The following is a 72,089-nucleotide window of genomic DNA, read 5'->3' as shown; positions in this document are numbered from 1 at the left end:
AAACAGAAAGAGAAAATAACAACACAGCTAAAAACGCAGCGACAAATTTCGGCAAAAGTTAAATGCTTGTGTCATGAGCACGAGGCGGCTATGCAGTGTCCAAACGGACGTAGCCATCCACCGTGCATAAGCTCCCTTACTGACGGGCGGGCGAAGGAGCCACCGATTCTTCCTCTGCCCAGTGCCACCACAAGCCTAGAGCCGCCCCTGATACTGCTGCAATAAATTATTTCATCGAAGTGAAACACATGTTTAATAACGTGCTTTAACTCCTATCATCATGAAAATGACATCACGTATACATCTCAGTATTTTAGTTATTCAGTGATCTGTAATATTACGAATGTAATTGATTCTGTGTCCAGTTGGAGGAAGAGAGCCGGTTTAAAAAGCAAGTAGTGATTAACACACATAGGCACATAGAAGATCAAATACAAAACAAAGCATTTAACGTGCTACTTTAATTACGATGTGATTTGAGAAACTGGTTAATTAAACGATTTTAAGATGAAGTTTATGATGTTCTACTTTAATGACAAAATAAACTACGTGATTAAAGTTGAAATGTCGAGATTGAAGTTGACATTTCGTGCTTTTTCCCCACTGTGTGCCTTTTTCTCTGTACCCTAATAAGCTTTCATATGACACTCAGTGGGCTTACAACTCGGCTTTTCACGGCAACTTTGATATGTGACTTCTTTTTTATTTCCGGCACTGTGCGGTTTGTGAATGTGATCTTTCAAGTTTCTCCAGCACGCTATGTCACTCGATCAACTTCCTTTTGTTGATTATACCACGGTTTATTTGAACAAATAGTATGTTTTTCCTTTGCCTCCACTTGGTATTCGCTGAAATTCTTATATTTTCCCCGTGCTTTTCCCATTGTCTTTTCACAGAAGGCTGCGCTTAAAGGCGATTTATATTGATTTGCATATTCAAAGAGGCGTAATTCTGGGAGGAGTTGGGGCGTAACATAAAGCGCGTGCACGAGTGTTAGTTTTCACGCTGATCGGGATTTATGTAGCGGAAGAACGTGGAAGTTGGAGTACGCACAGATTCCTGCATCTGGATTTTTCTGTGCGTAAGCACATTTCGCTTTTGTGCTTACGCCATGTTATAGTGCGAGTTCTACGCACGGCGTTATACATGAGGCCCCTGATCATATCAACCAGTCTAGCAACTGTAAACACAAATGCACAAAATATTGGCACCCTCAGATTACAAAATGGGGGCTTGTAATAAAAAAATAAATAAAGAGGTGAAATAAAAGAAAATAATTCAAAATGACTCCAAAGGTAAGAAGTAATTACAGAAGTTGGTTCTCTGTACTAAAAACCCAAAAATAGATGAAATCCTAAGCAAAGTCAGCAGAGAAAAGCATAAAAAATATTAAAAATAAGATGTAATCTTAACAGTTCATCAGATTAAAAAACAACTAACTAGCAAAAACAGTAAAGAAAACGTGACCCAGGACCCACCATTTTGGATTTGTGGCTTTAATGGGTGCTACCACTCTGTGTGGCTGGTCACTAATGATACTGATGATTGCCAGGCACACAGTAAGAAAGCCACATGAACCATGACATTATGGTAACCGTGTTTTGCAAAATAGCAATGCGGTTAAAGTAATACCAGAAAGTCAAACCAAAAAACTTCATTCTAGATCAAATTTTTCTGTTAAACATGCTGGTCACAACCTACTTTTGTTTTTCCAGTACACTACAGGATGGTATATGCGACATCTTGCAACTTATAATAAAGGCCAGGTTATCTGGGCGTTGCTTGCCTGTCTAATGGAAGAATGGGTTTTAGAACTCTAGGAACGCTAGGGGCCTCTGAAGAAAGTTGCAAAAAGACAATCCAAGGAGTTTTCTTGGCTAGTCCTGTCCCCAGAAGGTATTTCCTGAGCATACACAAAAATAACTGTTTGGCTGAGACTTAAATAAACCTTCCAGCCATTGGCAATTTAAAGTTAAACTTGGACGGTAGAAAAGATGAGATTTCAACCAGAGCTGAAAGAGAGAGAAAATTTACAAAAGGAGGGAAGGGATGGTTTATGGTATTTATTGTAATGGCAAGTGCACTGTACAGGACAGATAGGGTTATAAAACCATTCCCAGTGGGCATTTGTACATTCACATATACACACATGCCAACTCATCCAAAACAAGAAAATTTAGAATACTTAATTAATTTTTCATGCATGTTGCTGTGATGTATGAAAAAGAATGAGAAAACCCACAAATGCGCATGATGAAGAAGCAAATACTTCAAATGTATTAACTCAAACACTAGGCTTTTAAGATGGATGTATATATCTTGCAGTTGGACTCATAACTCTGGAGCTGTGAGGCAGCAGCACTAACTGCTAAGAAAAAATGCCACTTTTTTTAAAAAAATGTAACAACATATTTTATAGCTTCTTTGGTTAGCCAATAAATAATTTGTCCTAAAATCACACCTTGAAGAAAGCTTTCAAAAAATATGCTTGGAATACATGACTCAGTAGTTTATTCTTGATATCCTCCAGTGCCCCAAGCACATTTCGGTAAGACAGGAACTGACTACAGCTTGGTTACATACATTTAACAGTGAGGCCCTAAACTTTAAACCACAAGGCTGTCTGTTCACTTCTAGCGTGATTCACTGTCTGACCCAGAATAAAGTATCTAAGCCACTTATAGATGCAGACAGTTCTGTTAAAGTGCTGTTGTAAAGCATCTTGTGAATGATGTGGACATTGCATAAAGACAAAATTGAATTTTTAGATTGTTCAAGAAAAAAAATAAACAAAGAAAATTCAACCAAGCTCAACAACAGCACTAAATGTATACATGAAATTTATTTACAAAATATTCCACAAAATTATTGCCAAATAGGTGGTACAATAATAAAAAAAACTTTTATAAATAAAATTACACCCCTGCTTGTAGCAATACAAACAAAAACAGTTGTCTCACATGTGCCCATGGGGCATAGTTTACAGGTTCAGAGTGTTATTTGTCAGCCAGACTGGGGGTTGACGCTCTCACCTGATCCTCTGTCCCCTTGTTCCTCTGCAGTTCAGCCAAAGCCACTGCATCCCGATGACATCGCCACCGGTCCACCCACTGCTGACGTCACTTGTGGCAACCTCTGATAATATTATTTCCGGTATCCAGAATCCATCTTACCGCCACATCAGTTCCTGTTCCGACCTCCCTGATTCCACCTCTTTTCCACCATATTTAAGTCCAGTATACAGCCTGTTAGTCAGTTCCTTGAACTTTGCTTATGTTAACCATGTTTATTTTACTTTGGCTCACTTTTCAGTACACATTTCAGTATACTGCTGATTATTTTATACCACACAGTATTAAAGATCTCATTTTCTGTGTGCACATGACTATGAAAACAATATCAGCAATTGTGTCTAAAATATTTCAGAACATAACAGTTACATTTTTATGTACATAAAATTAAAGATTCTTTGTTTTGTTGTGCTGTAAAGTATTTTTTGATAAAACTTCAGCTGATAATTCTACATGAGCACAACCAGAAGAAAATCGGCTATAAAAGATAAGAATTCACTTTATGCTCTACACGGACTGAAAAAAATGAGAAAGCCCAGATGATGGGCTAATAATTAGTCAAACTTAACATTTTAAAGGTGAATAGATTCATTAACAAATGAAACACGGTGCATAAATGGTACAGGCTGTGGATGGAGACCTGGAGATCCATAAGGTATACTTGTAATATATCCAAAAACCTTTTACTCACCTGTGGTCAACTCAGAATTTCAAATGAAACTAACCTATTGTCACATGTGTGTCATCCTCCAGACTTGTCTGAGGAATGTACTATAACAATGGGTTCAGAAGGGGCGCTAGCCCTAACCTAATCCTCTTCTGGTCCCCCGCAATGCTGAGAAGAAGTCCAGTGAGGGCATTTGAGTCTGCCACTTCTGGTTTCCCGGTTATACATCCCACAGTCCCCGGAAGGAGACGTCACTTGATATAGGACTGGGCCCCTTACTCATTGACTAAACAAGGCCTTCCAAAATCATGAGAGGTTCCCAACTCTAAAGAAACCCATTTCTTGTTCATTTCTAACACCATTGAGCATATGTTTTGTTTACTCTTTTCATTTGACTAAACAGGGACGACCAGGTTGGCACTCCAACATTTCTGCTTGTAGACTGGCAATATTTCCCTCAACCACACTCTATATCTTTGGAAGTAAAGCCAGAATGCCTGCAAGAGAAAAATACATAATCATGCAAAGACCACGTAAAAACTGACTGGATTGGAATTTGAACCAGTGGGAAAACGAAACAGTAATGCTTACTTCTACACCACCGTGCTCATACTCTACATTGTAAAACGCAATAAAGAATCTGATACTACTTCAGGTCACTAGTACTCCTGATGGATTCATTATGAGTGAAGGTAAGATCAGTGATGTTGTGCATAAAGTTAATTCGATTACTGCCAGGATAGATTTATACTCTTCATGCTTTAGGAAATGTCAAATAGTCACAGACAAATATTCACACCAAGCCAATGCAGAGTGCTATTTACCACATGTATTACATGTGCAGAGCTGAATAATGCCTCACTCCCACTCAACCCACCCAGGGCTTTGATCTAGCATAATTCTGATAAACACCTTTCATTCTGGTTAACACTGGTGTGAGGAGACTAATCAGAATAAAACTTGTGGTAAGACAATGGTATCTGTACTTCCAAAACATTTTTGATGATGGGCTCAGTAGGCTTAATTCACCATCCAGACTGTTACTTAAGATATTGCAATATATGTATATTAACATAATATGGTACACAAAAAAAATCAAAATGTTCTACATTTTTACCTCGAAAGAGGAAGCAGAAAGAGAGCTAAGAAAACTAATCCTGACACTTTTTGAAAGACAATAGTGAGTTGCATTGTTTCCTGGCACTGCAAAGAAGATATTACCTGCTGTAGGATCCATTCGCAATGAAACTCATTCCATAATTATACATTCTATTTTCTTATCTGCCATTTTTATGTTTTAATTACAATTACAGGAGTGTATGTATGTATGTATGTATGTGGAATTTTGAATTTAACTTTATACCCTTGGTGCATTGTATTAGGGCTTACTACCAAAGTTATCTGATTACCCAGATCTACTATTGAACATCATTCCCTGGGATAACTTTCTTAAACTGTTTAAGATTACATATGTTTATAGTATTTGGACTGTACGGTCAATAGATATCTTTTTTTTAATCCTCATGCACCACTGCTGGGGGGCTTGTTTTGATTTGGATGTGCTCTGTCTTTAGGTATGTCAGAGGGCTGGGACTTTGTGAAGTGTGGTTTAGCCTAACTTGGGTGTGGGGGATGGGGGCAAAATGTGGGGCGGGGGACTAGGGGGATGAAAGAGAGCAAGCTATTTCTTATCTATCCCAATAAATCTTATAATGGTAAGAGCAAACGTAAAAATAGGCTTCATGGAAATAACACCTGGAAAAATTGGAAATTAAGGTTAAAGCTGTCTTATGTAATAATGTACTACTATCTTAAATTAAGACTACAGAATGTCAACAAAAGATCACCAAACAGTTAACTTTGTGAGTTGGAATGTTAAAGGTTTCAATCACAAATTAAAGACAAAGAAAGTATTATCCTACCTAACAGGTCTAAATGCTAAAGTAATATTTTTACAGGAGTCTCACTTAGTAAGCAAGGATCAGGTCCAGCTGCATAGAGACTGGACTGGCCAAATATTCCATTCCAGCTTTACAAAGAAAACTAGAGGTTTGGGAATTCTTATACATAGAACTATCTCACTGGTAGTATCAAATGTAGTATCTGATCCTGCAGGGTGATATGTGACCTTCATGGGTAATTTATTCAACTATTATGTAATTCTGAGAAATTTCTACGCACCCAATGTCAATGATAGGGACTTCATCCAAAACGTATTTGCATCCATTCCCAACATGAACGCTCATGAAATTATAATGGCTGGTGACTTTAATTGTGTTTTTATATTCCAGACCTTGATAGGTCTTCTGCCACAGGGGTGATGATATCTAACACTGCAAAAACAATCACACAGTTTGAAACAAATTATAACTTACCAGACCCCTGGAGATTCCTAAGCCAAAAATTTAAGAGCATATTCCTTCTACTCACCAGTGCATCATTGTTACTCAAGCATTGATTATTTCTTCAAAGATTTTTTATTTTTTTTTTAATCGTGGGATTTCTTGCCCACGAATAAAGCTTGTAATTGCTACGCTATTGTTATCTCCAACCATGCTCCTTTGATCATGGAGCTTAAATCAGTTTGCCCCATATATTCATCTCGAAGATCGTGCCTTAACCCACTGTTATTAGCAGGTGAGAAGTGTTTATATCCAAGCAAATTGATTTTTTTAGAGACAAATACATCCTCAGGAATCCTCTGGGAAATTCTGAAGGCTTTCTTAAGAGGACAGATTATTTCTTATCTGCCCCACAAAAATAAATCAGAAACCAAGAAGATATCAGAGACAATCAGTGAAATGACCAGAATAGATTAAGAGCATGCCAGTTGTCCAAATAAGACACTTCATAGGAAAAGACAGGCTTTGCATTTAGAACTCACCCTCTTAACAATAAAAGAAACAGAACAACTCAGTTTTAAATCATTACATCATTGATATGATCATGGAGAGAAGACAAGATCTTAGCTCAACAAATTCACCAGCAGGAGGTTTGCAATGCAATCACAGCAATCACCAACACAGACTGACAAAATCATTGACCATGAAAATATAATGTACACATTTAGAGACTACTATAAGGCCTTATATTTTACTCAGACTAAAGAAGACAAGACACAATCTAATGCATTTTTGGAATGCATTACAGATAGCACAACTAGATACTCTCAGTGCAAAAGAATTGGACAAACTTCTAGCACTATCAGAATTACTAGATGCTATGAACTCAATTCAGAGCGGGAAAGCAGTAGGCCCTGATGGTTACCCTGCCGAGTTTAATAAAAAATTCTCAATTAAGTTAGCTCCCCTTTTACTAGTAACATTTACAGAAACTAGAGACAGTAAAATCCTACCTCAAACTTTTCGCCAAACATTAATTACTGTGTTTCTTAAGCAAAATAAGGACTTATTGCAATGTGCATCATACAGACCAATCTCACTTCTGAATAACGATGTGAAGATACTTTACAAAGTCCTTGCCAGTAGGATTGAGAAAGTTCTTCCTTCGATAATATCACAAGACTGAACTGGATTTATTAAAGGCAGACACTTCCAATCTTCGTCACCTGTTTAATATAATATATTCAACCACAAAGTATAACACCCCAGAGATATTATTATCATTGGATGCAGAAAAAGCATTTCAATATGGTTGAATGGAACTACTTTTCACCATATTGGAAAAATTTGGGTTTGGTCAGAACATATGTGCATGGATTAAACTGCTGTATCCCACTCCAGAAGCTTCAGTTTGTATTAACAATATTATTTCAGACTACTTCAAACTAGAATGTGGTACTCTACAAGGATTCCCCTTGTCACCACTGCTATTTGTAATCACCATACAGCCACTGGCAGTTCACTGTCAAAATGCTTATGAGATAAAGGGGATTATCAGAGAAGGACTTGAACAGAAAATTTCACTATATGCAGATGATGTGGTACTAAATACATCAGATCCACAAATTACTTTGCCTGCAGTCCTAACAGCACTAACAGAGTTTCAAAAGATTTCTGGTCTCAGAATTAATTTAAATAAAAATGTGCTCTTTCCAGTGAACTCTCCAACACAAACTATTAGATTGGCCACCTTCCCTTTCATCATCACAGATCAGTTCAAATACCTATCACAATCACAAGTAAACCTAAAGCCCTTTATCAAAATTTTACAATCTGCTTGGGAAAACTTAAGTAAGACTTGCAAAGATGGTCTACCCTTCATCTCACTTTCGCTGGATGAATTAACATTGTCAAGATGAATATCCTTCCTAAGCTTCTTTTTCTATTTCAAAGCATTCCAGTATACATCAACAAATAATTTTTAAGAAGTTAGATTCAGTCATAACCTCATTTATTTGGAATTCAAAACATCCACATATCCAAAGGGCGACCCTACAAAGGCAGAAGGTGGCATGGCTCTACCTAACTTTCAGTTTTATTACTGGGAGGCAGATATACAAGCTATAAAAACCTAGACATTGACACAAATGGATGAACATACACAGGTCTTGTCCACAGTAGAAATATGTAAAATCCTGCAACACTTCTTTTTATATTCCTTGCTTTGTACCCTGGTTAATACAGGCTATTGGCAATATACTAATAACCCAATTATGCTTCATTCACTCAGAATATGGAACCAATGCAGGAAGTACTTTATGACAGAGAAGCTTTTATCTGCAGCACCTTTGCACAAGAACCACCTTTTTCTTCCATCTCAAACGTAAGCAGTTTTCAATTTCTGTTAAACATTTGGAATTAAATCACTTAGAAATCTGTACATAGACAATGTCTTCACATCCTATGAACAATTGCACTCCAAATTTAACCTTCCAGCAACACATTTCTTTTACTACCTTTAAATTAGAAAATTTGTTAAACAAAACCTGCCCGACTTTCCTTACCTACCACCTACTTCTACTCCAGAAAAAATATTGATGAGTCTTGAGAACTCAGACAGCTTTTCTCTAACATATAAAACATTTTAAAGTTACTCCCTTATAAAGATCCCAGAGTACATTGGGAAAAGGATCTCTCACTCAACATTTCGGAAAAAGAAAGAAAGGCAGTAATGCACAGAATTCACTCTAGCTCTGTATGTGCAAAGCATACAATTATTCAACTTAAAATCATCTATCGAGCATATCTGTCTCGTTTAAATTTGTCCAAAATGTTTCCAGGGCAAGATCCAACCTGTGAACGTTGCAATCAAGTTCCAGCCTCATTGGGTCATATGTTTTGCACCAAATTAACTTCATTTTGTACCAAAATCTTGAAATGCCTTTCAGACAGCCTGGGTGTCACAATCTCTCCTAATCTACCAAAAGCTGTGTTTGTTGTACTCTCAGATGGAGTTAAAGTGGAGAAGGACAAAACATAATTACCTTTACTTCACTATTGGCATGTAGACTTATCTCACTCAACTGAAATAATCCTAACTCCCCTCTTTTCAGTCATTGGGTAACCAATGTTATATCCTATTTGAAATTGGAAAAAATTAAATACTCACTTAGCGGATCTGTGCAAAACTTTTTAAAAACCTGGCAGGATCTAATTTTAGAATAAGCATTTAAATTGAGGAAGCAGATTCTCTTCCCCTTTTTATTCTGTTTATTTACTTATTTATCTTTTCTACTATTAAGGTTTCCCTACGTTGGCTCAACTCTCTTTCTCATGGGTGGGGGTTGACTTTTTGTAAAATTTGACTTGCTTGTATGGAATGTTGTTTCATTTTAATAAATTCACTAAAATGTAAAAAAAGAAACATACTTTGTGATAAATCACTAATATAAAAAGTATGTTAGAGTACACATACCTGTAAAACCTCCCCACTTTTGCTTACTCCTTTGACTTATTACTATACTGTATACATTAAGTATTCCATGCATATGCATTACTTTTTACAAAAATATAAGTTATTTAATATTTATACACCATTACTAATTATCCTCTAATCTGTTCCTTTTCAAATTGATTTAACAGTTGTTACCACTGCTCATCTGCCCAAAGTAAAGTCATCCCATATACCGGGAGCATGGGAGTCACCTAATGGAAAGATTCTGTCATTAGACTGATCTGCCCATTGCAGACTCCAGTATAGAATGCCCATGAGAGGGTGGGAAGCCAGTTGGTTGTGGTCTGCAGAACTGTGACTGTGTCTGACTTTGTCTTTGACCTTCTTCCTTACAACTAACCATCCCCCCCTCCCCCAGATGTTTATTTACTCCAGGGATACTGCTGATTGGAGTTTTTACATGCTTTTATTTTATAACTTGCTCTGTATGTCTAGTAGGAATCGTAGATCGCAAATTTGAAGCCCTTCCTTTTGTCCAATCGACTTGAAATTTTGCATGCATACATATTTCCGATGACAATACTGTACATATTTCAATTATAATATTCGATAGTTTATAAAAAAAATGAGGTAATGGGGGAGTTTGGGGGGGCCAAGGGGCCTCTGGGAGGATAGACTGTCACTTGCCCCATGTACAGTACAGGCCAAAAGTTTGGACACACCTCCTCATTCAATGTGTTTTCTTTATTTTCATGACCATTTACTTTGGTAGATTCTCACTGAAGGCATCAAAACTATGAATGAACACATGTGGAGTTATGTACTTAATAAAAAAAGGTGAAATAACTGAAAACATGTTTTATATTCTAGTTTCTTCAAAATAGCCACCCTTTGCTCTGATTACTGCTTTGCACACTCTAGGCATTCTCTCGATGAGCTTCAACAGGTAGTCACCTGAAATGGTTTTCACTTCACAGGTGTGCCTTATCAGGGTTATTTAGTGGAATTTCTTGCTTTATCAATGGGGTTGGGACCAGCAGTTGTGTTGTGCAGAAGTCAGGTTAGTTGGACGATCATTTATTTTTCAACAGGACAATGACCCCAAACACACCTCCAGACTGTGTAAGGGCTATTTGACCAAGAAGGAGAGTGATGGAGTGCTGTAAATGGTCATGAAAATAAAGAAAACACATTGAATGAGGAGGTGTGTCCAAACTTTTGGCCTGTACTGTATGTGGCAACAAAAATTAATTTAAATACAGTAATCCCTCCTCGATCGCGGGTTGCGTTCCAGACCCCCCCGCGATAGGTGAAAATCCGCGAAGTAGAAACCATATGTTTGTATGGTTATTTTTATATATTTTAAGCCCTTATAAACTATCCCACACTGTTAACATTATTAGAGCCCTCTAGACATGAAACAAACACCCTTTAGTCAAAAGTTTAAACTGTGCTCCATGACAAGACAGAGATGGCAGTTCTTTCTCACAATTAAAAGAATGCAAACATATCTTCTCTTCAAAGGAGCGCTGTCAGGAGCAGAGAATGTCAGAGAGAGAGAGCGAGATAAAAAAAGCAAACAATCAAAAAATTAATACGTTCTTTTAAGTATGCTGATGCACCGCGAAAAAGCGGCATTTTGTAGAGGAGCGTCTGTATCCTCTAGGCAAACAGCCTCTCTGCTCACACCCCCTCCGTCAAGCGCAGAGAATGTCAGAGAGGGTGAGAGAGAACGAGAAAAGCAAACAATCAAGCACTGCGCGGGAAGCATATCTTATATCATTGAGGAGTTTTAGTTAATATGTAATACATGCTCTGATTGGGTATCTTCTAAGCCATCTGCCAATAGGTGTCCCTTATATGAAATCAACTGGACAAACAAACTGAGGAAGCATGTACCATTAATTAAAAGACCCATTGTCCACAGTAATCCGCAAACCAGCGAAAAATCCGTGATATATATTTAAATATGCTTACATTTAAAATCCGCGATGGAGTGAAGCCGCGAAAGTCGAAACGCGATATAGCAAGGGATTACTGTAATATTAATACAAACTGAATTAACAATGACAACCAATGCTACGAAAACGGATTATGGGAAAGGAAAGCGAAATGAAACTGCCACACAACGAAAGAGATGCCTGGAGAAAATGAAGCAAAAGCTTCAAGAGAAGCTAGCTAGCAAAAAGTCAAGAATCTAGAGACACTCGACTGGAGAAGAGAAGAAAATACTATCAATGTGATGAACCAGTAGAAGTAAGATCAAGACAGTTGGAGAATGATCGACTTCAACATTCATGAGCAACATCAGTAGAAACACCTGAACAGCACGCTGAATGGTTACAACTGAGTCAGCATATTGCACAACTAAGAGCAGCATTGAGAGCTAGCTTCACTACTTTCGATGCCACCATCAACACCTTTTGTGATAGCATCTGCAAGATCTGTACCAAGCGGTGTTATCCAGTTCAAGTTGTAAGGTGTTCATCAAGTACTGCAGCCATGAGATACCTGCCTGATAAGTTGTTATCTAAGCCAACCTTACTACTGTGTTATCGCTGTAAAAAGCATGTCACAAGTAATAAGACAACTCAACCACTGAAGGTGTACTATAACAATTTAGATCCAGGTACTGTACCTGATGTGATTCTACAATTGTCTCAACCTGAACAATGGTTACATTCAAGACCGTTCGTGAAGGTTGTAAAGTACAATGGTGTCTATGGCCAGTATGGATTCAAGGGTCAAGCTGTGTTGTTCGCCCAGGACATTTTTGAAGTCAGTGAAAAGCTACCTAATATGTTACCAAGATCAACACAGCATACTGGAATGGTAGTTATCACTGAACACCTGGAGAATCTCAACATCACTCGTGAATTTACCATCTGAAGAGAACGACTTTAGGAGGCACATAGCTCGCTGCAAATAACCCCCTCTACAAGGGATTTAATTAAAAAAACATTTCAAATTAGTATAGCCTAATACAGTAGATAAGATTTAATAGTATTTAATGTTATCGATCACTGTTTCTATGGAAATTTTAACTAAAAGTCAATTGTTCATATACTTTAAAGTTCTAAATATATTTCCATTTGTTTAATATCTTATAAAAATTAACTACTTAAAATACTGTTAAGTTTACATCAAGTGAAATTTTATTTCTTTTATCAAGAGTAATTTATATATGATCAATAATGTGCAGAGATAGCAGACGAATTATATTATGAGCGCCCCATGGTTTTATTTTTAGTCACAATAATATATTCACACACATACAATATGGTTTGTATATGAAAAAATCAAGTTTCTGAAGTAGCTGGAAAAAAATGATTTTCTCTTTTTTAGTACATGTTAAATAAAAGCGTGTTTTTTTTTTAAAAAATTTTTTATTTTATCCAGCACAAGTTCAAAAAAACAAAAAAAACAAGCTAACTAAGGTTCTTGTTTGTAGTTTTTTTTCCAAAAATGGTGGATGTATGCTTATGAAACAACATTCATATTTGTGGAGTTTATTTTTTATATATACAGCATTCATATTGTTAATCTGAAAAATTTTGACACAATCAAATGTATTGAAATTAAAATGTTTCAGTAACTAATTCTTATTCACCAAGCTTTTCATATGTTTTTTCTGTAATTTAGTCTTTTCTTTTTAAGGTTGTTTATATTATTTTCTGACTTCAGATAGGATGAAAACTGCATATCCAGTACATAGTAATGTATATAAGATAAACAGCAGTGAAACTCATTCATGCTGTTTCTGCCAGTGCATTTGGGCCAGATATGATATTTACAGATACACTCTGACTGCTCCCCACCCTAAAATTGGATTTAGCAGGCGTAATAATCAAAGAGGCATGTAGATAATAAACCAATGGATTTTAAAGTAATTCTCATCAATTTGACATAATATCCGAGATAGATTGAAATAAGGTGGGGTCAAAGAGTAAGATGTGATAAAGGCTAAGAAGAAAGTAACAAAGACATGGTACCAATCAGGGAGGGAGAAAGACAGAGAACTGTGTAGGCAGGCAAACAAGGGAGCAAAGAGGGCAGTGGCAAGAGCCAAGGCACATGCTTTAGAGAATGTGTATGAAAGATTGGAGGAAAAAGAGGAAGGATTTTTAGAAAAGCAAAAATTTGGAGCAAGGCTGGAAAGGATTTGGGCCATATAAAGCTGATGAAAGATGAGCAAAATGTGGTCTTCAATGAGTGTGATAGGGTCAAGAATAAATGGAAGAGGTACTTTGAATGACAATCCAAGAGTAGTATTTGGGGATGAAATCCCAAATGAAGGGCTAGTACCAAGAATAAAGAGGGAGTAGGTAAATGAAGCATTGAAAAGAATGAAAAACAGAAAGGCAACAGGACTTGATGAAATAGTGTGGTAGAGTTTAGGAAAAGAGGGAGTAGACATGTTGTTGTACGTAATACAGAAGATAACAGTGGTGTGGAGGAACAGTGTGATTGTACCTGTTTATAAAGAAAAGGGTTATATTCAGAATTGTGGAAACTACAAAGGGATAAAGCTGATGTCACACACAATGAAAATTTATGAAAGGGTTATAGAGAGAAAGCTTAGGGAAGAGACCACAATGAAGATGGAGCAGTTTGGTTTTATGCCAAAGAGAAGAAAAACTGATGTAGTCTTTGCATTGAAACAGTTACTATAGAAGCATTGAGAAAAAAAAAAACGAGAGGTTTGCATATGATTTATATTGATCTGGAAAAGGCTTATGATAGAGTGGCATATCAAGAGGTGTGGTGGTACATGAAAAAGAAAAGAGTTCCAGAGAAGTATGTGAGGATTGTCCAGGATATGTATGAGGTAGTGAGGAGTTGAGTTAAAAGCAGTGTTTAGATAACAGACACAATCCCAGATAGGTCTGTACAAGGGGCCTTCTTTAAGCCCTTACCTATGTGATGTGGTTATAATGTGTTGAGTTATGGGATAAAAGACCAATCCCACAGTTCATACTTTTTGCTGATGACATTGTTCTGTATATAACACCAGAAAAGAGGGAGTAGATATGAAGTTGGAAGAATGGATAAGGGCATTAGACAATAGAGGATTGAAGATAAATAGGAATAAGACAGAATATATGAAGTTTAATGATGATCGTGATTCAGAAGTTAGCCTGTAGGGAAAGCTATTGCAAGGAATGGATACATTTAAATATCTAGGGTCAGTGGTAGCCCAAGATGGAAATTTAGATGCAGAGATAACCCATAGTGTACAGTGTTGAATATTATGTGATTGAAGGATTAAGGCAAAGATTAAAAGTAAGGTTTTTAAAATGGTGGTAAAGCTAGCAATTATGTATGGAGGTGAGACATGAGCAGTAAAGGGACTGATGGACAACAAGTTAGATGTGGCAGAAATGAGAATGATGAAATGGATGTGTGAAGTTAAATACAATTTCAGAATAAGAAGTGAAACCATCAGAAGTACAACAAAAGAAAGAAAGATCTAAGAAAGTACAAGAAAGTAGGCTCAAGTGGTATGGCAGTGTGAGGAGAGACAATAAATATTTGGACAATAAAGAGATGGAAATGGAAGTGCAGTGGAAGAGAAACTGAAAGAGGTGAAAGCAGAGGTGAATGGATAAAGTAAAGGAAGATTAGAAGGAATAGGGTCTGACTGGTGAGGTAGTGCAAGATAGAGCTGTATGGAGAAGTTTGATGAAGCTCATCAACACAACATAGAAGTGGGAAAAGATGAACAGGAAGAGGAAGAAGAAAAAATAGAGGTACACTATTGTGTATAGCATTTTTGAGTGTGCTTTTCTGATTGACTTCACCTTAAAATAAATATTTTTTGGATTGGCTGGAGGAAAACAGGCCAAATAAGATGTATTATCCTATAAGGCAGAGATATGATATGGATTGGAATTCACTTCCATCAAACAATACCAATTGTTTATTTCCTTTGTCTATCTGATGACCGTTTTACTGCTAGTTTCCATTTCATATGCACTTTCCATTTCATATACACTTTCAGGATAACACCTGTTTTTAGAGTATATTGGTGTGTATATGTTATGTATGTTATACATTGAGAGAAGTCAATATACTGGATGAACTTAAAAAGATCATGAAAGCTATTTACACATGTATCTGCTTGTGAACATACTGCCAAGTGCACATTTGGAAATTACCAATAATAGCATCTAGTCATTAGATGAGCATGAATTAAATTAAGCATAATGCTTGATAAGATACTGTGTAGAGCATGAATGAAAAGGAGTAACTTTAAACTCTACCTGCTCTATTGAATGAAACAGGCATAGCAGAGGGGCAGCTGGTACGTGGTTTTTCTATTAGTGTCACAGAACTTGTAAAGTACAGCATGTCCGATATTGCAGAAGATTTGTATCACTTTCTGTAGGTACCAGCTGTAATGGCCAAGAAGAATACACTGAAATATTTGCTTTCTCTTTGAATGGATGTGTAGGTTAAAGGGAATGTTGACATATGGTGTCATTCCGGTCTGTCTTTATACCCATTACTGTGGGTAATATACTATACTATACTACTATATACGGGTACTATACCCGTTACTTACATCATACAGCCAAAAGTCTGTAGACATCTGTCATACCTACAGTATATGAGCTTGTTGGACATACCACTGAAAAAAAATGAGTATTAACATAGATATGTCCCATCCGCCCTTACCTTTCTGGGCATAACAACATCCATTCTTGTAGAAAGGCTTTCCACAAGATTTCAGAGTGTGTCGGTTGAAATTTGTGCCGTTTCAGTCAAAAGACCATTTGTGACGTTAGGTACTGATGTTGGATGAGAAGACTTCTAAAGTAAGAGTTGAGATCATACATCTGCATAGGCCATTCAAGTTCATCCACACCAAACTCATCCAGCCATGTCTTTATTGACCTGGTACAGACATGCTGGAAGAGACAAGGGCCTTCCTCAGACAGTTGCTGCAAAGTTGGACGTGCACAATTGTCTAAAATGGCATTAACAGGACCCTTTACTACAACCAAGCAGCCTAGCCCAAACTCTGATTTACAGTTCCTGACCATTAACTCCCCTACAACCAAACATTACAGTAGGCACTATGCAGTCTGGTAGGTAGTGTTCTCCTGGCATCTGCCAAACCCTTATTTGTCCATCAGACTGTCAGATAGTGAAACGTGATTCATCACTCCTAAGAAAATGTTTCTACTGCTCCAGAATCCATTTGGAGCATGCTTTAAACCACTCCAGCTGATGCTTGGTATGGAATATAGTGATCTTGGGTTTGCGTATAGTTGCTCGGCCATTAACCAAAACCCATTCCATGAAGCTCTTAATGCTCAATTCTTGAGTTGATGTTACTGATGTGAGTGATGCAAGAGAGTATAGGCTTCAGCACTCAAGGACCATGCTCTGTGAGTTTGCATGGTCTACCACTTCTTGGCTAAACTATTGTTGCTTCTTAACGTTTCCACTTCATAATAATACCACTTAAATTGAAGTTCTATTTACCGGGGCAGATGCAGCATAGCAGAAATTTCATGTGTTGACTTGTGACATCCTATGAAAGTGTCACATATAAAGTAGCTAAGCTCTTCAGTTCTATTCTACTGCCAATGTTTGTTACTGGAGATTGCATGGCTATATGCTGAATTTTTTACACGTATTAATAATGAGTATGGCTAAAAGACCTGAACTCAATAAGAGAGGTGCCTACATACTTTTGGCCATATAGTGTGTCACTTTTTGTCTATTGCCGTAATTGTTTATAGTACAAATATTAAAAAATATAGAGGTGACACATCAGTGAGAGATTTTAATACCAGCATTTAACTAGTGCCAGAAGAACTGTACCCAAATCATACTTCAGAAAATAATTTTTCTTTATTATCTGCAGTGAATGATTTAAGATACATTGATAACAGAAAATGCGCTATATTACTCTCACCTGTAAAAACTCTCCATCCTTGTTTACTCCTTTGACTATTTATATGTAAAGTTGTTATATGTATATTTGATATTAGTGGAGTGATTCCATTCAACAACTAACCACACCTGGATTAAGCCAACTTTTGCCTTTACTCACTAAATATGCACGTACAAGGAAACAATAAATTAAGGGAAACTGAAAGAATAAATAAACACAAAACCAGTTCTTCTAGCACTCTTGGCCTAATTTACAGGTTTGCACCCCTGTCTATCATGTAGGGAGGCTTGTTTACTTGACTGCCCCCCTAAGTAGACATACACTATACACACATGATACAGCAGAAAGGAAAAAAAAATATTATTACCATTTTGTGTAGAGGTGGAGCTGTTCATATCTGCTTCTATGTAAAAGAGAAAACAAATGTTATCAGAAAAGAACAGTTGATGAAACACAAAATGCATTTATTTGAATTCATGACTAACATAATGTGAAATATGAACAGAATCCCATGTAAGCAATTAAAAGTTTGCTTGTCGTAAATTTACTGTAGAATCCTCAGTTGATCTCTTTTAGGATAATTTTATCCTTTGATAACCACTACAGACATATTTGCTTTCATTTTACTATTTGTATTTAATAAACATCAAAGTTAAAACTTGAATCCAGTCCATTCATTGTCTGTATGTACTGTGCACGCTTCCTACATTTGCATGATTTTTTGTTTACATACTCTGATTTTTGTATTAGATTGCAATTAGTTAGAGATGTTAATTAGTCAGTTTGTGATGAATTGCCCCTCTATGAAGGCTGTTTCTGTTTTGCACTCAATGTTACCAAGAAAGGCTCCAGTCCTTGACCACAGTGGACAAGTAGGTGGATACATAAATAGATGAATGTATTGTAAGAAGGAATAGGTAATCTTATTAACTACAATCTTCCTATACATACACTTTCAAGTGTTAATTTAACATCATAAAGGTTCATTTAGCATTTTGGCAGATTTGGTGTGAGGAATGTAACAGAAAACAATTAGAAACAACTATTGAAAGAATTTCCAACAAATACGAAACTTCTTTGGGATTATTTATTTTTACTTAACAAAGAAATTTAGTAGTAAAAGTAGTAATGCTAAATGAGTTAACCAGCCTTGCATGAAAAAAGAATGACAACAGATATATCACTAAAAAGATATTAGCACTACCTGTCTATTTTATATTACATTTAGTGCAATGGCAATATGTTTGTGTAATTCCTACTTTTTACAGGAATTCGGCGTAAAGTGAATATAAAGTTATAAAGGTTAATGCAATGTAATGCAATTCAAGCCAATGATGGAAATCAAGTCTGATGAATCAAAACCAGCAGCTACACATTCAGTTAACAAGCAAATCATACCCAAAATTGCAGTCTTATAATAAGCAGCTACAAAATCGGTAACTAATAGTGGCACTTCTGTGTACAATGTCTGAAGACTTCAGTACCAATATGTAATACAGGAACATTCCGCACTGAAGTGCTTCATGTAAGTGTGATTAACTTTTCAATCCATATTATTTCTTTAGACACTTCATCCAGTTTTAGTTAAAAAAGTGACAGTAAGAGATGCAAAGCAGATTCTACACAAATCCCTCTAGACATTCCTTTCTTCCCAGTACCATACATCTTTTTAATAAGAAATATCGCAATAAACACGTACCACATAAAAAAATCTAGAACTGTAAAGTTTTCGTATACAGGTATACTGTATCGTATAACCATTGTAAGTAGAAACACACAATTATACTGCTAAAAGTAGTTAGCAAAGAATCTGTTTTCAAATGACATAAATATTTTAGAATATCTGTGTAAGCTTTAACCTATCTTGTCTCTATTTGTTTATTTTATTTCACTTCTGTCTGGTATTAGAAGCAACTGAGGAGGCAAATGTCATGGTTTCTTGTGTAAGCAGAACTAAATAAAAACCTTGAACCTCATAAATAAACTTTTCTGTTATCATTTTTAAGGGCTTGGGAAAATAGAAAATCATTATGCGTATCAGTGGAGTTTCTGTTTTTATTTTTGAGACTAATCATAGCTTGCCTGCTATTGTTAGCATACATTCATTACATTACTTTTAAATATAATCCAACCATCAGTCTGTTCGCACATCTGCTTACTTAGTTCAGTGACACAGATATCGTGGGGGCTCTAAGCTGGCAGGAGACACCCCTGTGATGGGCACCACCAACCCAGCATGGGTAGGAATCAGGGATACTAACACTCACTCATTCACCCAAAATTTGATATTTAATTAAGATTAACTAAAATAGTGTCCGGCTGGAATTCAAACCAAGGACCCTAAGCTGTGATGCACAAGTGGCATCTTCTGTGGTGTCAACATGCCACCATAAAATCAAACTAATTTCTTACAATAAAGGAACATGCAATAAACTAAAACCTATTTTCATACATAGAAAATGAAATAAATAACCATTACTCACCAAGCTTTATGACTTTAAGCTCTACCATTTCAGTGTATTGATTTCCTCTTACATCAGTAACAATGCAGATATATTGCCCAGAATCACTGTATGTTACATTTGTAATCCACAGAGAACCATTTTCATTTATTTCTATACCTCTATTTGAAAAAACTTTTTTGTAAATATTTACATTTAAATGTTTTTTCAATAAAGCAATTTTCTTGGTAACGTTGTATTCAAAGTGTTTCCATTCTACATCTTCCATTCCTTCCTGAATGTTGCTTGTTAAAAGAACATTTTCACTTAACAAGACACTTTGAATTCTTGTTTTTGATTGATGCATACTTTCTGTAAATATGAAAATAAAAAACGCATTAAATAGAAAAGTTACTAAAAATGTATGTATTGTACTTTATTAAAAAGAAAGTTTTAAGTGAATAGTATTATACATGAAAGCTAACCAACTGTATGTTTGTATAATGAGTTGTGTATTGTATGTACCCCATTTATTGACACCCATTGCACGCCCATCCTATGCTGTTAATAAATTCAAAGATTTTTGTTTCATATAGTATAAATTATTTAATAATATTATAACTCACCCAGCCAGCTCAAAAACAGTACTGCATGCACAAAAATGAGGTTTTTATAGTTCATGTCTGCATCAGAAAGCCAGTCGTGGATCTTGCAAATGTGACACAAATAGTGAATTGAGCTTTAGTGGTAACCTAAGAATTCAATTATGTTCTCTATGAGTGGGCTGTTCAAAGGAAACTGAGCCGTTACTCGATTTTTTCACCAAAAAAAAAACAACCTTTCTGCCTCATTTGTTAAAAACTAAACAAAAAAAATTCTTTAAAAGAGTTTGTTTAAATCATAGGTCGCTGGTATCTTTCATGATGTAAAAATCACAATCTAATTGCCAAGTATATTTTGATTTTGAAGTGTAGGTTGGGTGAAAAATAAATCTGTACTAAATAATTGCAGATATATTTATGATTGTACTGGGTAAACATTTCCTAATATTGACTACCTTCATCTTCTTTAAGCCTGGTTGGAAAGAGTTTGCCTTTGTTATTCTGTATGTAAAAATGCTACCTTTATTTGTGTTCTTTGGTCATTCATTCATAATGTGTGACCCTGACTAGAGGAGTCGTCAGCTGCAGAGGACAGTGAGAGTCAGCTTAAGTCTAGATACACCTTAGCTGCTGGAGTGTTCAGTGTGATCTTGTTTCTTGTAAACAATTTTTACGTTGTAGAGCACCTTTGAATGTTAAGCATCAAGAATAATATTGTGACATGAAGCAATAAATATTCAAATTATAATTTTTGAAAAATATTAAAAGTAAGCACAGTCTTAATCTGTTTATTTATATTAAAAGTAAGCACAGTCACATTAATCTGTTTATTTGTTTATGTCTTTTTCAATAAAACTAAATACAATTAATGTTAACATTACACCATAAATCTAAAGAACACTGAATTTCACTCTTATCCCATGTAAAATTTCTAAAGCTACAGAATACACCTGAAAGGCATGACAAGCATTCATTGAGGTAAGAAAGTGGACAACATAGGCTACTGAAATAAACTATTATTGTACTTCTATCAGTTTTGTGAGAGAAAGTGTAAAGAGTACTGCTGAAATTAAGAACCAGCACCACTGGTTGATCTATGTCTAGATTCATTTTTTTGTTGTGGTTTCAGCAAGGTATTTTTTTTTTCAGTTGTGGATTACAGTCTTACAAAACACAAGTACAATAAACTAAATTTGAAATAGGTCACTGGGATCTTCAAATGATAAATACTTAAGCTATGAGGGTGGAAAGCACAGGAGAATGCTCGTGACCCCGTAACCACTGAGCTGACATGGCCACAATGGCTTACCAGTCTTCTCTGTATTATCTTTTCCCACAGTTCAAAGTTTTGAAATGTCATTGTTAAAAACAGGTATAAATCTTATGCATTAATAAGATTAAATGTTCAAAAACAAACCTAAACAAATCATGTAATTATTTTCCGGATTTTGGTTATTCACTACACCTATTTTAACTTCACTTCACTTTCATTCCATTTATCCAGATGAGGGTCACTGTGGTAATATGCTAAGCCATACTATCCTTACCAACATTTTCCAGCTTCTCCTGAGAAATTCATAAATACTCCCAGGCAGGCTGAGAGATACAATCCTTCCAGTGTTTTCTGTATCCACACCTTGGTCTTCTGCCAGTGGACTGTGCCTTATGAATAGAGGTTCCATGGGAAATCCTAACTACATACTGACACCTTTTATATCCAGAAAAGCAGCAGATCTAGAGATTCTCTTTTTTTGCTAACCTCCTCACCATATATTGAAGGTGAGCCCAGTAGTCAAAAGCAGGAAGCTGATTTTATTAATTTGTACTTGCAATCTAATTTTTTTAGTCACTACTCAGAAGTAATGTTGGCTTCATGAACTAAGGCTGATGGAGCTTAGTGTGCCTAAGAGCAACCAAGTACCTGTTGCCCAGCACAACTTCAATGTGCTTGTATCCAGGAGAGGGTCCTGATATGCCTGCTTCGGACAAGGTTCACTTTAATTTAATCTAGCCCATCATCAGGAGCCAAAAAAAAATCCAGATGCATAAATCTGTGCGTATGCCAACTTCCACATTCTTTCACTCCATAAATCACGGTCAGCGTGTAAAGTAACATGCTGTCCCGTCCCGTCTCCTCCTAGAATTACGCCTCTTTGAATATGCAAATCAATATCATAGCCCTTAAGCTCAGCGTTCTGTGAAAAGGCAATGGCAAATGTATGGGTGAAAACAGAAGAATTTCAGCGAATATCAAGTGGAGGCAAGGAAAAACGTACTATGTGTTGGTTTAAACACTGGTATAAACAACAAAAGGAAGTTGATCAAGTGACATAGAGTGTCGGAGAAACTTGAAAGCTCAAGTTCACAAACTCGCAGAGTGCCCGAAATAAAAAAAAAGTTGTCACATATCAAAGTTGTCGTAAAAAGGCGAGTCGTAGCCCACTGTCTGAATGTCATATGAAAGCTTATTAGGGTACAGAGAAAATAAAAAAATAGGGACACAGTGGGAAAAAAGCTCGAAATGTCAACTTTAACTTCGAAATTTCCACTTTAATCACGCAGTTTATTTTGTCATTAAAGTAGAACATCATAAATTTCATCTTAAAATCATTTAATTTACTAGTTTCTCAAATCCCATCACAACTAAAGTAGCACATTAAATGCTTTATTTTGTATATATTCTTCTATGTGCTCTATGTATGTGAATCACTACGTGCTTCTTAAATGGGCTTTCTCTTTCTCCGACAGGAGACAGAATCCATTACATTCATGATATTACAGCTCCCTGAATAATTAAAATACTGAGATGTATACTTGCTATTTTCATGATGATAGGAATTAAAGCATGTATTAAATATGGGAACATGGTGGCGCAGTGATTGTTCATGCCTCACGCAAGATGCTTGCTGTGCCGTGCGTGACCTTCGATGAAATAATTTATTGCAGAAGTACTGTCTCTTTCAAATGTACTAACCCCCAATTCCTGCCCTTCCTTTTCTTTCTCCAAATAACCAATCGCCACACAATCAGCTCTGTAATAGATGTTAAGCCATCTGTAAGCTGAGAACACCAATTCTTCAAAACTTTTAAGGAGCATTGAAATATCTTCATAGTACATGTTTAATTAACTATCCATCTATCCTTCTAGTGTCGCGCCAGCCCCAGCATGAATACAGCGCCAAGGCAGGGACAATCCGTGAATAGAGCACCAGCTCCTTGCTAGCGCTGCTGTGATACAGTGTCCTCACATGTCTGTGAAGATTTTCAGTCATCCAGGTGAAATTATCTGGTAGTTGAGTCATGGCAACTGGACTTCTTTCTTGTTAGGTAGATATGTTTCACTGCTCATCCAAGCAGCTTCATCAGTCTGAGGAATGTTGTTAGAGACCACAATTTTATCGCCAGGTTAGTTTCACTTCACACCTGCCCTGATTAGGCTCGTTGAGTACTTTATAAAACAAAGGAAGGGGGAGGTGTGCGTAGATGTAACCGTCACACCTTTTGACAGCCCCTCCTACCCCCCCATAGAGTGGGTCTTTAAGAGTGGTTCACCTGGTGGAGGTGTGAATTGGGCCTGATTTTCCTGGGGATGGATGAAAGGGCAGCATGATAAATTGAAGACAGGTTATGCCTAAGGCCTCCACCTCTGCTGAATAAGAATGAATTGTTGATTTGCACATGCAAAGCTTCCCTCACCCCTCTCTCAAATTACTTATCTTCTCTATCCAATATCTGGATGTTAATGTCCTTAAATGAGTGTCCTTTGTCCTTCAAATGGAGATACACAGCTGATTCTGGCCCTGAGGTATTACTCCTTCTGTGCTGGGCCATTCTCCTGTGTAGCAGCTCTTTGGTCTCTCCAATGTACAGTTCAGGACACTCCGCTTCATTGATATATTATATTGCTCTTCTTATGTTTCAGTATCTGGTCTTTGGGGTGGATGAGTCTCTCTCTCAGTGTGTTAGTAGGTTTGAAGTGAACAGGTATGTGGTGTTTTCCAAAAATCCTTTTTAACTTTTCGAACACACCAGCCATGTATGGAATAACCAGGTTCTTCCATTGGTCCTGGGACTCCGACTGTACTGTTGTCCTTTTTTCTGGAACAAGATACTGCCTTGTTAATGGCCCACTTGGGATATCCATAGGTCTTAAGGGCTGTCTTCAGATGCCTGTTTTCCTTCTTTTTAGCTTCTTTGGAGGTGGGGATGTTCTCTGCTCTGTGGTGTAGAGTCCTGATAACTCCTAGTTTGTGTTGTAGTGGGTGATGTGAGTCAAACAAAAGATACTGGTCAGTGTGGGTGAGTTTAATGTAGATTTCTATTTCTAACTTTCCCTCAGTCTTTTGTTTGACTCACATCACCCACTCACTCAACAGAGGTGGAGGCCTTAGGCATAAACTGTCTTCAGTTTATCATGCTGCCCTTCACTGCTTTCATCCATCCCCAGGAAAATCAGACCCAATTCACACCTCCACCAGGTGGACCACTCTTAATGACCCACTCTATGGGGGTAAGAGGGGCTGTCAAAAGCTGTGACGGCTACATCTACCCACACGCCCCCTTCCTTTGTTTTACTCAATGAGCCTAATCAGGGCAAGTGTGAAGTGAAACTAACCTGGAGGATAAAATTATGGTCTCTAACAACATTCCTCAGACTGACCACTGCATGAAAAGAGCTGTATCCGAACAAATATGGTATGGGAAATCTCCGCTAAACTCTACGTTTGCCAGATATATGAGGTAGAGTGCTTGGAAAGGTAGCATGCGAAAGGAAATTTTGTGAAACAACCAGATACCTTACGTATGTGGATGTATACAGGAATCGGTGGAAGTTTCAAGGAATCCTCACAGCTAGCAATGAGGTGTGATGGCTGTGAGGTGTAAGAGCCTTTCATATGTCTATGACTATCAAGTAGAGGTGTTGTCTTTGTTATCATAGCCGGGTGGGGGGGATTAGCAGCAGGCTGCACACTGCTCTTCCCAAAGAGGCTATCCAGCGTCTTGATGCGCTTGAGCGCAAGTTCGGCGAGCAAAGACCGCAGGAAGCCATGCGCTTAAAAGAGTCAAGAGAGTACATAACATGGGCATTGCGGTAAGTTGAGCTTTATGTTAGCCGACAATATAGTAGAAAATTATACCTCGCCAAGTTAGCCTAAGTTAGCGCTTGGCTACACATCTACTTTTGTTCCTTGCGTCTAGCTTATTTAACAGTTTGTCACGTCCGAATTATACAATGTTGTTTGAAAATTCTGTTTCCTATGCATGTATGCGTGTATCTACTAAAGCGTTTTTAATTCAATGTTACAGGAAGCTGTAAGGTGCCTCCATAATTCGGAAAACAGCCTGCATAAATATGATCCACAAACTGGGTAAGCAGCGTTTTTTTTTTATATGCTATGTATGGGGTTTTATGTAATCATTTTAAATGTAATTAATGACACTACTCTCTTTCCACACAGAATAAGTTCACCTCATAACCAGGCATTAATGACATATCTGTTGGAGGAATTAAAGACGACTTTTGCAGATGTAGACCCTGAGTGTATAAAGGGTAATTTATACTCTTACTTTCTGTATATAAAGGGGGAATTGTTATTATAATTATGTTCATGTCCCCTTTATTGTTGTCCCTGTAATAATTTGAATTGGTTTTGTCACTTATATGAATTATTTTTTTATTCATCATGCTGTAGAACTTACTATGAGACATTGCGGAGGAAATACTCTTTGTCTCAGCCAGGAAAGTCCCAGCTAAGAGACTCCATTAAGATAGGGGCTAAAAACCGACAAAGGAAAAGACGAGTATATATATATATACAGCTACCACGGTAGCATAATGGTATCAGCCGCTGACTAGTATCCAAAAGGTCATGAGTTCGATCCCACATGGTTCAGTTTCTGCAGTGGGTTGGCACCCTGCCCAGGATTGGTTCCTGCCTTGTGCGCTGGGATTGGCTCCAGCAGACCCCTGTGACCCTATATTCTGATTCAGCGGGTTAGAAAATGGATGGATATATATAAAGTTTGGTACATCTCTGGGTGTTTTTAGGAGTTAACATATGGTGTGTTTTGCAGTTGCTGAAGTCCAGGTCTAGAGTCATCCAAACAGATGCAGAGAGAGAACTGTGGCAGACTGCAATTCTGGACCTGATGTCCGATGAAGAGGATGCCATCGTTGATGGAAGACCGGTGTGGGTTGTGAGGTCTCCACCTCACAGGAGCCCACAATTGTCTGAGCTTTGCCAGCAGCTTCAGTCCAGATTGGAGGTGGATATGCGCTATGCTCTTACACACCGTCAGCGTGTAAGAGCTGATGGAATCGGGCCAGAAGAAGATTCATTTTTAGAACTTTAATAAGCACTGGTGCATGTGTTTGTTTCAGTTTGTTTCATTGCTTTTAATTTACTTGCACCGTCATATTTGCACATTTTTTTCTCCATATTTTCAGTTTTTTCTTATTCTTACGTTGTATATTTATTAGTGTTTGGTTTTATTTATTTTAATAAAAACATTTCTGAATCAATTTTATTCTCATTTTTTAAACGGTGCGGGGGATGTATAGTACAGTGGGGAGTGGGGGTGGGGGTGGGGAGTGTATATGGTCCGTCTACATACCTGCCCAATAACCAATCAAGTCACTAAGCTATGAGGGTTTGGGTTGGGCTAAATAAAAAGTGTGACCAATGGAAGTGTTTTTTTTTGTTTTTTTTTAAATCAACCAATCAATGTTGAGATAAAAGACCAATGTAGTACAGCAGAGTTGTGCAGAGGTGTAAAATGCAAATGGTTCTTGAGGTGTGAATGTCTCCTTGAAAGAGCCTTCAGTGGATTATTTGCCATGGCAACAAATGGCTGTACCATGGAAGAATCCCTCAGCAAGATACATCCGAATTGGTATCAATCCGGAAGTATCCTAGGTTGGTGGAATTTTATGTATATGCTCAGTGGTACTTGTAGATACTTCCGAAAATCAGTGGTGTATACAGGAGTTTCCTAGTACAGATACACCTCTTTTCATGCAGTGGACAAAGCTACTTGTAAGAGCAGTGAAACGTATCTACCTAACAAGAACAAACGTGTCCTCATATGTTTAATTATTAACAACTAGCAGAATACCCGCGCTTCGCAGCGGAGAAGTAGTGTGTTAAAGAAGGTACGAAAAAGAAAAGGAAAAATTTTAAAAATAACGTAACATGGTTGTTAATGTAATTGTTTTGTCATTGATATGAGTGTTGTTCTCATATCTATCTATATATATATATATATATATATATATATATCTATATATATATATATATATAAATATATGTTGTTCTCATATCTATCTATATATATATATATCTATCTATCTATATATATATATACCCGCTTGGCAGCGAGAAGTAGTGTGTTAAAGAAGAAAAGAGAAAGAAAAGGAAACATTTTGAAAATAACGTAACATGATTGTCAATGTAATTGTTTTGTCACTGTTATGAGTGTCGCTGTGATATATATATATAGCAAAATACTCAAGCTTAGTATGTCATGTGTTAAAGAAGTTATGAAAAAGAAAAGGAAACATTTTAAAAATAATGTAACATGATTGTCAAAGTAATTGTTTTGTGTATTTGGCAGCAGTGTCACAAAGTTGTTTTCGGTAGCTGCATCAGAAAATGTACCATGAAGTCTGACACGCCTCATTTTTACTGTTTTCTCACAGCTTGGATTGCTGCTGTCATATATATACACACACACACACACACACACACACATACATACATACATACATACATATATATATATATATATATATATATATATACATATATATACACACACACACACACACATACATACATACATACATACATACATATATAGTATATATGTATATATACACATACATATCTTCATATCTACATATCTATATACATATCTACACACACACACACATACATACATATATATATATATATATACATACATACCTATTTACATCATATATACACACACACACACACACATACATATATATATATATACATATACACATACATATCTATATACATATCTACATATACACATATATATATATATACATACATACCTATCTACATCATATATACACACACATACATACACACACACAAATTATATATATGTGTGTATGTATGTGTGTATGTATGTGTGTGTGTGTATATATATACACATACATATACTTGTGTGTATGTTTGTATGTGTCTATATGTGTGTGTATAGGTTTGGTCACTGAGTGCAAGGGAAAAATAATAAATTATAGTCTATAAGTTATTAAACAGTAAAACATTAACGTTTTAAGAAGTACAGGTACATTGAAATTACATTTTCTATGTGAACGTTCAAATTTGTGCCTCTGGTAATGTGCCTTACCGGCATTTAAAGAAAATTAGTTTTGTGTCCTCTGCAGTGTTAAGAGAGAAAGGCTTTGGTTTGGGATAAAAGGAAAAAAGGTGTAAAGAAAGGAAAGTTGCCTTTTTCTTTTATATAGTATAGAGAGATGTGTTCGCTGACGTTATGATCGCCTTTTGGGGACAGTCGCGGTGGGTCTTGTGTAGACTGGTGAGACGCCCCGCCATTAATCGGCTGTGATGGCACTGTCAGTCCTCCACTCCTGTGCGTGTCTTCATAATCCGAGCTGAGGACCTCATAATCGTATACGTGCAAAAGAAAGTGTGAATCGCCTTAATATTATTTTGCCGTGGTGTAGAAAAGGGGTCCCGTGTTTGCACTTGTCTAGGCTATAGTGCAGGGGGAGGATGAAAAAAATTTAAAAAAAAGTGTTCATTTTGACTTAAGGCAGAAGCGCAGTCAGCGTCTCAAAGGCCGGCACAGCTATGCAAGCGCGCTGACTGCTCGACTTTTGCTGGGCAGGAGACCCCAGTTTTGCAGACACGCTCATGATATCAAAAGTCTCAGCGCTTTTGGAGGTCATTCATATATATATATAGCAAAATACCCGCCTCAGCGGAGAAGTAGTGTGTTAAAGAAGTAATGAAAAGAAAAGGAAACATTTTAATAATAACGTAACATGATTGACATTGTCATGAGTGTTGCTGTCATATATATGCCTGCCTAAATAAGTCACCCTCGCTTGCTCTTACTTTTTTACCGTTCATTTAATCATGGCTAGTGGCGGAAAAATTATAAAATTGAAGGAGGATGGCTTTACCAAAACAATTATTGATGGCGAATCGATTATTCATAAAGCTTGAATTGGTGATCTGTTTTTCTGTGTTAACCTCATATTTTTCATACTTCTTCTCAAACTAAGGTGGTGCGAGGGTAAAATGAATCGGGATGCGCTTGATCAATGTAATCGGTGTACCAGGAAATCATGCACTGACAAAAGCTCCCTTTGCTTGTAATGCAAAGTGTGATTAAATGCATTATTTTTAACGCATTATGGAGCACATGCATCAAAGCTTCTTAGCTGTGCTTGTGCTAAGAAAAGGAAAGATTTTAAAAATAACGTAACACGATTGTCAATGTGACCTTTTGTAAGTAGTGCCTGGAGGATTCAGTGTGGAGAAACTCTAGAGACCGCGTGTGTATTAACTTGTGGATTTTTCTGTGAGTATTTTGTGGCAGTCTGACGAAGTTGCTTCGGAAGACGGCGTTAGCCGCTGAGCTCAGCTCAGAGCGAAATTAGATGAATGGGAGGGAGATGATGACGTGACTCCCCCACCCGCCTTAACTGTCAATCCCCCACAAACACAGTCTCTGGAATTTGCATAAGCACACCCCTTCACCTACAATTTTAACTTAGTTACAAAGTGATCAAAACTCTCGTTTATATCCTGCGTCCTCTCATTAAACTTGTATCCCGCATTACCTGTGGGCATGTGAAACGCCAGCGGTAGCCTGTCTATGAACTTAATTTAAAGTTTAGGTTTACACCTTGCTTTCTTTCCGAGGTAGCAGCACTCATGAATATGGTAGTATATGTCACTCGCTCGCTTCTTATTGTTTCTGCCTTCTCAATTATATAATGCATGTTTTCTTAAGCGCTTTTTGGAGGTCTTCCTGGTTTTCTACGCACTGCGTTGACAGTCAGTTCACGTGATTACGTGGGAGGCGTGATGATGTCACACGAAACTCCGCCCCCCACGTCTTTCCAGCTCAACTCTATTACAGTTAATGGAGAAAAATACCTTCCAGTTATGACCATTAGGCGTAGAATTTCGAAATGAAACCTGTCCAACTTTTGTAAGTAAGCTGTAAGGAATGAGCCTGCCAAATTTCAGCCTTCTACCTACACGGGAAGTTGGAGAATTAGTGATGAGTCAGTGAGTCAGTGAGTGAGTGAGTGAGGGCTTTGCCTTTTATTAGTATAGATATAGATTATTTAAATGAAGTTAAAAGTTTTATCTGTATAATATAATAAACATATTTTGTTGCATTTCATCTTAAAAATGATATTGTCACCTTATGTAAATACATGCTTTATAAAGTGGCTCAGGTTGTGCAATATTATAACTGTATCGCAAGACTGCTATATGCTTAATAAGATGATTAGCTTGAAATGTTTGGAATTCCTTTCTTATAAGAACATAAGGTAATGTTGTATGCATTTTGTGTTAGGAAAGTCTAAAGATAGTTATATATAAACTTTTTCTTTCTGAAACATACATTAAATATATAGAAAACAATAACCTTATAAAAGTAGTTATTTTTAATATTATTAATAATATTATTGTTGATTGTTGGACATCAGCCCAACTTAATTGCTTCTGTTGCTATTATCTGACACTTCCTCACTCAGTTAATTCCCAATTTAGTCCTTTTCTATTTACTTCTAATGACTACCTTGGTCTTGATGGCTTTTTTCCTGTTACTTAGATCCAGCAAAACTATATGTTCTTGTAGAGAAAGCAAAGAACTTGGTTGTTTTTCATTGTTAAATATGATGTGTTCACAAGATTTTCTAATTTCTATTTCACCTTTATTTTTCTGGAACAAGTTAAATTAGAACATTAGACAAATTGTAATGAGAACAGGCCATTCAGCCTGTGATCATATCTACAGTATAAAACATTAAGTCAAGATTTGGAGGTACCTAAAGTCCTACTCTCTATCATACAGTTCATAATTTAAGTCATGAGTCTATGGATTCTAATATGAAGAAAAACAAAATGTTAACAATTGTATTAACAACTTTCCAACAATGTTCCTGTGTTCTTGTCGCAAAATGTATTTTAAAGTAACAGTTGGAGTCCTCTGTACTAATTCATTTCATAATTTTGAACACTTTGATCATGTTTTTTCTTAATCTGTGTATTCTTAAACAGAAAAGGCTCAACTCCTTCAGTCTCTCCTCATAGCTCATGCCTCTCAGTTCCACAGTCAGCCTAGTCACTCTTCTCTGGACATCGTCTCCAGTTTTTCCTTATTGTTATCTTCTTCCAGTTTTATGTTGTTTAAGTTCATAACACCTCTAACCCAAAAAAGCTGGTTTAAATCCTCTCACTTCACACACTAGTCCTCATCGTCTATAACAGTTTATGATTCTAAGATTTAATTTATGTTACCTTAACTCTGCTGGCTTCCAAATTCTTTATTTTTTTCTTAATAAAACAGAGCACATGTTTATTTAATATTTGGATTAAAGTCTTCACACATATACACTTCACATAATTATTATTATAACATGGAAAAAATTTCTGTTTCGGGTATGTGTTCAGCATTTCTTGAGTCGCAATTCGTGTCATCCTACACTTACACAGATCATTGTAGACATGGAACACACATGAAATGAATGCATTCCAAATAATGATATATTATTTACCCTATACAACTACAGGCACCTTAATACCAGATAAAGAGACTCGAGCTGTGAGAATTTTGCGATGGACTAAGCTCCGTCAGTGGGGGAGATGGGATAGCAGGCTGCTTATTGCTTGCACTGGTTGACACATTTGCAAAACAAAAGACACTGATGAGGAGAGGTGCAAAGCAAGTTTAAGGTTGCCTGGGATTATGAGTTTATTCGTAGGCTTCAAGGATTCTAGTGTTAAACACATTTCTGTCTCTTTGTTATGTACAGTAAGTCTAATCTGAATATTATAAAGTGCTTTGTTAAGTAAGCAGTTAGTAGATATTTTAATGCTCCTATCTAGTAGCTTTTAGGACTCATTTTGCCCCCGGAGTAGCCTGAATTCCTCAAGTCATGGACTCATCAAGGGCCTAGATACACTTACTTCAGGATTTATGGGCATTGGTGACCCACTTACTATAACACAGTTGCTGCAGATTCTCAATCCGTCATTCATGTGTTGAAACTTCTGTCCACACTCATTCCATAGATGCCTTGAGGACCACTGATCTGGAATATTAGAGTAAACTGAAGTCATTGTCATTTTTATATAGCCAGCCTAAGGTAATGAATGATTTCTTTCATGGTACATTATCCTGCTCTAAATATCCATATGTTGTCTTAAAGTAAAGCAAGTGTTCAGCAGCAATGCTTAGGTAATTATGGCATTAATATGATGCTCAATTGAGATGCCTAATGTATGTCAAAAACATTTCCAACATTTCACTATCATGTATGCTCTACACTGTTGACAAGTGAGAGGATGGATTCGTGCACTTTGTGCCAAAGTTTAACCCTGTCTCAACAAGAATTTGTGATTTCCTAGATTAACCAGCTTCTTCTTATAGTTTTTTTTATGTTGTACTTTGCTCCAAATGCACTGATACAATCTATATATATAATTCACTAAGGCAAGACACCCATGGAAAGCACGGCGGAAGGGGCGTGGATTTACTAAGTCACCGACAAGTGAGACACCTATGGCGCACGCAGGAAGGAGCCACTCCCACCAACTCCAAGACCATTGGATAAGACAACAACTCACACAGCCACGCCCACCAACTCGGACGCGACGACACAGAAAAAATGTGTCTGTCGTAGAGGCCACATGAACCTCCGAGCCACGTTGACTGTTCATAGAGGCATGTTTCTCACGGAGGTGAATCGTCATAAGCAGTGTGTAAAACGGTTTGCGAGGGGTATCCCATGGGATCCTTAAAACAATCCTTTAGAACTGAGGTTAAAACACAATGAAGTAAGCAGTCTTTAAAAACCAAGTTTTCGGTTGCGACGCAGGACTGTGTGCACCATAGCAAACTGTTTTACACGCTACATACAGCAATTCACATCCGCAACAAACATGCGTCTTCTTAGATGCTCCTGCAGGAACACAGAAAGTCTACATGAGTCACAGGTGCATCTGGACTGTGCAAAGACAACAACGACTAAAGTGACGAGTTGGAGGTGGGCACATGAGCGATGGTGGTCACGGACGATTGTGTGTTGGTTCGTTCCATGCATTGTTACAATGTTGCTTTTCTTGCTGATTTATTACATTACCGATTTTCCAAATGCTAATTTTCTCCCTGTGCTTAAAAATCATTAAAAAACCGGCCTGAGTATGTGACGTATGGTACGCCGCGGGTTGGCTAGTATAAATATAATTAAGAAACTCTAATATCAGCTTTGGATAGCATGGTAAGAAGCACGTCCTAGGTTCAAGTGCTAGACATGTTTCTGTGTAAACACAGTCTATAAAACATATTCACCCCCTTGGAAATGTGCACATTTTATTGATAAACAACATTGAATCACATTAATTTTAATTCAGGTATTTTACCATTAGTAAACTGGAATAGACTTTTCATGCCAAAGTGAAAATTAGATCTCTGAAAAGTGATCTAAATTAATTACAAATATAAAACACAAAATAATCGATCACAATAAGAATTCACCCCTTTAATATGACACCCCTAAATCATCACTGGAGCGGGCAACTTGTTTTAGAAGTAATATAATAAGAATAATGGAGGTCACCTGTCTGAAGTCAAGGAGTTTCAGTTCATTGTAATATAAATGCACCTGTAACTGTATGGTGTAACTTGTGGTGAGTCAGTATGGTGGCCTAACTTACACAATGAAATCAAACCAACACTTTAAACAACTCCATGAAAAGGGGATTGAAAGGCACAAGTCAGGGGATGTAAACAAGAAAATATCCAAGTCATCAAGTACCCATTGAAATGCAGTTAAATCAATCATTGAGAAATGGAAAGAGTATGGGAGAGCCACAAATATTCCTAGAGAAGACTATCTGCAAAAACTGAGTGATCATAGAACAATCAGACTAATGAGGGAGGCCACCATGAGACCCATGATAGCACTGTAGGAGTTACATGCTATGACTGAAGAGACTATGGATGCAACCAACTACTGTTAACATAGTTTTATGAAATGTCAATCAAAATGACACCTTTTATTGGCTAACTTAAAAGATTAATATTGCAAGTTTTTGAGTTGCCTCAAAAACAGGCATATTGTAATCTTCTTAGTTAGCCAATAGTAGGTGTAAGTTTGCTTGACTTCTCATTACATCCATAAAGGCTAACATGGTAAAGCACCCTAGTACAACAGACATACAAGGCACCGAAATATACCGCTACTACATGGAACTGAAGACCCAGTGGAAGAGGTTACATCTTGCCTGAAGAATGGGCCTGAGTTGCCTCAAAAACTTGCTTATTGTAATCTTTTTAGTTAGCCAATAAAAAGTGTTATTTTGCTTAATTTCTGATTATATCCATAATGGCTAACAGGGTTCAATACCCTAGTACTATAGATTTAGGAGAGCATGGCAAACGGAAATCCATTGATAAAAGAATTGCACATGATATCAAGGATAGAATTTGCCAGAAAGCACATGGGAGACTCTGACGTCTATGGATTGATGAGACCAAAACTGAGCTTTTGGCTAGCAGGTTAAACATTATGTTTGATGCAAACACTGCACATTATCTAAAACACTCCATTCCCACCATGAAGCATAGTGGTGGTAGCATCATGCTGCGGGGATGATTCTCTACAGCAGGATCTGGAAGGCTTACATGATCAATTATTTTAGGTTTTTTAGTTTTAATTAACTTAGATCACTTGGCAGAGATCTGCTTGGACTTTCACTTTAAAGGGTCTTTTTACTGTTGATCCATATAAAAACTGTAAATGCACTGTGTTTTAATGGTGTATAACAACAAAATGCGAAAACCTCCAACAAGGTGAATAGTTTTGACAGGCATCATATTCTCTGTGAAACGTAAATTGATTGTTAACTCTAAGCTATTTTATGTATAATAAATGTGCCAGAGCTAGTTTTTATCCTGCACATAATGCTGTCAAAAGTGGTCTCTGCACTTTCAACAACCATGAACTGGGTTGTGAAGATTTAGAAGATCAATGTATATACTGTAGTTTGAAGGCATTCTATGCACAGGAATTACATAAGTGCAAAGCATTATATCTTTAACTGTGAAAATATATGCACTTTTATTTTAGATATGCTTTTACTATCACACTGACTGCAATAAAATTGGAGAAACAACTGATTGTATACTTTGAAAAATTTTTGAGATGATTTGAAAAAGCACATAAGCTGGGGAAAAAAAGCAGAACGCGTGCACCTTTTTTATGCCAGAAGAGCAAAAAGACTAAGGGCAGTCTAATGGTAGCTACTGGTCCAGTCTATAAGTGCATTTGCTCTTCAGAATCTCAGAAACATTCTACAATGTGGCTTCCACCTCTAAGATGACCCATGCTGCTCTTTATTCCTCCGTGAGTCTAAGTGAATTCTTACAGTATCTTTATCTCTTGTCCTCAGAATACCCTTTGTCATATCATGATTACTCAACCAATAGAACGTTCTTCCAGAAGTAGGTGAATTGTTTTCATTTTAAAATAACAGAACCCTTGGTTTTCATGCCCACAACTGAGATTTAGCAGTTATTTTACATTATGTTTGTAGGTGTGAATTAGGAGATGACCGACAAAACACAAAAAAGGCAAATGCATTTGAAAACAAATTGAAACAATTAGGGGCTTAAACTCATGTGAAGCACATTGCAAGCTTTCTGAGGACTTAGTGGTATGTACCACTTCCTGTCATTCACAGCTAAGAATGTGATGTTTTTAAAATAGTAAAAACTACTACAGGGTATATGTATAAAAGAATGCACAATGTAGGTCAAGTATGTAGCAGAGCACGAAGAGCACCTTAACAAAATGAGTAAGCAGCATTTTATAAAATGTGCAGCTGTACCCCACAGACAATCTGAATCCTGAGACAAACATGATTAGATTATAATGAACTGTACCTGCTGCATTAAATACATTTCATAGAAGAAAATCTGCACTTGCATTTTCTCTGAATGCCCAAAGAGAAAGAAATTAAAAATGTGTCATACGCATAGTGGTAAAGTGAAAATCAGAGCCTAGCACTTTCTATTTATGACTGAATAATGTGTCACATTCTTCACCCTTACGACAAACTGATTACATGAACCCCTTACCCTTATTTTTTAATTTAATGTATTTTTTAAAATAATCATAACCAACAAAGAGTTGTAACAGCTTGTAACTGTTTCTTTAAATTTTGTATTAAACAGTTATTTCAGTAAAAACACAAGTATTCACTAAACTGATTACATGTTCATTTAGGAAGGTAATTTGCACATCCCATTATATAAATCTGCAGAATTTGTCATTAATTGGATAGCTAACACTATGCTTCCATGAAGTCTACATGTTCACGCCATGTTACATGTTTTTAATGAGGATACTGGTTCTTAACGTACAGCAAAGATATGTTTTTATGCTGCCTGCCACCTATAATTAGATTGGCGAGTGAGTGCATTGGTGTGTGAGGTATACAACTCCTTATTTCTTTTGGTTCATTTTCACGTTACATGTTTAACTTGTAATTACAGTAGGCCTAAGTAAATAACAAATTGTAAAAGTATAAAGCTCAGGGTTCAGTTAATCTGAAGACAGATGCATCATGTTCCTCAACACTGCTCCTTCTTAATCTTCTCATCCTTGGGTGTCACTATTTGAGTTGCGTTGTTGTCCTTGGTGAGTACAGGCATTGGCAGCCCCAGCCATTCAAGGTTATCATAAGGGTATGTGTTATGTGTTTGTTGCTAAATAATATGTGTTGGCTGGGTGGGGAGTGGTCCTACCCTTATTTTCATTGTTTCTTCTTACATTTCCTTTTATGGCTCTTTGACTCTTTATTTCTGAGAAACCTGCATCTTTATTTGCTAATCTTCAATGAACATATGATCACAAAAAATAAAAACTGTAAAAAAAAATGTAAGAAAAGGTTTGCAGAGAGCTTATCATTCTGTCATTGTGCTATTTACTAAACGTTTAAAATATTGCTAAGTCCAGATAGTACATTTCACAGTTATTTTGAAATACCTCAAAGATTTTTTAGTTACTGTAGAATTACCATTTTCTATGTATTATTAGTTATCTATTGTGATAGACGGCCAGGAACCCTGCCCCGCCAGGATGCCTGGAGGAGAGACAGAACGGGAGAGCGGCACTATTCTTCCCTGGGCGCCTGGACGGTCCTTGAACCCTGGAGGATAGCGCTTCCGGTACACTAGGAAGTGCTGAAAGACAAGGGATGGTGTACGCCCGGAGTGCTTCCGGGTGTAAGGGCAGCACTTCCGCCACACTGGGGAGTGCTGCTGGAAAGTTGTCATCGTGCACTTGCAGCACATCCGGGGCAAGATAAAAGGGGCCGCCACACTCCAATCGGGGAGCCGGAGTCGTGTGGAAGAGGACGGAGCTTGCGAGAGAGGAGTGGAGGCGGTCGAAAGGAACAAGGACTGAGCGAATATTGTAAATAGGGAAAATAAATTGTGTTTGTGTTTTGGACATTCTGGTGTCGTGTCTGTCTGTGGCCGGGCTATCTTTTACACTATGTAAGGTAGATAGATACGAAAGGGACTATGTTAGATAGATAGATAGATAGATAGATAGATAGATAGATAGATAGATAGATAGATAGATAGATAGATAGATAGATAGATAGATAGATAGATAGATAGATAGATAGAAGCCACAGTAGTGTTTCTTGACACACTAAATAATTTGTTGAATGAATGTCCTCAGTGTTAGTGTGTCAGAGAGGGAGGATATGCAGCATTGTTCATAATGTCACTCAGTTGTGTTTTTATTCTCTCCTCTGCTACTACCTCTGTTGGGTCCAGAGGATGTCCCATAAGTGAGCCTACCATTTTAAATTGTTTTTTAATTTAGTGGGCCTCTGTTGAGGTGATGTTAATGGTCCATCTCTACATCCACTCCCTGATTAGGACCAGACATTAAAATTCAATAACTACTTTTCGGCATTTGCTGATGTTACGTTGCAGGTAATTCTTCCCCTAACAAGAAGCAAACTTCTCCACATGACTCCTATACTCTTGTCAATATAGCCCTTAATTGCAGAATCATCAGAGAATTTTTGCAGGTAACATAACCTGGTGTTATATTTATAGTCTGGGGTGTATAAGATAAAGAGAAAAGGAGACAGGACTGTTCTTTTGTGGTGTTCCAGTGTTGCTTACATCTTCATCAGTAACATAGTCCTTGATTCTCACAAACTGGTGTCTGCCTGACAGATAGTCCATCGTCCAGGACAATCCAGGCTCATCCACCTGTATATCTCTGAGTTTACCCCTTAACAGGAATGGCTGTATGGTAGTCAAGCCACTAAACCAGCATTCATCTGCACCTATGATCTGGTGCTAGATTTCATTTTAATTAACTACCCTAAAAATTACCTCAATCAATCAATCAACATTTATTTATATAGCACATATTCATACAAAAAAAATGTAGCTCAAAGTGCTTTACAAAATGAATAGAGAAATAGAAGACACAATAAAAAATAAACATAAGTCAACATTAATTAACATAGAATAAGTAAGGTCCGATGGCCAGGGTGGACAGAAAAACAAAAAAACTCCAAAGGCTGGAGAAAAAATAAAATCTGTAGGGGTTCCAGACCAAGAGACCGCCCAGTCCCCTCTGGGCAATCTACCTAACACAACCTTCATAATTTTAAAATAACTTCTAAATTCTGTATTCGTGAACTGAATAGTGTTCACCTTCTTCACTTCCTCATAGGTCATACCCTATAGCCCTAGAATCAGTCTAATAGCTGTTCTCTGGACTTTATAACCTCGTTGACTGGCATCCAACCCAACGCTGCCCCCATTATGGTACCTAAAGCTTCAAGGACAGGCCCTAGCTCCCAAAGAGTCTGTAAGGCTTGAACTGGATAGAGGAAATAATACATAGATTGAAGAATACAAGATTTTAAATGATATTATAAGGGAAATTGCCAAAATGCATTTGTCAAAGAAACATACATCTATTTTCTTACCCTGCTTATTCACAGCAAGGTTGCAGAGCAGCTGGAGCCTATCCCAGCAGTCATCAGACGCAAGGCCGGAACAACACCTGGACAGCACACCAGTCCATTACAGGGTCAACCTGTAAACTGACATTATGAGCTAATTTAGCAACAGTAATTCATCAATCCTACATCTCTTTGGACTGTGAGAGGAAACAACGCAAATAGATTGTAATGACAATACCCAGTAGGCATAAAAAGCTCTGTGCTACAATTGAAAAGAAATAGAATTTTGTAAAACAGAATAAAAAATATACTGTAAGAGATCATTTGTTCCTTCAAAAATTAACCTGTTTAATGGTTAAGTGTAACTCAAAAAAAGACTGTAAGGTGCCAAAGGCATCTACTGACTGTCCAGAGAGCATTCAGTGCAAGGGAATAACCATCCCTGGATGAGACAATAACATAAGATAGACTCACATTCACTTGTTCCATGCTGTATTAGAGTATCTAAATAAACATATTCTTCTTTGGGATACAGGATAGAAACCCTGGAGAAAAAAATGCTAATTTCAGTGAGCATGACTTGACCAAATTTCACACTCTGTTTTCTGGAGATCTATAGCTGCAGTACTAACAACTGTACCATCATCTCCAGCCACTTAGTGGAAAAATTATATCACATTTCTCTGTTACCCTGAAAAAATTCTCCAGGTATTAGTTGAATCTCGGGTTCAGATTGTGGATTCTATCCTACCTGTGGGACAGTAGATAAATTAGTTGTCTTATTTAGGTCCCTGAAAGATGATTGGAAATTTCCTACCCCATCTACATGGTTTCATGAACAGAATGTCAAGGCTTTTGGAGAAAGGGTTGCATCTTTGCTGTTCACAAATAATATTGTCTGCTAGTCATCACACTATGCTTGGATATCTCCTTAGATTAGCCCATCAAGGAGCATACCAGGTGTAGCCCAATGGGAGACAAATGGGGAGGTGGAGAACTGCATATCTAAACTTTTCTGAGAGAGTCTTTGAGCTCCCAAGGAGGGGAAGAGAAAGTTGTTGAGATAGGATGATCTGGTCAGTCCAGCATAATGTGTTGCCACTTTAATTCTCTTCAGCTAATGCAGTGTGATGCTCTTTTTGATGTGCAAAACTTTGTGGGTTGGTAGTGGCGTGGAGCCTTCCCATGCAACTGGAGTCTATGGCCCCTTGCAATATAAAAAGAAGCGTGAGTCGGTTGGAAGAACAGAAAGATCAGAGAAAAAAGGAAAAGAAAGGATGGAGGTTACAGGGAGCGAGGGTGCAAGAGAGAGAGAGACAAGGAGCGTGTGGGCGAGCAAGCGAACGAGCGCTCGTGGGCAGCTGCAAGAAGCGTGGGTGTTAGGCCGACATCCAGAAGTTGGAGTTGAAGTCAATCAGGTAGCGGGAGTGACCAGGGAAAGGCAATTGGCCGTAGAAGACCAGAAAGGCAGCGGGAGTTGCAAGGCTTGGAGCTGTAGTCCTTGGTGTGGGCGTCCTGGAGACCAAAGAGTCCAAGTCTCAGGTCTGGGATGAGTGCCAGACCGAAGCCGGGATCGGGATGCCACCAGATCAGTAGTGGAGAGAAGGTCAGCTGCAGGTAGAGTGGCTCCCCTGTTGCGAAGCCTGAACAGAGGTGGGATCCACCAGCGGTGGGATGAGCTAGCAGTGGGGCTAGAAGAGGAGACTGAGCAGCAAGCGGGATTGGTACCAGACTTTGAGGAACCCATGTACCCAAGCCGGAGGAGGACATTTTAATGGACTGAGCTTTTTAAGGACATATATTTATTTCTGGTTTTAATGGTCTTTTAGAAAGTTCTTATTCTTTTAATGTCCTGTTTTTATGAAGGGGGCTTGGGTTGGTTTTATTGTGGGGATTGTTTTAGTGCTTTTATCATTTTAGTCCAGTGTAGAGTGGCCGAACTGTGGACCTGAGCTCCAGTTGCATTGGGTTGGCAGTGGCGTGGAGCCTTCCCGTGCAACTGGAGTCTTATGGGGGGTGGAATGTGGTGTTATGGGTCCACAGCTCGCTTAGCAAAGGCCAGTTTTTAAATAAATAATCGCCACAGTCGCAGTGGCTTAGTGAGGGGGTGTTGGGCCATAGCAAGCCATGGAGCGATTTGCGGTGTGGGTGTTTCTCACCTAGTGCACAAGTGAGGGACTGCCCACATCGTGATTGTTCCCGTGGCTAATGTGCTGTAGCTGCTATGGCCCCTTGCAATATAAAAAGAAGCGCAAGTCGGTTGGGAGAACAGAAAGATCAGAGAAAAAAGGAAAAGAAAGGACGGAGGTTACTGGGAGCAAGGGAGCAAGTCGGTGCAAGAGAGAGAGAGACAAGGAGTGTGTGGGCGAACGAGCGCTCGTGGGCAGCTGCGAGGAAGCCTGGGTGTTAGGCCGACATCCAGAAGTTGGAGTTGAAGTCAATCCCGCTGAGCGATCAGGTAGCGGGAGTGACCAGGGAAAGGCGACTGGCCGTAGAAGACCGGAAAGACAGCGGGAGTCGCGAGGCTTGGAGCTGTAGTCCTTGGTGTGGGCATCCTGGAGACCAAGGAGTCCCAAGTCTCAGGTCTGGGATGAGTGCCAGACCAAAGCCAGGATCGAGAGGTCTCCTGACCTGTGTTAGTGAATGGAAAAGGGCAGCTGCAGAGAGCGTCTCGCCTGTTGTAGGGCCCGTATGGGAGAAGCAGGTGAGACGCTAACGCTAGCCTAGAAAAGCACCAGGCTTGTCATTGGTTTTTAGAAGACTGCTTCCAGCGTCATTTGAACCCCGTTGATTTTGAAGGATTGTTTTTTCTATTGTTTTAACCTCCACGTTTTTCTTATGGATTATTTATTGAAACATTTTGAACTACATAGCACTACTTTATTGAACACTGTTTTTGTTTGACTATTTTAATAAAAGCACTTTGCACATTTATACCATCCCTTGCTCAATTGTTATTGCCTCTACTGTCTAGCTCATCTCGGTGACATTATCGACGGTGTTGGGTTCTAGGGCTCCTGAACAACAATGGGAGCATGGAGTCGAACCCGCATCCGTCACAAGAGGATACTAAAACTAGCAGCACATAATCTTTGGTGTTATGTTAATGGAGGTTGTTAAGTCTGCAGTTGGAGGACTAAAGACTTGATAACTAACAGATTATAAATTTTAATCCCATTTTAATCAGATTTTTAGTAGCAAGCAGCAGTTATTAACACAAACACTTTCCTTAATTCGGTGTTCTTTCTTCTACTTCCATCTTGTATTATCACACAAACACCGCTCTGTCCCCACCTAGTGGCTGAACTACAGAACACAACATAATTCCCCCTTTACTTAAGAATATCAACTTGCTATCATTATATAGCAGTATTTCTTGTATATATGATGTGCCATCACATGATTATGTAGTTAATTTAGCCGAATGCTGTGGTGAGTTATACACCAACTTCTATTTAGTGTTCTGTTTATTGAGGTATTATGTGATTCAAGATGTATCTAATAAAGTGTACTGTTCCTTTCTATGGTACAAAAATAATAATGAATTCAACAAAAAGCTACCACCACTCACAGAGCCTTTGAAGCAGTCAAACTGAGCCTGAGGCTCACAGGCTACTTTGAAATGCAGAAATTAAAAATAAGAGGTGAGACAGAAGAATATGATGATTTGAGTGCATGAGTCAATAGGCTGGGGATAGATATAGTAGGATGGCAGTGTTGTATGTTAAATGCCACATCGCATGTTCACCATTATAGCATATATTTAACCAAAATCTGTAACTGAGGTGTAGATATTTTGGATTAAGTTTAACATGACTCACCAAGGTTGAATTCTTTATCATTGTTCTATTTTTAAATGATCTGATAAATTTCAATCCAGTGATGGTTTGAGAGATGTGTTTTTTGGACCATTAAGAACCACAAGAACGCTTGAAAATAGTAAAAGGGTGGGGTAGACTATAGAGTGAAGCATTCAATATTTTGTGCCATGTCAATCAGAAACATTAAACATTTCAAACTTTACTGTTCGCAAAATTTTTCATTTATCCTATAACCTGTATAGAATCCAAAAGTAAATCAAAAAGTAGAGGCTCATTCCTTACAGCTTACTTACAAAAGGTAGACAGGTTTCATTTTGAAATTCTACGCATAACGGTCAGAACTGGAACCTACTTACGTACATATACGGCCATAGCCTGCAGCTCGGTCACCGTGTGAGGCGGAGTTGCGTCCTTCATTGTCACACCTCCCACGTAATTTGAGTGCCTGCCCATATAAGGCCGTCCGTCAGCAGCAATCACTTGACACGCTGCCGCTAAATATTCGCTGGTGAAGGACTCTGCTTATGCAAACGAAGATGAGATGGTCAGGGATAGACTAGTATTTAGCACAAACTAAGCGAAAGTGCGAGAGAAGCTTCTAAGTGCCAGGTCTTAGCTAACATTAAATAAAGCTGTGGACATCGCAAGATCGCACGTGATAGCACAAGCACAGCTGAGAACCTTCGATGCATGTACTCTGAGCGGCTCACGTGAACTGACTGTGAATACAATACGCAGAGAAAAAGCAAGAGCTTCAAAGAACGCTGAACAAAAAACGCATTACACAATTGAGAAAGCAGCAAAAGACTATGAAGCGAGTGATGCATACAAGCATATTCAGAAGTGCAGCTACTGCGGAAACAAAGCACAGTGTAAACCATAAGTTTAAATTAAGTTCATAGACACGCTGCCGCTGGCGTTTGTCATGCCTACGACAAATACGATATTTGCGAGATACAAGTTTAATGAGAGGACGCATGGTATAAACGAGACTTTTGATCACTTTGTAACGGAGTTAAAATTACTGGTGAAGGACTGTGCTTATGCAAACGAAGATGAGATGGTCAGGGATAGAATAGTTTTTGGCACAAACTCTGCAAAAGTGTGACAGAAACTTTTAAGTGCTGGGTCTGAGCTAACATTAAATAAAGCCGTGGACATTGCAAGATCGCAGGAGATAGCACAAGCAAAACTGAGAACCTTCGATGCATGTACTCCGAGCAGCTCATGTGAACTGACTGAATGCTATACGCACACAAAAAGCAACAGTTCCAAAGAGCGCTGAACAAAAGCCGCATTACACAATTGAGAAGGCAGCAAAAGAATATGAAGCATGTGACGCATACAAGCATATTCATAAGTGCAGCTACTGCGGAAACAAAGCACACGGTGAAAAAAGTCCATGTCCAGCTAAAGGAAGACAGTGTAAAAAATGTGGTAAATTGAACCACTTCACTAAAGTTTGCAGGACTGGGAAAGGTAAACCCGTGCATATAGTGTGTGATGTCTCAGATAAAGAGGAAGACAAACTGTTTATTGATACAGTAAGAAAGTAACAGCCCTCTGAATCTGAACAAGCCTTTGTAGACATATCAATAGGAAAGCAAGGTTTAAAGCTTAAGTTTAAATTAAGTTTATAGACACGCTGCCACTAAATATTCGCAGGCAAATCCACAACTTAATACCGGGAATGCCTGTTAAACATCTTAGATTCACGAGTACTGATTTGAGTAGTGAGCACTTCGATTAATGAAACCTGTTATCTTTGCAACTGTTGACAAACACGGAATGTAACTTGAACACAACACATCCTCCAAATACGAACCTGATTGAAAGAAATAATGATCATCAAATCCTTGATGACAGCAACACTCGTAACAGTCACGAAACAATTACATTGACAATCATGCTACGTTATTTTTAAAATGTTTCCTTTTCTTTTTCATAACTTCTTTAACACACTACTTCTCCGCTGCGAAGCGCGGGTATTTTGCTAGTTATTAAATATAAGGATAAGGACTGAAAGTAACCATACATCCTCCTTTGAAGCAGCACTAAGGTCAATAGGAGAATATGCTGAACACCCCTCTTAATGAAGCAGCATTCAGAACGGGAGAATTGACATTAGTCAAATTACAGGTGGCTTCAGTTGATTGAAGGAGATGATAAAATACTTCATGTTAAGAGTTAGATGATGTGAATTATTAGATGAGGTAATGATAATTAGAAAAAAGGATAAAAGGAAATGAATTGTTTAATTGATTTCTCACTCAATGGAATGAGATATTTGTTCATAACTCTGTGCAAATAAAGACTTATTCTGCATTGTCATCTGGACTACAACACTGCCTTCGGGCTGGATGGACATCCTGGCCACGAAAGGGAATCGGAAAAGGTTGACAGACAGCTCATTAAAAGAGAAAATGTGGATAGAGGTTTTTTATTCCCCCAACATGCTAGATAGCAGCAGCCCCAGAGTTCAGTACACCATAAGGTAGCAGCAGGGCATGCCGGAATATGTATTCTGGCAGAGCAGACCTTCTGGGGTCTTTGGGTACCACGAGAAGACGCTGTAGGCAAACAAGCTCCCTATTCTGTGATTCTGTGTTTGTGTCGGGGTTTGGGCTTGGTGACGCCCGGGTTTCCATCACAATCTCAGATTTCAGATGTGTGCTGTAAAGAATGGCCGGCAGCACAACCTGGTCAGGACGCCCAAGAAATTGAAGGATGGGGGAAGGTAGCTTCTTAAGGGCACTGCCTCCCCCAGAATAATAGATGGCGGATCCCCTGGGTTGGAGTGGTGCCCTGAATTCCCACAGAGCATCATGGGACCTGGAGTTCTTTACCTCGACCCTGTTGGGTACAGTGGGTGCTACCAGGGGGCGTTGTAAGGACTGAGGAACCCTTTGGCATGCGGGTTCTTTCTCACCCAGAAGTGCTTACAGACCATGTAGGTAGAAGAATAGAAGCACGTACGGGGTGGCCAACATAAAAGAAGCTGCCTTCCCCCATCCTTCCATTTCTTGGGCATCATTTATAATATCTTTTTCAGAAGTGAAGAGTACAAGTTCCTTGTCTAGCCTTAGAATGTCTATTCAATTTTCCATGAAGGGGGAGGCTTCCCTACAAAATCATTGTCATTAGCCTTGCAGGGTGAGGAAAGACAATGAGATGCATTCACATTTTTCTGCCATGGTACAATTTCAAAAAGGAAACTCCTGTGATAACATGGGATGTTACACAGTAAATACTATATGAAGAAATTCTATTGTTTTGCTTGCAGGAACGAATCTGTCCTTTGAGAACACGATAGAAGCTTTCAATGGCCCCATTTTCAGGTGAGTGGCATGCTGAAGTGTGCATGTGCTACAGTTCTCTTGGTTTTAGATATGGTGTCAGTCTTCAGATGCAAATTGAAAATCACTGGATTTCTAAATCTGCTAAAGACTCAAGTAAGGAAATCTATGACTGTTTGAGTTGTAACAAAAGCAGTGAGGGCAAAGTCTGGGTGTTTACTATGTTAATTAATTAATCAAGGTTCGCGCATAAAAAATTCCAGGCTGCTGTCTCAAACAGACCCTCTACATCAAATACCATCTGCAATGTGTGAAAAGACACAGGTTGTAATGATGGAGTGGAAGGGCAGGCCACCATGTCTGAGGTTGTCAGTTCAGTGTCCCAGCAACAATGGGCAAAAACCACAGGAGGGCCAGTAAGCAATGTGATTTTTTTCCGTAAAATGCATATGCCTGCACCAGTTAGACCAATTTGAGGAGAGCAGCATTAACCACTACACCAGTGTGTTGCTTAAAGGCAGGAAAATCAGCATATGCAAATTATGTCACTTTGTGTTCAGTATTTTTAATTTCTCTTTAAAAAAACAAACTGCCTGTCTTAAAAAAAAACTATGAATTTCATATTTTCATATTATTTCATATCTCAGCACCACAGTTGAAACTAACAATTGCTTGCATTACACAATGTAGTCACTAGAGGGCACACATTTTCAGCACTAAACATTTTTAAAAAGGTTTAGTTGTGAGAAAATGTTTGTGGATGATGAATGCCTCCTGAAATGTGCCCATGGACTGTACAAATAAAAACACCTAACAAAACTTTTATATGAGGTTGTCACATACCAAATCATTGCTTTTGTGGCAGGTGGCGGGTCCAATGCCCGGCTGGGACTCCCTTTCTACATATGTTCCAAGGGAGCATTCATGGGCTCCTCAGTACCTCCCCCGGGATGCTTGGTGGCAGCCTCCCTGGCAGATGATGGTGCCTCAGTTTCCAGCAGGGCTCTATGGGATATGGAGTTCTCCAAAGCCCTTTAGGGATCTGGGGTGGCCGCCAGGGGGTGCTGCATGGATCCCGGAGCCATCCTGGACAATTCTTTAGCCCCGCCCAGAAGTGCAATCAGGATTCCGGGTGGGCTATAAAAAGGACTGGCAACCACCACTCAGGGCCAGAATCAGGAGTAAGATGACGAGGTTGCCAGGGAGGAGTGGTGGTGCCAGAAGAAAGGGTTGTGTTTTGTGTTTGGAGTGCTTTTGGGACTGTGTTGTGGCTGGGGGGTTCACAGGGAAGACGTGCCATCCAGCTGTAGAAAAATAAAGTTTGTGTCTTTTTACATGTGCCTAAGTGTGAATTTGTACCTGGTTGAGCACTATATACTGTCTTTATTCACACTTTCCTGAAAAGCACTGCTGCCAGTCAGTTCAAGATCTCATCCTCATTTGAAAATGTTCCTCTGTTTAGGTGGACAGGTTTGTTTCTTGGTGCAAACTTGTCTTCAACTTAACATCAGCAACACCAAGGGACAGGTTATTGACTTTCGCTGTACCAGAGAGCCACTATGTCACTATTCAGGGGGTCGATGTAGAGGTTACTATCTCCTACAAGTACTTAGTGGTCCACATCAACGACAGGTTGGACTGGTCTCTCAACACAGAGAAACTATATAAGAAAAGACAGAGCAGGCCTTTTTCCTTAGGAAACTGTGTTCCTTTAATGTGGAAAGTGACATCTTATATAACTATGTGATGGCAATTGTGATTTTCTATGCTGTGGTGCGCTGGGCTGGTAACATCACTTCAAGAAAGGCCCACTGAATCAACAAGCTAATTAAAAAGGCAGTTTCAGTTATAGGACACACTCTGGACCCCCAGGAGGTCATTATAAAGTAGAGAATTAAAGCAAAGCTGAGTGTTATTATAAACAATGCTACACATCCTCTCTCTGGCACACTAATACTGTGGACTTTCAGCCAACGATTTGTTCAGCAGAAGTGTGTCAAGATACATGATTGGGGCTCCTTTATACCAACAGCAATACACCTGCATAATGCCTTACTATGACAGCCAAGGTTTTTTTTAAATAAATGTCTTGCTTTTTAGTCATTCTAGTATGTGTTCAGACCATAGTGTGGGTATTTATTTATGTATGTAAGTACAGTATTTACTGAAAATATCTATCTATCTATCTATCTATCTATCTATCTATCTATCTATCTATCTATCTATCTATCTATCTATCTATCTATCTATCTATGATTTTCAAAAATGCTTTTTTAGGACATTGTGAACATATGGATTATGTAACACGAATAATTTTAGATTTTCATATGGGCATTTCAGTATTGTATGCTGTTGCTCCATATGGACCCTCACTTTTTCTTCTTCTTTCGGCTGCTCTCATTAGTGGTTGCCACAGCAGATCATCTTCTTCCATATCTTTCTGTCCTCTGAATCTTGTTCTGTTACACCCATCACCTGCATGTCCTCTCTCACCACATCCATAAACCATCTTTTAGGCCAGTGGTTCTCAAACAGTGGGGCGTCGAATAAATGAACAAGACATCAAAATAATTTTTTTACATCCATCCATCCATCCATCCATCCTCTTCCGTTTATCCGAGGTTGGGTCACGGGGGCAGCAGCTTAAGCAAAGAGGCCCAGACTTCCCTCTCCCCGGCCACTACTTCCAGCTCTTCCGGGAGAATCCCAAGGCGTTCCCAGGCCAGCCAGGAGACATAGTCTCTCCAGCGTGTCCTGGGTCTTCCCCAGGGCCACCTCCCGGTTGGACGTGCCCGGAACACCTCACCAGGGAGGCGTCCAGGTAGAGGCATCCTGATTAGATGCCCGAGCCACCTCATCTGACTCCTCTCGATGCGGAGGAGCAGTGGCTCTAATCTGAGCCCTACCAGGATGACTGAGCTTATCACCCTATCTTTAAGGGAAAGCCCAGACACCCTGCGGAGGAAACTCATTTCAGCCGCTTGTATTCGCGATCTCGTTCTTTCGGTCACTACCCATAGCTCATGACCATAGGTGAGGGTAGGAACGTAGATCGACTGGTAAATTGAGAGCTTTGCCTTACGGCTCAGCTCCTTTTTCACCATGACAGACCGATGCAGAGCCCGCATCACTGCGGATGCCGCACCGATCCGCCTGTCGATCTCACACTCCATTCTTCCCTCACTCGTGAACAAGACCCCGAGATACTTGAACTCCTCCACTTGGGGCAGGATCTCTCCCCCAACCCTGAGAGGGCACTCCACCCTTTTCCGGCTGAGGACCATGGTCTCGATTTGGAGGTGCTGATTCTCATCCCAGCCACTTCACACTCAGCTGCGAACCGATCCAGAGAGAGCTGAAGATCACGGCCTGATGAAGCAAACAGGACAACATCATCTGCAAAAAGCAGTGACCCAATCCTGAGTCCACCAAACCGACCCCTTCAACACCCTGGTTGCGCCTAGAAATTCTGTCCATAAAAGTTATGAACAGAATTGGTGACAAAGGGCAGCCCTGGCGGAGTTCAACTCTCACTGGAAACGGGCTTGAATTACTGCCGCAATGTGGACCAAGCTCTGACACCGGTTGTACAGGGACCGAACAGCTCTTATCAGGGGGTCCGGTACCCCATACTCCCAGAGCACCCCCCACAGGATTCCCCGAGGGACACGGTGAACGCCTTTTCCAAGTCCACAAAACACATGTAGACTGGTTGGGCAAACTCCCATGCACCCTCCAGGACTCTGCTAAGGGTGAAGAGCTGGTCCACTGTTCCGCGACCAGGACAAAACCACACTGTTCCTCCTGAATCCGAGGTTCGACTATCCGAATGGCCCTCCTCTCCAGAACCCCAATAGACTTTTCCAGGGAGGCTGAGGAGTGTGATCCCTTTGTAGTTGGCACACCCTCCGGTCCCCCTTTTTGAAGGACTGCCAATCCAGAGGCACTGTCCCCGATGTCCATGCGATGTTGCAGAGACATGTCAACCAAGACAGTCCTACAACATCCAGAGCCTTAAGGAACTCGGGCGTATCTCATCCACCCCGGGCCCTGCCACCAAGGAGTTTTTGACCACCTCGGTGACTTCAGTCCCAGAGATGGGAGAGCCCACCTCAGAGTCCCCAGGCTCTGCTTCCTCATTGGAAGGCATGTTAGTGGGATTGAGGAGGTCTTCGAAGTACTCCCCCACCGACCCACGCGTCGAGTCGAGGTCAGCAGCGCACCATCTCCACCATATACGGTGTTGACACTGCACTGCATCCCCCTCCTGAGACGACGGACGGTGGACCAGAATCTCTTCGAAACCATCCGAAAGTCATTCTCCATGGCCTCTCCAAACTCCTCCCATGCCCAAGTTTTTGCCTCAGCAACAAATGAAGCCGCATTCCGCTTGGCCTGCCGGTACCTATCAGCTGCCTCCAGAGACCCACAGGACAAAAGATCCTATATGACTCCTTCTTCAGCTTAATGGCATCCCTCACCGCCGGTGTCCACCAATGGGTTCGGGGATTGCCGCCACGACAGGCACCGACCACCTTGCGGCCACAGCTCCGGTCAGCCACCTCAACAATAGCGACACGGAACATGGCCCATTCGGACTCAATGTCCCCCACCTCCCTCCAGACGTGGTTCTGCCGGAGGTGGGAGTTGAAGCTACTTCTTACAGGGGACTCTGCCAGCCATTCCCAGCAGACCCTCACATCACGTTTGGGCCTACCAGGTCTGACCGCATCTTCCCCACCATCGGCCAACTCACCACCAGGTGGTGATCAGTTGACAGCTCCACCCCTCTCTTCACCCGAGTGTCCAAGACATATGGCCGCAAGTCTGATGACACGACCACAAAGTCGATCATCGACCTGAGGCCTAGGGTGTCCTGGTGCCAAGTGCACATATGAACACCCTTATGCTTGAACATGGTGTTCGTTATGGACAATCCGTGACGAGCACAGAAGTCCAATAACAAAACACAGCTTGGGTTCAGATCGGGGGGGCCATTCCTCCCAATCACACCCTTCCAGGTCTCACTATCATTGCCCACGTGAGCATTGAAGTCTCCCAGCAAAATTAGTGAATCCCCAGAAGATATGCCCTCTAGCACCCCCTCCAGAGACTCCAAAAAGGGTTGGTACTCCAAACTGCTGTTCGACGCATACGCACAAACAACAGTCAGGACCCTTCCCCCCACCCAAAGGCGGGGGGAGGCCACCCTCTCGTCCACCAGGATAAACCCCAATGCACAGGCTCCAAGTCGGGGGGCAATAAGTATGCCAACACCTGCTCGGCGCCTCTCACCGGGGGCAACTCCAGAGTGGTAGAGAGTCCAGCCCCTCTCAAGGAGATTGATTCCAGAGTCCAAGCTGTGTGTCGAGGTGAATCCGACTATATCTAGCTGGAACCTCTCGACCTCGCGCACTAGCTCAGGCTCCTTCCCCTTCAGAGAGGTGACATTCCACGTCCCAAGGGCCAGTTTCCGTAGCCGAGGATCAGACCGCCAAGGTCCCCGCCTTCGGCCACCACCCAACTCACACTGCACCCAACCTCCTTGGCCCCTCCCATAGGTGGTGAGCCCATGGGAAGAATTTTTTTACATTTTTATTTCAAATTTAATTTTGTAAGCATATAATCACAACGAATGCATTATAACTAAAATGAGATCTAACGACTAACTGACGAGCGGCGCCGCTGCTGCTGCTTTTATAGTCACGTATTTTAAATCCAGAAAGTTCAAGATGTATCAGTATCTGTTGTGAACATTTGGGTAACAGTAAATCAGGTGATATTGCCAAATTGAATTAAATAATTTACTGCGTATTGGGTTATTTTCATAATACAACTAACAGCGGTATAATATTTGTCGGGCGAAAATACATTCGTCTCGCACAGATTGACTTCATCTGTGTCCTTGTTTACGAGATTTTTAAAAAATTAAAACATATTTAATCGGTTCTTTACATACAAAAATAATTAAATAAGAATAAATAATTTATTCTTTGTTTTTGGGATTAGAATTACTACCAAAAACCACACAAGGCATTTTAACAGTTATTAAAGCATTTTAAAAATAATAAATTGCAAATGTTTCATCGAAGTTAGACAAACACATGAAAATCTTATGGAAGTAAAAATGATATGATACCGTGACACAGCACAAGTATCATACCTTTGTTAGTTGTATCATGGGTTATTCTCATCTATTTTATATCATGCAGGGAGCGCAGAATTATTCCAGGTAGAAAAGGGGAGGGCGCGAAATACGAAAGTTTGTAGCTGTCTAAGGCCTTCCTGTTTTTCTCTTGCCAGGCAGCTCTATCCTTAGCATCCTTCTCCCAATACAGTAATCCCTCGCTATATCGCGCTTCGACTTTCGTGGCGTCACTCTATGGTGGATTTTATATGTAAGCATATTTAAATATATAATGCAGATTTTTCGCTGCTTCGCAGTTCTGCGGACAATGGGTCTTTTTACTTCCGGTATTTGATTCCTCAGTTGGTTTGCCCAGTTGATTTCATACAAGGGACGCTATTGGCAAATGGCTGAGAAGCTAACCAATCAGAGTGCGTATTTAAGTTCCTGTGTGCTGACTGGCTCAGCGACGGAGTGCCAAATTCGATTCTGCGGCGTTAACCAGGAAGTGTCCTCTCGCTCATTCAGCATCAACGTGTTTCGCTGTGTAAAGTGTTAACTTTTATACTCTTTTGTGTTTATCTTTGTGCGTAGTCAAGCCCTTCGTTATGGCTCCAAAACGATCTGCTCCTGCTACTGCAAGATGCTAACGATTGCCGAAAAGGTAAAAGTTTTCTATATGTTGAAGGAAGGGAAAAGCTACACCGCTGTAGGATGCCATTACGGCATCAATGAGTCCATGATTCTTTTTATTTAAAAAGTAGGAAAAGAATATAAGATCTACGGCCGCAGTATCCTTTTAACCAGGGCGCAAAACGAGTTGTAAGTGGACGTAATAAGGCAGTAGTCTGGATGGAATCTGCTTTAGGGATTTGGATTGAAGACTGCCAGAAGAAGAACAATGGTGGTGCTACACAGTCACCTGAAGAGGCTCCTTTAGAAGGGCTGTAACGCTCTACTTTGTTGTGCAGTAAAACTAAACTCATCGTTATCGGACAAGCCGTTATGTCATTGTTAGTGAGTAAACATAATTAATTTTCTTCTTACAGTACTTAGTACATGTACGTACGTTAAGTGTCACTGTACACACATTTACTGTATACAATTTTTCTTGCATTGTACGTATTTATTGCTGGTGGCCTGTCTATCGTAATGTCTGTAACATATGCGATATCGGAGACCCTCAATATCTTTAAAATAATATTTAGGTTTTACTGAATATAAACAGTGTGTTTACATACATAATTTCAATGAATCTTACCTAATATCTAAGAGAATACAAAGCGTTTTTGCTGTATACTGTAACTGTGCGGGCAAAATTTATAAACAGTGTGGGAGAGTTTGTAAGGGCTTAAAATATATAAAAACAACCATACAAACATATGGTTTCTATTTCGCGGATTTTAACCTGTTGCGGGGAGTTCTGGAACGCAACTCAGCATCAGCATCTCTCCTCTGCACATGTCCAAACCAACGCAATCTCACCACTCTGACTTTGTCTCCCAACCATCCAACTTGAGTTGACCCTTTAATGTACTCATTTCTAATCCTATTCATCCTCATCACAAACCCATTATATCGGAAATTTTGTTATCTCCAGTCTCCATGAAAACATGAGACTACAAATTTTTCTTGACCATCACTATAAACATCTGGGATTACTATCAGGAATAAAACTGGTCAGGTTTGACGGGAATATAACTTTAGGTTTTGCTAGGTTTGCTCGCCCTGTGAACGTGAGGATCAAGTATCAACACACACACAGCAATGTTATTGTGACAGCATGGAGATAAATCCTTAAGTCATGTTGCTAACACCTTGTTGAATCAATGCCTTGAGGAATCCAGGCTGTTCTTTAGGTAAAAGAGTGTTCCATGGCTAGGTGTGTCAAATAAAGTGGCCACAAATTGTATCTTCCAATCCATCCATACCACCATCCTGATGGAATGTTAACAGAAACTAAACAGGCTTTATTACATTTTTCTGGCTGTTTAGTTTCACATTGTTGGTGAGGCTTATATAGAAAAACAGAAGTCTGCAAACACTGAAAGAGAGGACTGTGTGTTGTTCATGGGTTTTGAGCAGGGAATGCATGCACTGCAAAACTTGCATATGCAAAAACTAGACAAAAAAAATCTTTAAATGGGAATTGTTTTTTGCTATTTAGCAAAAAATATCTGCCAATGAGGTAAGCAAAATTAGCTTGAAAAGATTTCTTAAAGTAAGCTAAATAACCATAAATACAGTCAATAACTCTAACAATAAGGAAAACAAGATTTAATGTCATGATATAAATACTTTTCCACTTCCTTAGATTTCATTTTTTGCAGTGTGTTTGCCCCTTTTACAGAGATGTGCTTTTAGGTTCTACACTAGAATGATCTGAAGGCTACCTGAACCTTTTCTGTAATGTTATCAGAATCCCCTACCAATGTGGGCCTTGCACAAAATAAGTGGGGCAGGAAGCTTAAATACAGTGCCCGGCATATAATCTGCATCACTTGGCATAGATTAATGGGGCATTATATTTAGGGGCTACCATGAGGTTTTATTTCTCAGAAGCTGTAGAGGTTTAGTAGTGACTCCTAGTCACAATATTCACTCACTGGAGATAAGTCCATCAGAGGACACTTGGACAAATACATCTGTACATGACACATTCTAACCAGTCACTTTATGTTCTGTCATAGTGCAGTTGCCACAAAACACTGGGATTCGACAGTGACCTCATTAATGATTATAGTAAGAAGAACCCCTCATGTAATTCTGTACTGAAAGAAACGAGTTCAGTAAATTAAATTGATAAGACTGAATATTTGCCTTTTGTTAGTCCAACATTATGTTCTTAAGATGAATGTTTCCTTATTGTATCTCTCTGTGGTGTGAAGGCTGCTTAAGTCTGCTGTACTTAGCACACAAAACCTGTGATACAAACTGAATGTTTAAGGTCATGTCAGCTAAGAAATGTCATCCATTACATTGTCTAGACCCATATCCTTTAAACATAAAGAGCATGCAAAGAGTTTTGGGCATTTCTTTGTGCCTTGCCTTTGGGTTTCCAGTGACTCTGTAAGGGGATTGTCTGTGTTTAGAACATCAGTTAGACACAAAAGTCTTTTTTACTTCAATAATAGCTTGCATGTCCCAATATTGCATTCAGATATTTCTTGTAGATTACCAAGATTTTTCATTGAATCACATGACTCCAGATTCCCACATCCATTTTTGTGCTGAAGTGCTTCCTTGCTTCTGTCTTAAATGCACTTCTTGTTTTCATGTCTGTTATTCACAGTACGGTTGGATCACACTACTCAAACAAACTAGACTTTCGGGTGCGGTTTACATGTGGATAAATGATGTCAGACGCAAAACAAATTGCTAGTGTGAGTACACCCCACATACTGATTTTAGTTTGCTCACAAAAGAAACACTAGATGGCAGTCTTCCTATATTCAGAGCCACTCAGTGACGTTTTTGAAGAATATGCTTGAGATTTAAGTTAGGATACTTCATAATACACTGCAATCAATAACTCTAGCATTTTTTAATTTCCAAAAAAGTAAATTCAGGGTTTATCACCTTTTAATCCAAACACTGCAATAATATAAGAGTATCATTGTGTATTACTTGTGCATTACTTAAAGAACACTATTTGTATTCTGTTTTGTGTGTTGTATATAACCTATTTTTGATAGCCATTGTATGCCCAACCTACCTGGAAGGTGGTCTCTCTCTTTCCCAATATTTTTTTAACTACAGGTTTTTTTTTTTTGAGGGAGAGTTTTTTCATTTCTTCGTAGGGAGTCAAGGCTGGGGGGCTGTCAAAAAACAGGGCCTGTTAAGTCAAAGTCAAAGTGAACTTTATTGTCATCTCAACCATATAAAAGTATACAGATAGATGAAATTGTGAAGCTCAGGGTCCACAGTGTAACACACGAAGTGCAAATAATAAATTCAAAATAGAATTAAAATTTAAATTGAAACACAAACAAGACAAGACATTGTGCAAAGACAAGACAAGGAAGTAGCAGCAATATTGATGTGTAGTTACATTGATGAACATTGATGCAATGTATGGTATTTGCAATCTAGATACACAAATATAGTCATACAATAAATAATAGATATAGATAATAGAGAAATTATCAGTGTATAATAATAGTTGTTTAAGTCATGTGTAAATAATGACAGGTCAGAGTGTTTCACAGCAGAAGGATATCAAAGAGTGTCAAAATACTAAAAGGTCAGTATGAGATTTTCAGTTCTTTTCTACAAGCACACTAGTCTTTGCAGGAAAGCGTTTTAGAGGTGGTTGAGGCGGTGTGGAATATCTCAGGAGGCAGCGTGTGTGGTGTTAAACAGTCTGAGAGCTTAGGGGTAAAATCTACTCGGCAGCCTGGCAGATATGACTCTGATGCTGTAGTATCTTCTCTTGGATGGCAGAAGTGTGAAAACTCCATGTGAGGGGCGTAAGGGGTCCTGCACAATGCTGCAGGCCTTGCGGACACTGTGCTTATAAAATATGTCCTGTAGTGAAGGGAGAGGCACCCCAATAATGCTCTCTGGTTATCAGTCCCAGCACCGTCGTATCATCCGCAAACTTGATGATGTGGTTGGTGTTGTGTGTGGCTGTGCAGTTGTGAGTCAGCAAGCTGAAGAGCAGTGGACTAAGCACAAAGCCCTGCGGCGCTCCAGTGCTCAGTGTGATGTTGCTGGAAGTGTTGCAGACCATCCAAACTGACTGGGGCCTCTCTGTCAAGAAGTCCAGGATCGAATTGCAGAGGGTGGTGTTCAGGCACAACCTGCTCAGTTTTACAACCAGCTTTTGAGGGATGATTGTGTTGAAGGCAGAGCTAAAGTCTATGAGTAGCATCCTGACATATGTGTCTTTTTTATCCAGAAGTGTAAGGGAGAGGTGAAGGACAGAGTATATGACATCCTCCGTTGACCTGTTTGAGCAGTATGCAAACTGAAGAGCATCAAGGGAGGCAGGGAGATTAGTCTTTATGTGTGACATGACTAACCTTTCGAAGCACTTCATGATGATTGGTGTGAGTGCAACTGATCGATAGTCATTCAAGCATGTCACTAGTGACTTCTTCTGCACTGGCATGATGGTGGTCGACTTGAAGCATGCTGGGACTGACGACTGGCTCAAAGATGTGTTGAAGATGTTTGTGAGGACACCAGCTAGTTGACTGGCACATTCTTTGAGCACAAAACCAGGTATGTTGTCAGGTCCTGCAGCCTTGTGTGGGTTGGACTTGTAGTTTGTAATTGTCTGAATGCCCTGCCACATACGACCTTGGCCACTGGTTCTGCTGAAGTGTTTGTTAATCCTCTGCGCGTATGCCCACTTAGCTCTCCTTATAGTGTGAGACAGGTTGCCTCTGGCCACCCTGAGGACGGCCTTGTCTCCAGATCTGAAGGCTGCATTTCTGATCTTGATCAGCTTATGCACTTCTTTCGTCATCCAGGGCTTTTGGTTGGCTCTTGTGGTAACATTCTTGGTAACAGTAACATCCTCTATGCATTTGGAGATCTAGCCAGTCACAAAGTCTGTGTACTACTCCAGATTGATGAAGTCACCATCCATAGTAGCGTCCCTGAAAATGTCCCAGTCTTAAATTCGAAGCAGACTTGGAGAGCTGAAACAGCACCAGCCTGCCACACTCTGATGTTCTTGTGGGCTGGTTTAGTGCGCTTCAGCAGGGACTTGTATACAGGAACCATAAACATGCTAATGTGGTCTGAGTAGCCGATGTGGGGGCAGGATAGGGCCTTGTAGGTGCCAGGAGCGTTCGTGTAAACATTGTCCAGAGAGCTTCCTCCTCTAGTAGCAAAGTTCACATTCTGGAAGAATTCTGAGAGAACTGACTTCAAGTTGGCATGACTGAAGTTTCCAGCAATAATGAAAAATGCCTCAGGTGCGTCATTTGCATTTTGCTGATGATCTCATAGAGAGTTCTGCTAGTGCCTGGTTAGCATTTGAACTAGGTGGGAGGTAGACGGCAACCACCAGCACGCAACTGTATTCCCTCAGCAGGTAGAAAGGCCGGCACCTTACCAATAAAACCTCTATCAGCAGGGAGCAGTGTCGTGCGACTGAGGCAGCGTTCGTACACCACTCTCTGTTCACATAAACACCCCCCAACGCGGGTCTTACTGGACAAAGAGGCGTCTCTATCTGCTCGGTAGATGGTCAGTCCATCTAGCTGGATGGCCGAGTCTGCAATGTTTTCCTGGAGCCATGTCTCAGTGAAAATAAAGATGCAACAGTCTCTCATTTCCCACTGCTTGGCCCACTGCAGCTTTATGTAATCCAGCTTGTTGTCTAGCGATTGGACGTTTGCAAGCAGAATGGACGGTATCGCAGGTCTGGTGGGCTTAGTTTTTAGCCTTGTGCTAACACCGCCGCGTTTCCCTCATTTCTGCTTCTGACCGCTGCGCTTGTGTTACCGTCAACTCAGCTTCTCAGGCTGCCTAAGTAAGCAAATGCTGCGGAGCGTCTCTGTCACCTCGCTGGATATTTCGGCGCAGTTTCTTCGGAATTTGCTGCTTGTAAATGTATGTCTGCGTACCACTATCACTTAAATCTACAGTACTTCTTTTCTTATACTAGTTGACAAAGACAAACAAAACTAAACACCACAGACCCGGGTGCTCTATAATAAATTATTGTTGTTGTGATTTGCAGTGCTCAGTAATTCATCATTAGGGACCCGGATCAACCAAGACACCCAGCCCAGCTCATCGTTCATGTGTTGCTGGTTCATGGCACTTGATAGTTCACTCTACTGGTGAATCCATAAACCCCAACATCCCCAAAGTGGAGGCGTTAGCTCATATGTTATTCACATCCTCTCATCAGTGGAAAAAAATGAGAGGGAACATTGCTTCTTCACTTTCCATATGCACTGGTTCCCCATGACCCTGCATTGGAATCCGTTTTTAGAATTCCCTGTTTCTTTGTTATGATACACTGTATATGAATTCATCAGGGAGGCCACTGCTCAGTAGTTACTAAGACAAGTTCACATTTATTTTTAGAACATGCAAACTGTCTTTTTAGCAGGACAGTTCTGTTTTCAAAATACCGGCTTCCTTCCAATATTTACTATTAAGAAAAGAATAATCAGTAAGTGAAATGAATAACTACACTTTTGAAGTTCTTAGTTCTATTTTAAGATATTTTTTGCTATTTACAATGACCAAAATAGTAAGAAGCAGAACTGCAGTCTCAGCTGAAAGGCTAATATAGTACATAAATGTTCACTATTTGGCTTCCTTTTTATTGTGACAAAATAAAACATGGATGTTGGCTGGGTGATTGTAAGACTGTGCATAAAGACTGCTGAAACTCTCCTCCTCTATACATCTCCACATGAAGATATTCAACAGATGTACACATATTACCCCAGTGAACACACTCCTTCACTGACTCCTAGTATGGTAAATGCCACCATCAATGGTTGCTGGAATTTGTTCTTGTTCCTGTCAGGTCTGCACCTAATTCTGACTTTTGTTTATCATTTTTAATTATTAGATATCTTGTTATTCTCTTAACAAGCATAATTAGCAGTTGTGTCAGTGTCTGCAGATCCACTCCTTTATAACATATTTACAATTAAAGTTTTTTTTCTTTGTTGTTGAGTACAGAACTATTTTAAAGCCTTTGCATTTCTTCTATTTCAGCTGTGTCTTGATATCGTAATTGTTTCCATGTTGTATGGTATTTTTAGTTTTTGTCTGACCTTGTGATTTAAAATGGCATCATTAATTATCCTAAAACCAGTAACACAGCACTGCACGATGACAACTTTCTCTATACGTTTAGCATTCATTTCCTCAGAGGTTGATGCGATTGCTGCTTCCTGAGCAGCTCATCTTTTCTCCACCCTAGCGGCCCGCTTCTTCTTTCATCGGTATCTTTTCGCATTAAAACTAATTAAGTCGGTGTTTGTGTTGCAATTACTTGTACATTTTCTTTAATTTTTCACTTAAGCTGGCACTTAAGTCTTCAATCTGCCTCAAGAATGATTTAAGATGTGAAGAAGTAGGGGAAGTGACGGCAAAGGTGGTAGGGAATGAGAACAGCACCATACACATGCTCTGCACGCTGCCGAAATTTGATTCTACAATAAAATAAAATAAAAAGAGGAATAACCTTGGAGATCAATCATCACCCTGAAAGTGGATAGTAGACATCACGTAGTATATGTGTACCACATTTCAGGTTAATAGTTCAAACTATTTGCGAGCTACAGGTGATTTAAAATCCTGGACAGACAAACGGACAGCCACGGTAGCTTATTATATATAAAGATTGATATAGAGGTGTCTTTGTCTATTAGACTCTGTTCCCCTACTGTTCTGCTCTGAATTGCCACCCAATACATTTAACCCCATCATGTACAACATTAGCTTCACAAATGGACCAGGTTCAATGTTGGGAAATGCACCCTGGAAAGGTACTCAGTAACAGTTCTATACAAGAATAAACTGAATTGGATTAAACTGAACTCACTGTACCACATTAAAGCAGCAAAATAATAAACAACAAGATTTTTACAACAACACAATTAATTATGACATAACTAAGAGTTTTAGATTTAGTTGTATTAAATATTCCTTGTAATGTAAAATCCATGTCAGGCTCTGCCAGAAAAACTCCATTTACAAATTTTGTAGAATGAACAGAGCTACAGCGGTTAGGCCTCGCTGTCTCTCTTCACCTCTGTTCAGTCCGTGCGCTGAGGCACTCTCAGAGCTCCAGCTGTTATGTTCTCCATGTGCTGTCAGAGTGAACAGAGACTTGCAACATGAAAGTTTATGGGAGAACGGCATGGTGGCACAATGAGTAGCGCTGCTGCCTCGCAGTTAGGAGACCCAGGTTTGCTTCCCAGGTCCTCCCTGCGTAGAGTTTGCATTTTCTCCCCGTTTCCTCTGGGTATTCTAGTTTCCTCCCACAGCCCAAAAACATGCAGGTTATAGCGATTCTAAATTGTCCCTAGTGTGTGTGTGCTTGGGGTGTGTGTGTGTGTGAGCCCTGCGGTGGGCTGCTGCCCTGCCCGGGGTTTGTTTCCTGCCTTGTGCCATGTGTTGGCTGGGATTGGCTCCAGCAGACCCCCGTGACCCTGTAGTTAGGATATAGTTGGTTGGATAATGGATGGATGGATGGGATGAAAGTTTATGGGGGGCTAACATTCAAATGTCCTAGGGTTGAGCAGATCAGCAGATGAGATGCTCCAGGTTTTGATGGTTGCCAGTGAATAGTAATGGTTTTTATAACTTTAAGATGTTATTTTTTGGTACAGTAAATTAATCAGTGTTTAACTAGGATTTTCACATACAACAGTCTTTAGAGTTTAAACACAATCATGCAAAGAACAAAAAACATACAGTCAGTGGCATTTCTGTGGACAGAAACACCTTGTTGGTGGGAGACATCAGAGGAGAATGGCCAGACTGATTTGAGCTGACGGAAAGGCTATGGTAACTCAAATGCACAACACATCAAAATGTGAGGCAGATTGGATATGAAAACAGAAGACCACATCAGTTTCCAAAGCTGTCAACCAAGAAAAGAAAGCTGAGGCTGCAGTGGGCACTAGATTTACCAGAACTGGGCAGTTGAAGACTTAAAAAATGTACCCTGGTCTTTTGAATCTTAATTTTTGCTGAGGCACACAGATGGTAGAGTCAGGAACAGCATGACTCTATTAGACCCAGCATGCCTTGTGTCAACAGTCCAGGCTGGTGGTGGTTGTGTAAAGGCATGGAGAATATTTTATTGGCACACTTTGAGCCCGTTAAAACCAATTGGTCATTGCTTGAAAACCACGGCCTATTGGAATATACAGTAGTTGCTGACCATGTGATTCACTACATTTTCTAATAGCTTCAAAGACCCTTTGTCTTTACTTTCATTAAGTCTTCTCTTGATTATAGATTTTGACAATGATAGGCCTACCTCCCGGAGAGTGTTCTTGGTTTGGCAAAATGTTGTGAATGGATTCTTCTTCACCAATGAACAGAATTCTGCAGTCATTCAGTACAGTTGTCTTCTGTGGTTTTCCAAACCTTCTGGTGTTGCTGAGTTTACCAGTGCATCCTTCTCTTTCAGAATGTACCAGATGGTTGATTTGACCACTCCTCATGTTTCTGCTATCTCTCTAAATGTTTAGTTTTTTCAGCCTAATGATGGCCTGTTTTTACTTGCATGGACAGTTCTTTGGACTTCATATTGAAAGTTTACAGTGACAGCTTCCAAATGCAAATTCCACAATCAATTCTGGACCTTTTACCTGCTCAATAGTTAATGAAACAAAGAGGGAACTGCTCCCATCTGGGTATGGAACAGCTTCTCAGTCAGATGTCCACATACTTTTGAGGCCCTGGAAATGGGGGGCTATGCAGAAAAATGTCATTCATAAATGGCTCATGCGATATTTTTGATAAACCCCTTACATTAAAGCTGAAAGTCTGTAGTTCAATCACATAATGATTACTTTATTTTAAACCCACTGTGGTGGTGTACACAGCCAAATTTATGAAAATTGTGCCACTGTGCAAATACTTATGGATCCAACTGTATCTAAACCGATGTATGTATATATTAATCTGTCTATCTGAATGGATATAAATATATCTGAGCCCACTTATTAATTCAAAACAATGAACCAACATATATGTTAAAAACAGTAAAACAGGATAAAACAACATATTAAAATGATAGTTAATAAAATGCAGCATCACAAAATTAGGATTATTAGACAGCAAAGTTAGGATTTGAAGGTTTGGGATACATTTTTGAAGGGCTTTAATGGAGTTAGAATCTGGATGCAAATCAAACCAAAAATTTCAGTTGTTTAAAGATCCAGCAGGATCCATGGGTTTTTTAAGCATTCCTGGGCAGGGAATGGTGTTCAGAATGCTGGCTGCAGGGGTGGTCCAGTTTGGGACTAACTAAGGATTTGAGTTTGTTGAAGCTCATTACCAGTTTCTATAGAACTGTGGAGGAAGGATTTTAAGTGTAAGGCAGTTAATTCTTGGTCAAATGATATGAGTGTTGTTAATGCTATTAACAAGTTGACATCAGGTTCACCATCAGTGGTTAATATGTTGTGTCAACTGGTACTCTGATGCATGCAGTATTACATTTTCTTTACAGCCATCCACATTTCAGGACTTTGGCAGAGGGACTATCCAGAGATAAATGTGAAACTGTTTTTAGGCTGGTTTTCTATATTAAAAAATAGACACTGGCCATCTTAAACACTTTTGGAAGATTGTGACCCCCTCCTAGATATCCTGGTGCAATTTGCCATGGCTTCCAAGACCCAGAGTGCTCATTAAAAGGTATGGGTGGAATGGTTAAGGGTAAGTGAGCGCAGTGTGCTTTGGGGATACTTGGGTACATTAAGAAGGAACGGGACAACACAGGATAAAGTTAGCACACTTATGCCAGACATTTCATTCTTTAGTAACCTATATTGGCTACCAAATCTGGCTATCAATTTTGTAATGAGAAGGGTTTTGAAAGGATGCGCTAGACTTGAAGTTACAGCCAATGACAAGAGAGAATCAATTGAAGGGGATTGAATGGTCTTTTCTTGTTCGTCAAATTTCTTATGTAAGATGGATAGGGTCTCCAAGTCCTAAAGCTGAGTTTCTCTGGACAGTGAATTCTCTCATAATCTCACAAATTGCAAGTAAAGGACAGTAATTGCTCTGGTTATTTATTAGTCCTTTGGCATGCTAACAAAAAATATTGCACACTTAATGACTAGTGTGTGCTACCAGTGGTGTGTGTGTGTATACAGTTGGACCAAAGGGGGGCAGCTAAACTATAAACAGAACTAAAATCAGTTATTTGTGAAGCAGAAAAATTTTAATCTTTCTGCATCCCTGATTACTGATAAGCATTCAGAAGAAACCACACAGCTCCAGTGTTTCCCTCCACAAAGAGGATTGTCCTTTCAGCAAAAGGCACTCTTACCCTTATTGACATAGATCTCCCTTCAATGAAATTCCTCCAGAACGGAATAACAGCAATCAATGTGCAGCTTCTGGTCAATGATAAACTAGGGAGACCCCAGTCAAGATGACTTTCAAAATAAAATGCACCCGACAGGTATATGCTTCTTATATAAAATATGTACAATAATGTGTAAGCAATGCTGAAGCAAAACTGTGCCTGCCCTTAAATCCAAACCAAGGTATCTCAACCAATGTGTGTGTATATATATATATATATATATATATATATATATATATATATATATATATATATATATATATATATATAAATATTGTGGAAATATCTACTTTAGAAACAGCAGCAGAAGGAGCAGATCATTTTGGAGACATAATGAAGGGTTTCACTTTGCACAAAGATAAACACAAAAGAGCACAAAAATTAACTCTTTACACAGCGAAACATGTTGATGCTGAATGAGCGAGACGAGACATCCTGGTTAACACTGCATTCAGCACACAGGAACTTAACTGCGTGCTCTGATTGGTTGGCTTCTCAGTCAGGAGAACTTAACTGCGTGCTCTGATTGGTTAGCTTCTCAGTCATCTGCCAATAATGTCCCTTGTATGAAATCAACTGGGCAAACCAACTGAGGAAGCATGTACAGGAAGTAAACAGACACATTGTCCGCAGAACCCGCGAAGCAGCGAAAAATCCGAGTTATATATTTAGTTATGCTTACATATAAAATCCGCAATAGAATGAAGCCGCGAAAGTCGAAGTGCGATATAGCTAGGGATTACTGTATATCTATACTAATAAAAGGCAAAGCCCTCACTGACTCACTCACTCATCACTAATTCTCCAACTTTCTACTACTTCTCCAACTACTTGTAGGTAGAAGGCTGAAATTTGGCAGGCTCATTCCTTACAGCTTACTTACAAAAGTTGGGCAGGTTTCATTTTGAAATTCTACGCGTAATGGTCATAACTGGAACCTATTTTTTCGTCCATATACTATAATAGACTTCTGCTCGATGGCCGTGGGAGGCAGAGTTATGCCTTCCACGTAATTTAGTGCCTGCCCATATAAGGCCGTCCGTCAGTGCCAATCCAATAGAAACACTGCCGCTAAATATTCACGGGTGAAGGACTGTGCTTATGCAGATGAAGATGAGATGGTCAGGGTGGTGTTTGGCACAAACTCAGCGAAACTGCGAGAGAAACTTTTAAGTGCCGGGTCTTAGCTAACATTAAATACAGCCATGGACATCGCACGAGATGACACCAGCACAGCTGGGAACCTTCGATGCATGTACACTGAGCGGCTCACGTGAACTGACACAATGCACAGACAAAAAGCAACAGTTCCAAAGAGTGCTGAACAAAAACCGAATTACACAATTGAGAAGGCAGCAAAAAAATATGAAGCGTCTGACACATACAAGCATATTCATAAGTGCAGCTACTGCAGAAACAAAGCACACGGTGGAAAAAGTCAATGTCCCGCTAAAGGAAGACAGTGTAAAAAAAAAACCTGTGCATGCGCTGTGTCACATCTCTGATAAAGAGGAAGACGAGCTGTTTATTGATGCAGTAAGAAACGAATCAATAAATGAAACCTGTTATCTTTACAACGATTGACAAACACGGAATGTAACTTGAACACAACACATCCTACAGATACGAACCTGATTGAAAGAAATAATGATAAATCCTTGATGACAGCAACACTCATAACACTCACAAAACAATTACTGTATATTGACAATCATGTTACGTTATTTTAAAAATGTTCCCTTTTCTTTTTCATAACTTCTTTAACACAGTACTTCTCCGCTGCAAAGCGTGAGTACATACAGTATATATTGTCACACATGTGCGATTAGGAGGCAGTCAAAGAGCCTAAAGGTGAGTGAAACATCACGAGATAGAGGGTTATCACGTGGTACTTACCCAAATCTCTTTTGGTCAACAGAACACCTGAAGAAAAATAGTTCCTCCACTTCCAGGTTCCAAAATGGCCGTGACGACGTCACTTCCGGCCAACCATGATGATGTCACTTCCGGCTCCATCAATCCACCTCACTTCCGTCCAATCATGATGACGTTGTTCCCGGTTCCTGTTTCCAACGTCACTTCCTGCCAACCATTTCCTGTACCATAATCCTGTTCTGTATAAAGCCGCCATTTTGTCAAAGAAAGTTGTTCACTGTTTTATTTTTGGAAACTCTGAATCATTTACATTCTTTATTGTCTGGATGACAATATATGGGGACGGTCCCCAAAACTTTGTTTTGTTTGTGCTGTCTTCTTTGGGGAAGAATAAACACCACAATTGGCGTAGTCGGCTAGGATTGTTTTTCGTCTGCTTCAAGATGTCGGAGGAACAGAACCTGAATACCGTTCTCAACACCATCATGGGCGATCTTCAAACCCTGAAATTACAGATGGGCGAAACAAGGACCCAAGTAGCAGAAGCCAACGCTCGTGCTGCTGCTGCAGGAGTACGGACGGAGGTCGCTCGGCCACCTCCTATTGTCATAACTACACTCACGGAGTCGGACGATATAGAAACATATTTTTGATCTTCGAGCGTACCGCTAAGCGGAACGCATGGCCGAGGTCGGAATGGGCGTACCTACTGGCTCCCTACCTGAAGGAACGCGCAGAGAGCCTATTATGATCTAACTGAGGAGCAGGCTGCTGATTATGACGCTCTAAAGAAGGAGGTGTTCAAGCGCTACGGCGTATCTCGCGGAACAGCAGGCGAGAGAATGGAGGGAGTGGCAGTTCGATCCGGAGAGACCGATAAGAACCCAGGGCTTTGAAGCCTGGGGGAAAGTATGTCGCTGGCTACGGCCCGACATTAATAATTCGCACAAGATGGCGAGCTTATAGCGTGTGAAACCTTTGTGCATGCCCTCCCTGACCATATCGCCCAGCAAGTCCGCAAACAAAACTTGAGGACATGGACACCTTAATACAAATCACAGAGCGCCACTGGGCGGCTTGCAAATCAGGGAAATCAGAACGGTTCTCACGCCGAACCCAACAGGCACGTGGGGCAGCTCCTGAGCCCACCCGACAAGCTCCGAGCCTGCCGTCCGTAAGCGGGACAGAGGTGCTAATCTTCCCGCTGTTTCAAGTGTGGGGAGATTGGACATCTGTCCCCCAACTGTTCCTTTGAGCCCATGGATTGCTCATTAGTTAAGGGAGAAGGGTATTGTGCCACTGTGACTAATCCTTTATCTCTTCCATATACAGGTGCAGTTATTATAAATGGCAGGAAGGTAAGAGCAATGTTTGATTCGGGAGTAACATTTCCATTGTTGCTACCCGTTTCGTTTACGCAACAGTGGACTAGAATAAAAACTAGTCTAAAATGTATTCATGGGGATATCCGTATTATAAAACTGCCAGATGTGTGGTATCGGTAAATCATCACCTTACGAGCATGGCCATGGCTGTATTACCGGATCCCCCTTTTCCAGTTATACTGGGTAGAGACTGGAATAAAATTACCAGCGGTAATAACGTAACTGTACCTAAAAAACATTTAGGCTTAGTAATGGAGAATACTGCTCCGACTGCCTCCACGCCATGTCCCACAGTAGCACGGACCCATACGGGTACCCAATGCGAAGGAATTGATGTCCCATCGACCTCTGCGGGAACTAGTACAGTTAACGTAGAGGACGTGGTGACTGAAACCACACCCCTTGAGGTCGCACAAGACCCAATACAAGACTTAACTGCCCAATTTCTATTAACACCATCGTCTTTTAAAAGAGAACAATGGAACGATGATTCCTTAAAAAATATTAGGAATGCAATAGTATCTACCGAGGGTTATACAACCCTGGATCCCATGCCACCGATGCCGTTCTTTGTACTTAAAACAATTATTATATAGAGTGGCAGAACATGAGGGAGAAGTGCGGGCGCTGTTGTTGATTCCACGCACCTTTCGGCGAAAGGTGTGTGAATTAGCACACGCTCACCTTCTAGGAGCCCACTTAGGCTCCGAAAAAACATTAGAGAGAATAAAACTCCGATTCTATTGGCGGGAATTAACGAGGAGGTCGGCGATTTTGCACTTCATGTCCGGAGTGTCAACTTCGCCAGATTCCAAGAAGGACGCGAGCTCCTCTCGTTCCCCTTCCCCTTATTGATATCCCTTTTGAACGAGTCGGTGTCGATCTCGTAGGACCATTGGAACCCTCATTAAAAGGTTTTAAATATATTTTGGTGCTGGTAGATTATGCCACTCGTTTTCCGAAGCTGTTCCGTTGCGCTCAGCTAATACGAAAAACATCGCACGGGAATTAGTAGGGATATTCGCCGTGTTGGGATCCCCAAAGAGGTTTTAACGGACCAAGGGACTCCTTTCACTTCGGAGACGTTCAGGGAAGTAGCCAAATTACTCGAATAAAACATCTGAAAACGTCTGTCTATCATCCCCAAACTGACGGGTTGGTGGAGCGTTTAATCAAACTTTAAAACAGATGTTACGCAAGGTAGTTAACGAGGATGGAAGAAACTGGGATCAGTTGCTTCCTCTCGTTTTGTTTGCTTATCGGGAAGTCCTCAGACCTCCACTGGTTTCTCTCCTTTGAATTATTATATGGAAGACAACCCAGGGGCTTTTGGATATGTTAAAGAAGGATGGGAAGAGGAGGTCCTCCCTACTTCAAATATTCTTGAATATATCGCGCAATTACGCGATAGATTAGAGAAAATCAGACCTATTCTAAAAGAAAATTTGGAAAAGGCACAAGCAGCGCAGTCCCGTTATTATAACCGAAACACCACCATTCGAGAATTTGTCCCGGTGATCGTGTAATGGTGCTTGTCCCAACTTCTCATTCAAAGTTGTTAGCACATTGGCAAGGCCCTTATGAAATTAAAGAAAGAAAAGGTCTCGTTGATTATTTGGTTAAACAACCTAATCGGCGACCGACTGAACGAGTGTATCATATTAATTTGCTGAAACCATGGAAGGACAGGGACCTGATCCCTCGTCCAATCAGCCTCGTTCTCTTTTATGTCATGTGCCCACCTTAATTTTGCCCCGATTTGACATTTAAACAACGACAAGATCTCGAGACGGCTATCTTGTCTGTCCCTAAAGTTGTGGACGAGTTACCTGGACGTACTGCGCTGATTGTTCACGACATTATTACTGACCCTGGAGTGATTGTCAGAGAGAGACTTATAGGCTCCGGAGGCAAAGAAAGCGGAAGTAGAGTTGGAAATTAGACGAATGCTGGAATTGGGGTTATTGAGGAGCTATAGCCCTTGGTCTAGTCCAATTGTCTTAGTTTCTAAACCTGATGGGTCATGGAGGTTCTGTAATGACTTTCGTCGACTTAATCAGGTCTCTAAATTTGATCGTATCCCATGCGCGAGTAGATGATTTACTTGATCGGTTAGGGAACGCTCAATTCCTAACTACTCTTGACATGACCAAAGGGTATTGGCAAATTCCTTAACGGACTCCGCCAAAGAAAAACGCTTTTAGTACTCCCAGTGGACATTGGCAATACAGGGTCCTTCCTTTTGGCTTGCACGGGGCACCAGCTACCTTCCAACGTCTGGTAGACACACTGCTACGGCCCCACAATTCATATAGTGCTGCCTACCTAGATGATGTTGTCATTTATTCCAGCACGTGGAAGGATCATGTATGGCAGGTTCAAACAATACTCTCCACGCTAGCGTCTGCTGGTCTTCAATTAATCCAAGAAATGTTTTTGGGTTAAGAGAAGCCAAATATTTAGGCTACCTAGTAGGAGGGGTGTTGTTAAACCACAATGTTCTAAAATTGATGCCATTTTGAATTGGCCCGTCCGATGAATAAGAGGCAAGTTCAAGCATTTTGGGATTGGCAGGTTACTATCGCGTTTTGTACGCATTTCTCAGAAATAGCTGCGCCTTATCTGATTTAACAAGGAAACGCAGCACCTTTAAAAGTGGTATGGGACATTTCGGTTGATAAAGCATTCAGTGACTTAAAATTGGCCCTTACTTCAGCACCTGTTTTAAGTTCTCCTGATTTTTCTGTTCCTTTCATCCTCCAGACCGACGCGCCGGCCACAGGTTTGGGTGCCGTGCTGAGCCAATGCGTTGATGGTGCTGAACACCCTGTTATGTACCTGAGCGGAAACTGCTGGACCGGAGACCAAGTATGCTGCGGTGGAGCGAGAAGCCTTGGCGATTAAGTGGGCTGTCACGTCTTTGAGGTACTACCTATTGGGGCGTGAGTTTACTCTGGTGACGGATCATGCTGCTTTACAGTGGATGTCCCTTCATCGGGAGTCTAACCCTCGCATCACTAGGTGGTTTTTGGATCTTCAACCTTATCGTTTCAGTGTCATTTATCGTAGAGGTTCCTTGCAAGCCAACGCAGATGCTCTCTCTCGTGTCCACGACCTCTCGGTGCAGGTCGCCCGACCCGATGGGTCTGGGCTGAGGGGGTCATGTCACACATGTGCGATTAGGAGGCAGTCAAAGAGCCTAAAGGTGAGTGAAACATCACGAGATAGAGGGTTATCACGTGGTACTTACCCAAATCTCTTTTGGTCAACAGAACACCTGAAGAAAAATAGTTCCTCCACTTCCAGGTTCCAAAATGGCCGTGACGACGTCACTTCCGGCCAACCATGATGATGTCACTTCCGGCTCCATCAATCCACCTCACTTCCGTCCAATCATGATGACGTTGTTCCCGGTTCCTGTTTCCAACGTCACTTCCTGCCAACCATTTCCTGTACCATAATCCTGTTCTGTATAAAGCCGCCATTTTGTCAAAGAAAGTTGTTCACTGTTTTATTTTTGGAAACTCTGAATCATTTACATTCTTTATTGTCTGGATGACAATATATGGGGACGGTCCCCAAAACTTTGTTTTTGTTTGTGCTGTCTTCTTTGGGGAAGAATAAACACCACAATATATATATACCCCGATCTACATACTCTCAAATAGACAAACCACACGCCGTGGCGCAATGGAAGAAGCTTCGCCGCTAGTGCCAATGTGTGAGGTTCGATTCCCGAGAGGGGGTGCACTGAGTATGTATGCCTGATGACCCCAAAATTAGGGCAAAACACGTGTCGCGTACTCTTT

This window comes from Polypterus senegalus, chromosome 2, assembly GCF_016835505.1.
Source record: "Polypterus senegalus isolate Bchr_013 chromosome 2, ASM1683550v1, whole genome shotgun sequence".
Lineage (NCBI taxonomy): Eukaryota > Metazoa > Chordata > Cladistia > Polypteriformes > Polypteridae > Polypterus > Polypterus senegalus.
Note: the sequence above shows the minus strand (reverse complement) of the source record.